The sequence below is a fragment of the Pteropus medius genome, unplaced genomic scaffold, assembly GCF_902729225.1.
Source record: "Pteropus medius unplaced genomic scaffold, Ma_sr-lr_union100, whole genome shotgun sequence".
NCBI classification, from domain to species: domain Eukaryota; kingdom Metazoa; phylum Chordata; class Mammalia; order Chiroptera; family Pteropodidae; genus Pteropus; species Pteropus medius.
This window is the reverse complement of record NW_024340696.1, coordinates 529,174-601,262: the sequence shown is the minus strand read 5'-3', so window position 1 is coordinate 601,262 and position 72,089 is coordinate 529,174. Positions and strand designations below refer to the sequence as shown.

Genomic DNA, 72,089 nt, shown 5'->3' with positions numbered 1-72,089 from the left:
CACTCCACTCCACTGAAATCTTGTTAAATGACTTTAGTCAGCAAAGCTCAGCCTAAAGAAGTGGAGAATGAACACATTGGTTCAAAAATGCTCCAGAGAGCATTTTCAGAATCTGTCTTCATTGTTTCTTTTTTCTTTTTATTTTTTCCCATAAATCGAACAAGTGGTATCACTGTGTAGATACCACTGTGACATCTGGTTTCTCATCGCACGTTGGATAAAAACCAAACTCCTTTACTTTGTCTGTACGGCCCTACATCACTTGACCATCCTCCGTTTATGATACTTCTACTTTTCCTCACTCCTCCAAACTGCCCTTCTTTGTGCAACTCAGGTAAGCCGAGCTCATTCGCACCTCAGAGACTTTTTTCTTGCTCTTCCTCTGCCTAAAGTGCCATTCCCTCAGGTTCTCACATGGGCGGCTCCTAGTCTTCACTGATGTCACAACTCAGTGTCACCTCCACCAAGAAGCCTTTGCTGATCACCTTAAGGTTTCCAACCTTTGGCACTTGCCATTCTCCAAAATTATCTTGATTTTTTAATTTTTTTCATTGTTTTTTTCTTTAGTCTGTCTCCTCCCACTGAAATAAAAGCTCCATTTAGAGCAAGGGCCATGTCTTATCACCAGTGTAGCATGTTGACCTTGGAAACTATGTGTAAAATTTCCTGGGTCCCTGAATCACTGTTTGGAGGAGAGCTGCCATATAATCACAAATAATCATTTTGAATTTTGCATAAGATTTGGGGGTTTATCTGTTACATCTTTAAGCATTTCCTTCACTAATCCAATGTAGTGTGGCCATTTTTTTGTCAGGTCATTAGCAATTTTCTCATTGATTGGTAAGAATATTTTATATCCTGGATAGAAATCCTTTCTCTGTCATAGAAGTTGCCAATATTTTTCTCATAGCCTTTTGCTCATCTTTTACCTTTATTTATGGTGTCTTTTATTGTACAGACATTCAAAAATTTTATCTAGTCAAATCTGTCCATCCTTTGTATTATATTAGAGACTTTGTTATTTGCTAAGAAAAACTTCTTCTGTTGTTTTTTTTTTTAATTTTATTTATGTGGATAGTTCCTTATCATACTATTTAAATTAACTATTGTCACCACTGATTTGAAATTATACCTTTACTATTTGCTAAATTCCTATGTATTCTCTATTCTGTTCCACTGGTAAATCTCCAACTGCACCTGTATCATAGTGTTTGAATCACTGAAGCTGTATAGTTCATGTTAGTATTTGATAATGTAAGTGTCCCCGCATTGTGCTTTCTTGCCTTAGTTTCTCAGCCACTCTTTCATATTTACTGTTCCAAATTAATTCTAGAATAAATTATCTGATTTCATCAAAATATCTCATTGGGTTTTTTTATATTAGATTAAACCTATACACTAATTTGAGAATTATTATCTTTACAATATTGAGCCCTCCCATGCAGAAACATGGTATATTTTGCCATTTATTCAAGTCTTCTCTGGCATACATAGGTTGATGATTTTCTTCACATAATGATTCCTGTATATTTTATAGATATTGTTCTTATGAGAAAATTTCCCATTTGCTGCCTAACTAGATATCACTAACATATTTGAAGGCTCCTGTGGTTTTGCATATTTCTCTTGCATCTAGCACCTCAACTAAAACGCTTTAAAACATTTTCTCATTTTATTTCAAAACAGGAAGTCACATTTACAGAAATGTGTATGAAATATTTGATATTGTAGAACAGGGGTCAGCAAATGATGACCTGTGGACCAAATGAGCTGCCTTTCTCAACTAGAAATTCTTAATAGTCAAGCTTGTTAGATAGTTCTTCAAATCATCATAATTTTGTCTCTTTTTCTTCAGTGTTTGCACCTCGCATCTCTTTCGCTTGCCCCGTTGCTTTGGCTAGGACTCCAGGACCACCCTGGCTAATCTCAGGGACAGTAGGGTCCTTACGTTGTCCTTTTCTTTACTGGAGAGGCCTCCACGGTTGTATCATTAAATGTGATGTTTGCTGCTCACTTATTCTCATTTTGCTTTAAAACATTCCTCCTCTTCAGGACTTACTAAAAGTTTTAATGAAGAAAAGATGCTGACTTTTCCGAAATGCATGTTAGCACACATGGAGAAAACCATATGGTTTTTCTTAATCTATTAGTAAAATGAATTCATTAACAGATTTCCTAACGTTGAGCCATTTTGCCTTTCCTCTGTCATGTCATGTTGTACTTTTACTGCTTTGCTGGATTTGATTTGCTAATGTTTTATATAGAATTATTTGCATCTACATTCTTAATCATATGTATCCATTAGAGGCTAGTTCTCTTGAATGTTAGGAAAACATGAAATGGAAAATTATGTGTCCTCATAAATTTGGTGGTTTATTCAAAGGTACATGGCAGAAGGCAATAGAACTAATAGGCATCTCTGAGACTGGTGGTTAAACCCTCTGCCAAGACAGCCTACTCTCCACTTCAAAGATCTCACCCTGTCCTGCTGAACATCTGGGACTGGAAAAAAAAAAAAAAAAACTGGAACACATGAAAGATTTGAGGTTTGGTGAATTTAATTTTGGAGGTGCTGATGAGGTGCTTAATCATTTCAGTAAAAGATAATAGAGGCTAAAGTGAAACCCAGATGGTATCCAAATATCTGAGTGAGATCTTTCCGGCTGAGGACAGGCAGAAAAAGAAATCGCAGAGCAGGAAATCGTGGGCATTTTTTTCTTTGGTATTTAATACGTAAAAGGAATTTCATCTTGAAATTTAATTTCTCTATACTTGCAAAAAAATTAGACTATAGTCAATTCTGCAGATATCTCAATTGATGGGTGGGTGGGTGGGTGGGTGGGTGGATGGATGGATAGATGGATGATAGATAAATGCTATAGATAGATGATAGAGGTAAATAGATATAGATAGATAGATGATAGATAGATAGATAGACAGACAGACAGACAGATGATAGATAGATAGATAGATGGATATAGGTAGGTCTCCACCCTCCAAAACAAGTGAGATTTTGAGTTTGCTAAAATGGAGAGAGAAGTGGAAAAACCCCACTCCTGAAACTAAGTTGGACACTACAATTTCAGCTTTTGCCAGAAGGCCTTGTCTGTGCCAAGCACTTGCACAAATATTACTAGTGTTATGCTCTGATCCTCATTCTTCTGTTTCTGGGGAGTACATGTGTTCTCAGTTGCATAAGAAGAGGTCAGGGGCAAGCCATTGTCCGACTCTCTAACCATCACAAAGACCAAACATCCCCCACCACAACAGTACAGAGGCAGGATTTGAACCCAGGTCTGTCTTAGCCATGCTTGGTGGATTTCATTGCTCACCACTCCTTCATGTACACTTGTCCTCCTCCTTGTTAAATGTCTTTTTTTTAGTTGGCTCAAGATCTTCCCTAAAAAGTTATTTTGTAAAGGTTATACGGGAAGCATACTGTCTGATTTTGATGCTGGTTGGCATGTCCTTTCCAGCCCCACTGCTACTCACTCCTATGTCCAGGTTCTACCATCTTTGGTCTGCACTTCAAGGCTTGGCTCAACTGTCAACTCAAAGGAAAACTCTGCCCCTTCCTTTGCTTAGTTTCTGTCCTTTCATAGCTTAATTATCTCAGGCATGTGGTATGGTCTAATGTGTAAGTGAACAAGTTTACAAATAAATGAATGCCCACTAAACTGTGAGTCAAAGGCAGGGATCACATCTCATTCAAGTTCATATCTTTGGTGAGAGTGGCCCCTGGCACAGAACAGCCAAATAGTATGTAACTGAATTGAATAACACACAGGGTATTATTATCCCAAAATCAGGGTATTTCCATATTATTGTCAGACTCTAGATCAAAAATTCCTATAGTAGAATCACAGGCACCATAATCCCCTTTGGAATCAGAAAGGAAAATGAAAGGAAACTCATTTTTGAGCAACCTAATATATACCAGGCACTGTACCAGGTCTTATCATCATCACAAAGGAGAAGATAGTATTTATTGTTTTCCTATTGTCTAACAAGGTTTTGAGTATTTTGCATATGAAAACATATTTGACAGCATTATGAGATAGATATTATTATCCCTACATTTCTTTAGAGCTCCAACCAAGAGGTGTTGTATTTTGTTCAAAACCACAGAGCTAGAAAATGGCAGGGCAGAGATTTGAACCCAGGCACTCTGGTTCTAGAACCTAGCTGGGCTCCTTATCACTACAGCGTATCAGCTCCTTCACTTAGTGTCCATACCAGCCCTGACAGGTACTACTCTCCCATTGTAGAGACCAGGGGACTGAGGCTCACACAACATCCAACTAACGTTTACAGGGGACCAAGGTTAGACACTGACAGAGGGTGTGAAGCCATATCTGCCCAGCTTCTAACCCCACACTGCCTCCCTTCCTGCCTCGCTGAAATGGAGGTGCAGAGGGCAGCCTCCTGACTGAGCATCACACCACAATCCCCACATGCTTTCCGTGAGGTGGTGCCAGGAAAGCCAGGGTACCAATGGCATCTCCACATCCTTGGGAGTCCTGAGCAGCTGGGGCCCTGGGCACAGAGACACTTCCAGGTACCAGGGAGCTGGCTATGGGCCTGGGACCTTGTTCACATTTGGCATCTCTTAATTCTCTCTACAGTCCCATGAAATAGCTATTTCTCCCCATTTTACAGATAAAACTAGGGCTGGAAAAGAAGAACTTCCTGCCTAAGCTCGTCCAGCCAGTGAGTGGAAAAACTGGATTTTGATCCCAGGAGTGTCTTACACAGAAGTCCATGCATGACCCTGACCAGGAAGTTTGTCCCCCTTCATGCCTCCTCCCCAGAAGGGCACCATGACATGGAGGCCTGGGCAGACAAGAGTTCGAATTTTAGCTCAGCCCCTCCTTCGTCCTATGATCTTGTTCAAGTTACTTAGCCAACCCTGGGCCCCTGTCTTGTCATCTGCAAACCAGAGGTTTGCCTACCTTAAGTAGTCTTTGAGAGAATGAAAAAAAATGAGTATTCATAGAGGGCCTGACACCTCACAGGGGCTGGGTAAGAGGTAACTGGTGCTCCTATTCCTTCTCCAACAAAGGCTTTCCTCCTTCTGAACCCCAAAGAAATCTCCCTCCCTCCTGCTTTTCTGGCTGTGCTGTTTGAACACACCACTTGTAAGGGCAATAGTCTCAACACTGAGTCCACACGGATTCACCTTTCACTAGAACAGAAGATTGGAATAGTTTTCTGGGTCTAGGGCTGCCCAAGCCTGTCTGGCTTTTCTCTGCTCTCTGCTGCCCCCTATTGGTTCATAACCTGAAGAGCCAGTTGCCCACTTTGCCCACAGGGCTATACTTTCTATGGAGATGATGATGATAATGATAGAAAGGCAACTCTGAGCAGTTAAAAAAAATTAACAAACAAAAGAGTTCTGGGGGTGTGAAGACACAAGTCCCCGGAGCCCATCCTGCCCTGCCCTACTTGGCTGCTAATGGCTCAGATGCCCCTGGGATCTGAGGCTTTGACATAAAGAAGAAAACAGGCTTTTGCTTTACCACTTGAGAAATCCTTACTACATTTTCCAGAGAGAATGAATATGGACAAGTTCTGCAAGAACCCTGCAGGAATGTTGCCCTTTCCTCCATTCTCAGGCCTATGTCAGGCATTATCAACTTTATTTTTTTCCTGCTGAGCAGGGATTCAGCCTCAGGATCCTTAAGACAGCTGCACTCCTAGTCATTGATCAGAGTTGGTACATAAGATGAAAACTGTTTTACACCTGGGAGCTTGGAGCTCAAGAGGTGGGCCCTGCAGCCAGGTTGAGGATGTGAAGCCCAACTTCCTTCTCTGTGTCTGTTCCTACATCACCTTTCTCCAAGAGGTCTGGGTATTTCATAGTTGCAATAAGTTAGCACCGGGCTTCTGTTCTTGAAATACATTAGCTGTTTTATTAAAGATAAAGTGCCAGTAAGTTGAGACTTAAAAGCATTACTGAGCTTGGGAATGGCACATGGGTGAGCTTATGGATGGTATTAACTGAACTATTCCCCCAGAATTTCTGGTTACTCCCTTGGAGCAGCTAAACTGGACCACAAGGCACCTGTTGCCTCCTGGTTGGGCGATTACAGCAGAACAGAGAATTGTAGACTCATATCCTTGGTGTTCAAGGTTTCAAAATTCTTTAAGGCTTTTGAGTTATAAGACCTGGGCTTTTGCAAGTTTGATGCCCAAGTCCTACAAGGGTCAAGGTGTAACATTTATGCTATAAATGACGGATATGAAAGAAATTATGACAAGTCCACGCCACTCCTTACCACTCCCCAGACTACACAATTCCACATACTGTTGAAAGAGGAAGAGAGAAAGCAGAAAGCTCAGATATGAAGAGACTCCAAGAAGGTGACCTGTGCCCTGCCCACCCTTGACCCATGATCCAGGCCAGGCACCAGGATAGGATAGGTTCGACATCTGAGAGCAGAGACCCTGAGGCTCACTTCTGGGTGAAGCCTGGCAGGTGACAAGTTTGGCTGAGTTTCCCCTCCCAGATTAATGAAATAGTTGCAAGAAATATAACCTTCTGTGTTTTTCTATACCAAAGTGGCAGAAATCTAATCTCAGACAATTCAGTGAAATTTTATTCAGTCTGGGGTTTTATTAGCACTTCTTTGTGTTGTTTTGTTTTATTTTATTTGGGGGTACCAAGGCCTGGGGGAAAGAGATGTCTGTTCTCAATCATTACCTGTCTCACTCATCCACTGAGATGTCCCTGGGTGTCAGCTCACACAAATGGCTGCTCCAGTGGCCTTTGCCCAAGGCCTGTCTGCTCTCCATGTCCTGGAGTAAGTACCACATTCTACTGTTTTCCATGCTTTGTGTGGCATGTGAAGCTCTCTCTGACCACTCCACTTACCACCTATTCACCCGCAGTGTAACTTTAAGCAAAGTACATAAATCACATAATCTCTCTATGCCTCAGTTTCCTCATCTGTAAAATGCAGCTAACAATAGTACTTAACCTCATAGGGTTGTATGGATTAAATGAGTTAACACATGTTAAAATTCTAGAACCCTACCAACGTATCCATATTATTATTTGCTACTACTAATAAAGAAATGTATGTCAGAAAGCCTCCGTATAAAAATACCAAATAGCTAATATTTATCACAGGCATTACAATGTAACTTCATGAGTGGGAGAAAAAGGGTGGGGCTACAGCCAGGGCTTTTAAGAGCAGCACATCACATAATAAGGAAAAGAGCTGATATTCAAAATCAGACCCAGCAGAACAGTCCTGGAGGCTGCCCCTGTGCCAGGCATGACCCCTTCGGTTACTAGATGGTGAAGGAGACCCGGATGTCCTAGGGTGAAAGGGACAAGGAAGTAGGCAGAGGAAGAGAAGTAGGGACCTCCAGGACCTCAGAATACTGTCTCGTTAAGCATGTAAAAACGTTTCACTCTTTTCACAGCCAGCATGGCCTTACCAGTGTGAGCTGGCCGGCTCCCTGCCCTGGCCCTGGGTATGCCCACAGGAGTGTCCTATGCATGCAAGCATCCTTGTCATAAGGCTGACCCACCAGGTAAGAGCGGGAGAGACAGGGGGCTTGTCAGGCTGCCCCTTATGTAAGTGCTCAGATAAAGAGAGAGCACAGGCTTGAAGCTAGGTGGTACCAGACGTCGGCCTGAGCAAGTACCCTGAAGCCGGCTTACCTGCCCACTACGCACAGGGCCAGGACCCAATCTGAACAAGGCCCTGGAAATGGGGCTTTGCCCTAGGCCCAACCTGGATCAACTCACTTTGGCCCATTGCTGCGGCTCTTGGATTCTGCGATTCTCAAACCGTAATGGCCAAGGTGCTTCACTGGCTGAACCTTACCTTCTGCACTTTAGGTTTCCATTCACTCAATTGTCCTTTGGGTCACACTGACTTCTGGAGAAACATCCCAGCCAAAAGATGTATAAATAGGTCTTACCCTTTTGTACTGACTTATACTGACTGATAGTGCTTACCTGGAACTCGGTGTTTGGAAAGTGGCCAACTCAGGCGGGGAGGACCGGTTAACACTGTCTGCCCCAGGATCAGTGTTTAGATGGGTCAATAAATATGCAGTATGTTCATCATCTCTGCCCCCAGCCCATCTTTCCAAATGAGGATTCTTCAGCCCCTATGGGAGACAAATTGGACACATGGATAATTAAGAAGAGGTAAAGGACAGAATTGGGCTCTGAGGGGCCCGAGTTGTTGCCAGAGGGAGATTTACCCACAATTGGAAGCAATCCCCAGAGCCTCCTGGGAGACCAGTAACAATTTACCAGGCAGTGCCTAGGACAGCCAGTCTAGCCCACCAGTCCTTAAAGGTCGGGGGACCAACCATCCCAGTTGGCCTGGGACTGTTCGGGTTTGAGCACTGAAAGTCCCACATGCCAGGAAACTCCGCAGTCCCAGGTGAACCAGGACGGTTGGTAACCTACCCACAGGAGATACGAAAGCCTTACCTTCCCCGCCAATCTCATTCCGGGGCCGAGGGCTGATCCAGCAGCTTAGGAGCCCGGCGCATATGCTCCTCTTTAGAAGGGTAGATGTGCCAGATATCCCTGCAGAACCTGTCTCCGGGTGTAGCCGGTGGCTCTTACATGAAATGTTTACCCAAAACCCCAAGGACTTTCGTTCCCCTGATGCTTCCTTGTGGACTAAGAAGTATGGGAGACTGTGGAGAGATGCCCAACTGGAGACAATGAGATGGCATCCATACAGCACATGTGCTCATGACTGACTAATCACAGAGAAAGTACAGATAAAACCTCAGATGTCCTGGCTATGGGTTCAAGCAAGCACCTCTTCTCTACAGGAGAAGACACTCTTGGAGTCAGACTAGTTTTCACGCATCCAGTCCTCCTTTCTCGGGCTCTGCAGATCAATTCGAGATCTTAAGTTCCCAACTGCTCTTTCTCAATAAGCCAGCTGCAATTAGCAAGAATCCTTTTCAGGTGCTCAAAAGACCCCTTCCTGTGGCAACTAGGAAAGAAAGCATTCCTTCCTGCTTATCTATAAAAATGTACTTTTCAAAGCCAAAAAGGCGGGGAGGGGAAAGAAAGCAGGACATAGAGTAAAATCATTTGTATTGGTCAAATGTTTAAAGTTAGCCATCCAAAGGAAAGAAAGAAATTGAAAATTAACTGCAGCTCCCTGGTTTGTGTCTTTTCTGCCTGCAATTTGCTAAGAAGTATCTCTACTTGCACTTGGCTATTTCTGCTCATAGTGACATCTGTCAACCTGGGAGTTTAATTGTTGGTAATAGTATTTCCCCGTTATTCAGACGCCACCCAAACTGCATAAATATGATTTAGCCACCCTTGCCAGAAATCACAAATTTGCATCGTGCATGCTGAATGTTAAGGCTGATTAGCACAAAATTTAATTTTCGTTAATATCAGCCCAAGACAAGTAGAGCATGAAATTAACCTGATGTGTTAATATTGTGCTTCACAGTTCCAACCATATCTTGTAGATGCTCTCACTGGAGACAGGTGCCGCTCTGCATGAGGACGAACTCCAGCTGTCAGCACTGTCTGGGGGGCAGAATGAGCTGGCCCAGGAGGTGGTGTTCCCCACAGCTTCAGGAGTTCAGGACGGCATTGGATGACAATTGGATATTATGATGAGAATTAAAGACTAGTAGCATCTGTGGTCCTTTCCAATGCTGAAGTTCCAAGATTTTAAACTTTAAGAAAACCGCAGGTCAGATGCTATTATCTAAGACAGAGGTTAACAAACTCCAGCCTGTGGCCTAAATCCAGCCTGATTTTGCACAGCCTGCAAGCTACGAATAGTTTTTTACATCTTTAAATAATTGGAAAAAAAAAAAAAAAAAAGAGAGAGAGAAGAAGAATATGTCATGATGTGAAAATTCTATGAAATACGAAGTTCAGTGTCCATAAAGTTTGAGCGGAACTCAGCAATGCCACTCATTTTCGTATTGTTTATAGCTGTTTTGGGGCTATAACCGCAGAGTTGAGTAGTTGCAACAGAGACCACGCGAACTAGAAAGCCCTAAATGTTTACTATCTGGCTCATTACTGGAAAAGTTTGCCCAACCCTGATCTGAGACAATAAATAGTTTTCAAATGGGCTCTTTGGAGACAGGACCAAGGACATCAAGAAAAGAGAAGTGGGACTCCAGGCTGTAGCTCTTTATCAGTTATACACAATATGCTTTTGTTTGAAGAAAGATTGTAGCCAGGAAAAAAAAAAAAAAGGTTCAGGATACATAAGATAGTTCAAAAATTTTCCCTCTGGAGAGCCCACTGCGATCTGTGAATAGGGGACTGTAAGGTGGCCCCAGATATCCAGAAGATCCCAGACTAGGCCAAAGGGCATCTGAAACAAAAGTTGTGTGTGTGTGTGTGTGTGTGTGTGTGAGAATGCATGCTTTCCTTCAACCAGCGGGTTTGCTGTCAGGAGCAAGTATGCAGTAAAATATATTATAATCCTCATGGAGCACATCCCAGAAATTCTACATACACAGTCTTTCCTTCACTGTGTACCTGGCAAACACCTACTTATTCATTTTTAATAAACTGGCATATATTATTAATTCAATTAAACCATGTAGGCTAATGTCTACATCAAATCCCTAGAAACTGTGAATGTGAACTTATTTGGAAAAAAAGTCCCTGCAGATGTGATTAAGTTAAGGATCTTGAGATAAGAGATAGTCCTGTATTATCTGGGCAGACCCTAAATGCCATCACAAGTATCCTTATCAAAGAGACACAAGGAGAATGCAATGTGACGACACACGCACAGATTGAAATGATGTGGCCACAAACTCAGGAATGCCAGGGCAGCCACCAGAAGTTAGAAGAAGCAAGGAATGGGTTCTCCTGAGGAAACTGCCAGATTTCAGCCATCTGGCCTCCAAAATTGTTAGACAATAAATTTCTGTTGCATTAAGATACCAAATTTGCGTTAATTTGTTACGGCAGCCTCTTGAAACTAATACACCATTACAAAAGGGTTTTACCGTAAATGGTCCCACAATCCAGATATAAGTATTTTCATTACTTGGTGTTGAATAACCATGTATCACTCAAAAGCCCTTTCAAAATTTTCCTTTCTTATGAATTATGGTATGGGCAGAACATGCAGGATTAAATGAGGTAACTTATTTAAAGCACCTGACACATACTAAATACTCACTACGTGTGAATTCCTTTCTCTTCTCCCAGTAGAAACAGTTGCCCCTTTCTTAGTGGCCACATGGCACTTCGTAAATGTTTTAATTCGCACTTGCCTTTTTCAACTATACTTCTGCGTTTTCTATGTCAATCACTGCCTACCGCCTACTGGTGGGCTATGAACTTCTTGGGGGCAATGATCATACCTCATTCGTTTTTTCCTTTTTATTCACTTTTTATTGAGGTTTAACTTAAATACAGCAAAGTGTTCATATATTAAGTGCATGATTTAGACGTTTACATCTGAGTAGCCACCACCCTAATTAAGAAGTAAATCATTTCCAGTACCCCGGAAGGCTCTCCCAAGCCCCATCCCAGTTAATATGGTCCTATGAGAGCAGCTACTATTCTGACTTCTTTTACCATAGACTAGTTTTGCCTATTCTTGAATATAATATAAATGAAATTGTATAGTGCATAATCTTTTGACTATGGCTTCTCTCACACAGCATAATGTTTTTGAGATTTATCCATACTATTGTGTGTAGCAATAACATTCTTTTCTGTCGTATGAAATTACCATAACTTGTGTATCCATTTTATTGTGAATTGACCCTAGGAAGTTCCTAGTTTGGAACTATTACAACTGGTGCCGCTAGGAAGATTCTTATACGTGTCATGCCATGGAAAAGAACACTTGTTTCTGTTGGGTATTTACAGGAGAATTTCTGGATCACAGGGTATGTATACGGCCAGCTTTAGAAAATACTGCTTGATAGTTTTCTAAGTAGTTACATAAATTTTCATTTACTTCAGCAATGTATGAAATTTGGAGCAATGCACCAAATCCTCACCAAACTGTCAAGTCTTTTTGATTTTGGTCATTCTGTTAGTAGCTAATTTATCTTTCCTTTTTTTTTTTTTTCACCTTTATTGAGGTACAATTGACATATAAAATTATAAGATATTTTAAGTGTACATCGTGGTGATTTAGTATACATATACATTGAGAAAGAATTCTCACCATCTAGTTAATTAATACAGCCATCACCTCACATATTTATGTCTCTCTTCTTTTTTTTTTTTTTTTTTTTTTGGTTATACTCAAAACATTTAAGTTATACTCTCTTAGCAAATTTCAATTATACAATAATACAGTGTTATCAACTATAGTCAACTATATGTTACACATTAGCTCCTCAGAACTTATTCATCTTATAACTAAAAGTCTGTACCCTTTTATCAATTTCTCCCTATTTCTCCCACTCTCCAGCCCCTGGCAACCACTTTTCTACTCCCTGTTTGTAAGAGTTTAACTTTTTAATTTTTTTTAGATTCCACATATAAGTGATATCATGCAATATTTGTCTTTCTGTTTGGCTTATTTCACTTCAACTAATTCATCTTTGCATCCCTCATGTACTAAGCCAAAATTATATTATGTGACCCCCACCTCCTTCCTGGCCAATAGTGACCAGACATAAGCATTTGGCCAAAAGCCAGGTAAACCACAGGCCAGCTACCAACTGATACCACCTTGCATAAAAATAAAAAATAAATAAAAAATAAAAAATAAATGAGCTGGACCAACTAGATCTCCTCTTTTAGAAATTAAGGCAACAAAACAAAGATAATAACAGTCTTCAACAAGCGCCAATAATAAAAACCTGGAATGGCCGTGATTAATCAATATGAGCCAAAGATATGAAAAATTAAGGAAGCAGCAGCTATAACAGAGAGACAATATAGGGCAGATGGGGGAGGAAGCCGCTGAAACCGGGACAGAAAGAAGCAGATACCATGAGAATAACAGTGAACCAGAGCAGAGAGCCCAAGGCCATGTTCTGAGGTCACTAGAGTGACCTGGGGTCCAGAACTACCCTCCAGCCCCCAGTTCCATAAGGCCCTGGGGTAGTGCCTGTTCTTGACGCTCCAGGATATTCTCTCTCACTTTTCTCACAATAAATATCCATAGCATAAATCCCTCTTCATTTTAGTTGACCTAACTAACCTAAGTGAGCCTCTGTTTCTTGCAACCCAAAACATTCAATGGTCTTATCCGATATGCAGTATCAGATAAGTATCAGATATGCAGTATCAGATTTGAAGTGCTTGCCAATATCTGTGGTATAAATACTCCTACCATGGCGAATTTCAAGCTACCAGAGTAACATCACTGAACACAGATGGGAAGAGATGGGAACAAGCACACCATATACAGCATATTCACCACACAGATGCAATAAATGTAAATAACCTCGACAGCACAGAAAATAGTAAAATGGTTAGTTGAGTATGTATACTCAATGTGAGTATGATTGAGTACTTATTACCTTTGTTTTTAATTTAATTTATTTAGTTGTGAGTCTATATAATTTAAGCTTTAATTGAGTTTGCATTTAATAACTAGCTTATAAAATTCCTGAAAATTTAACAATCAAAGCATACAGCTCTAGCATACCACCAAAGTAGATGTTCACTAAATGTTTGAATCCTTTCCTGCCTTCTGTGCAAACTGCGTTATAGCAAAATCCTCGCTGTGTGGGGCTCAGCTATCCAGCTCCTAAACCAGCGGCATATCCAAATATGAGCAAAACAAATCATGTGATGAAAGTGTTGTACTCAATTTTCCACTGTAGATTTCTACTGGTGATAATCTAAACCATGGAAATAGACATGTCATGGCTATATTTACCCAAACGAAAGTGTCGCAGCATTTTGTTTTGGGAGTCTGGTTGGTTTTGTTATTGTTTTGTCTAATAGCAGAACACAAGCATGTAGTATGTTAAGTCGTCACAGGAAATTTTGACTCACCAAAGTGGTCCCTGGTCAAAACTCCAGCAAATATCCAAGTTCCTTCCACATTCCTACTGGTCACGCAGGTACAGTAAGAGCTGTACTTTTTGCCTTTAAGGGGCTTTCAAGAGCAATGATGCCAATGACGGGAGCTGACATTTGTTAAGTGCTTACTACATGACAAGACTCTTTTCCAAGTACTTTGTGTGGTGGATAAACTCTATAATCCTCACAGCAACCCTTTGTGGTAGGTACTATATTATCTACCCCATTTTACAGATAAGTAAGCTGAGGCATAGAGAAGTGAGGTAGGAGCCTAAGGTTAAATAGAGGAACCTAAGTATCCAAGCTCAGAGACAAAGCTGCTAACCACTGGGCCACCTCGGCTTAGGTGAGATACACACATTGTTGTGCACGTAAATGAAGAAGGCATGGAGCGACCGTATGTAAGTACGTCAGGATCAGAGAAGAAAGTGGCAAGTGCGGGTTGAATTGTTCTCGAAGAATAAGTTTAAAGGTCCTGTCAGCTACTTGAGGGGTTAAAGGATAGACTTGAAAGATGGGCTGGATTTGGAGAGACCAAAAAGATGAGGTGAGTAGCTTTGGGGGAGGAGAACTCAAGAGTGGAACCCACACCGTGTACCAGGGCAAGTGAGGAGCCTGTGGGTGTGCCCAAGAAGTAAAGAGTACATTTTATTTTTTAGGCAAGAATTAATTTCCAAGGCAATGAAGGGAGCTTCTCTGCTTTGCCTCAGAAAACCCTAACAAACAGGGCAGCCTGGTGGTGAGAGTCATCCAACTCTTCCTCACACCAGAGCCCTCTGATTTTTCCCTGTCAGCAGCACCGGCTGGCTCTTTGAACTCAATAAAGGCATTATGGTCATGTTGGAGTCTGGACAGCCAAGGGTCAGAGGGCAATGGCGGCCTTCTCTGCTGCTCTCTTGAAGCCCCACTGGTCAGATCTGCTCTGGGCAGGACCACTGCTGGAGCTGAGGGAGGAGGGGATTTCCATCTGAGGCCAGGGAGGGATTTCCTGTACTCCCTGTAAACAAAGAAGTATGTGTGTGAGAGAAAGAGAGACAGAGACAGAGACAGAAGACAGAGATAGACAGACACAGGGATTCAAAAGGAACTGAGCCCTGCATGAGGAGGTTATGGTGAGTGACCTGAAACAGGCTCCTGGAAATAAGCTCTCAGCAAGGGAGCAGTGAGTCTTTTTGGGAACCAATGAAGCAGAAAAGTGATGTTGACCAACCTATTGTGCAGGACTTTTTTATTATGTGTAAATAAATGAGAGTCTGACACTGTTCTCTAATACTGGAACTAACAGTCTTTGTGGTTGGTTCCCTGCCTTTCCCCACCCCCAGCCTCCATCAGCCCTTGGTGACCACTTTCCCACCAGTCTGCCATCAATACCTCCTTCACAGAAACTTTTCTTTTTGACTAGAGTAGTCACCACAGTTCTCCTGGCTTTCTCTTCTAGACTTTTTTTCCTTTCGTCTTCCAGACTTTTTTCCTTTCCTCTTCCTTCTTCTCTCTGCCTGTCTTAAAGGATTATTCTGCTTCCCAAATGTGGCCACTCACATTGAAGTCTTAGCGCTGCCTGCACCCCCCTGCTGGCAGCCATGGCCCACAATAGCCCAGAACATCCGGGGGCCAGGTGGTCTGCTTGCCAGGTGCTTCTGCAGCGTCTGCACAGGGCATCGGGATAAAGAAGAAACTCCAGCATTGTTCGTTCAGAGCTATGTTGACACCTTCACTCATAAAATGAATGTGTACTTCTCAACTGCCTTATTTAGGGAAAGCGAAGTTTGTGTGTGGTATCAAACAGGGTCCGGGCAGGAAAAAGAAACCACATTGGTAATTTTAACAAAGATAATTTAGTGTAAAGAATTATTCACAACTTATCGTGGTTATAACTAAGATATATACACACATATGTGTATGTGTGTATATATGTGTATATGTATATATATCTCAAATCATTACATTGTACACCTTATGTTATATGTCAATAATGTTGACATATAATGGTATATGTCAATTATGTCTCAATAAAACTGTGGATGGGGGAAGAATTGTTCCCCAGGGACTAGAGAACTGAGAAAGCAAAAAAGGAACACTGAAGTTTCACTGAGATAACTACAGGAAGCAACTATGGCCACCACCATAGGAGGAACAAAGGGAAGAGTGTGGGGCTGCTAGGACCTGGAAGCACAGAAGAGATCCCCATGGAGATGGAATCCAGACTTCTGAGGAAGGCATGCCAACTGGTCGTCCCAAAGAGGGACAACGAAACCAGTTTCGAGAGTGTGAGAAAAAATGAAAACTAGAGTCAGCTGCTCTATTGAAATCAACTGCCACGGCCAAGGAAAGTTGGGGTGATACTGGCAGGAACTGGGAGCAAACAGGAAGAAGCACATCTCTTCCCTCCTCTTGCCGTCCAGTCCTCATCTAGCACCCCCTACTGACAGAGCCTAGTATGGATCCAGCTGGCAAAGGAGATAGGAGTTTGCAGAGACTTGGCCCCAGCATCACAAAGCGGAGTATAAAAAGTAGACATGAACTGGAGACACAATAGCATAAAAACCAGCAAGAAGACAATACAAACAGAAGGAAGAGGTATAAATCTACAATGTATCGAGTGATTATTTCATAGACAAACTGTGTGAATGTACACATGTGTGAGTGTATAATACATGTCTCTGAATAGGAATGCATGATGTTTCATGGTGGCTCCCCATATCTAATAATAGTACCTAATATGTACTAAGAGATTGCAAGGTATGAGGCAAGTGCTACACTCTTCATACCAATGATCTAATTCAGCACTCACAGGAACCCATGGAGATAAATACTAACAGAATTTTGATTTTATAGTTGTGAAAATTAAGGCTGAGAGAGGTTAAGTAGCTTGCTTCTGACGCTCAGAAAGTAGTAGATCCGAGGCCAAACACTCATGCATAGTGCCTGTGTCACCCCTTATCTACTGGGCACCATAGCTACGAAGTCTTCCACCTTCCCCTCTCCCTTCCCACTAACATTGTCGGGACTTCCTTCAGCGAGAGGGCTAACAGATTCCTCGTGCTCTCTGCTTGGATGCACCATACAGCTCCAACTCCATGGTATATAAAATCACAGTATTAAAGCTTGCATAGCACTGAAGCACACAGACAAAACCACAAAACCAAATGCAGAAGAGTACTTACATGCCAGTACAATAGTATAATATGCAGGCAATAATATTATGATGTAGAAATACATGTATTGACATGGAAAGATAATAATAGCTAACATTTAATGAGAGGTCCCCATGTGCTGGGCACTATATTATGGGCTTTTTTGTATGAACATATTTACTCCTTACAACCCGTTGAAATAGAGCCCATCATTATCATGCCCATTTTACAAATGTGGAAATTGAGGAACCAGAGAGGTTATATAATTTGCCCAGGTCATATAACTAGTAACTGAGAGCGTCAGGATTTGAAACAATGCAGTCAGGCTTCAGAGTATACGATGTTGACACCACACTATTCTGACTCCAGTAATCAGAACAGTTACCTCATGACATACTATTGAGATAAAAAGGTAGCAGGTTACAGAATAGTGTGTATAGTATTTTTCCATGTTTCAGATATATGTATGCATGTGTGTGTGTGTATAATGTTACAGTCCATAAGGGAAAGTCAGGAAGGCTTTGTAATAAAATATTAACAGTGGTTATTGCAGAGTGGTGGTTTAATTTTTTACGTCCTTCTTTTTAAATAACTGTATGCTCTAGTTTTTCTACAATAAACATGTTCTTTTGGCAATAAAAATTTTTAAGATGTATTTTTAAAGAAATGAGTGTCATCTCAGGGAAAATGATCTGGCAATTTGAAGAGATTTCTAATATTTTGGGTGGATAAGAAAAAGAAACTTGTGCTCCCAATAGACACGTACAATAGAAAAGAGATTCAAAAGCATCTACTTCATCCCGGCAAGGTAATAAAACGCTCCCTGACAATCACCCCATACCTAACTAAGCCCGGAAGCCAAATCCCATGTATTGTTTCAAGCATGCTCCCTTCTCCACTGCATTTTAAGGAAGGCTTGCCAATTTATATTGAATGTAAGCGCAATGATTCCACTTTGAAAATCCTGCTGCCTCAATTCTAATCAAGATGCCTCGGTCCTTCTGAACATCCGACATTTGCGCGCTGGACAGCATTGTTGTGGTAGCTGTGATGTTATCCCTTTGCATCAAGACTATTCTCTCCAATTTCCCCAAGCCATGTGTTGCCTTGGAAACATCATGATTCTTACCGAGATCTAAGCAAAGGGAAATAATAAAAATAATAAAATCTTACAGCTGAAGTCTATCTTTCATGCCACCAAGGCACGTTGCTAAACCCTTCTTCTAGATGAAAAGACAGACAGGCAGAGTGGCTCTTACCATGTGTCATCCTGATAATTAACGATTGGAAAAAACACACTGATCTCTGTTCTTCGGATAATTCAGGTCAAAGTAGTTTTCCACCTGAATTAAGGGGATTGCCAAGGCTAACATTTTCATGAACAGGAAGATTTAGTCCCATATCTAAAGATGCTGGCATGAAAGAGGCCTCTGATCTGGGAAGCAACAAAGCCTCTTGCCATCATAGCATCAACTCACATGAAAGAAAGATCTGACATAATGCAGGGAATCTTCTCTTTTGAGCAGCAGTTGGCAAAGTTTCCGCTAAAAGGCCAGTGAGTAAAAATGTTCAGCTTCACAGGCCTTAGTCTTTGTCTCAACTACTCAATTCTGCTCTTATAGAGTTAAAGCAACCATAGATAATATGAGCATTGTGTGTTCCAATAAAACTTTATTTATAAAAACAGGTGGTGGGTAAATTAGACCCATGGGCGATAGTTTGCAGTCCCTTGCTCTAAAGTATAGACAGGATCTTTAAGGTGTGTCTGCAATAACCAAGGATTACCCTCGGAGAACTATTAAAGTTGGCAAAGTTGTTCTCATTCATTGGTTCAATAAATGTGTACGGGCGTACCTCATTTTACTACGCTTCCATTTATTGCACTTCACAGGTGTTGCATTTTTAACAAACTGAAGGCAAGATTGTCCACCAGCAAAAAGATTACGACTCGCTTTACTGTGATACTGCTTTATTGCGGTGGTCTGGAATCAAACACACAATATCTCTGCGAGATGCCTGTATTGTATTCCTTTAGTGAGCCAGGCTCTAGCTGAAGCACTGAGAATCAGAAAGAGAAAAGCAAGTCAAGCCCCTAAAGTTTACATTTGTCTGAGGAGGGCATACTAAGCAAATAAACAAACAAGAAATTTTCTGGTAACGATGAGTGACATAAAATGATAAATAAAGGTAATGTGTTACTTAGTGGGAAAGGGGAGAACCCACTCTCCCCTTGAATGAGGTAAACAGGAAAGACCTCCCGAGGGAAGTGCTTTTGCTCTCGAATACAAAGACCTGGGCAAAGGGCAGGCTCTTTGGTAGCAAGAACACAAATGCGAAGAACCCTGTGGCGGGAACAGGCTTAGTGGGTCTGAGGAACAGAAAGGTCTGTCTGGCAAGAACATAATAAATGAGGAGAGTATGGTTTGTGACGAGGCTGAAGAGGTGGTCAGGGGTCTCAGCAGGAGGGGCCTTCTGAGCCATGGGGCCTTGCTTTGACCTCACCTTGCCACCATCCAGTGGTCCGGCTCTCACTGGAACTTCCATGGACTCTCCCAGGCTCTAGACCTTCCTCGGTTCCCTCTGCTTCCATCAACTGTGCCAGTCCTAGAGGTGTTCTAAAAACACTACCAAAAAAACCACACCTCTCTTTTCACTGGAGCCATGGAAAGACAGATTAAAGTAAAACAAAGTGGTAGTAAGATTTTAGGCACCTGATGAAATGGCTTCTTTAACAGCCCCCTTTCTTAAAGTCAGTGTTTGGACCAAGAAGAATGAGGAAGCAACTGGCTGAGGGCTTCAGGGCCACAAATGGAAAAAAAAAAAAAAAAAAAGAAACTACTTAACTCCTTTAGCTCTGTCCAAGACAACAATCTTCTTCAAATTGGAAAGCATAGAATATGCATGTTTAGGAAGACACTGAAACACAAGGTGAAGAACCAGTAAGACAGTCTTAGTTATTTTAAACAAGATGGGCCAGGCCTACACCAATGAACCCAAGATGGGGAGGCAGCTCCAGTACCAGTGTTATAACGTACTAGGTTCTGTGAGACCAGGAGAGGAGCCAGAAAAGGCAATGTTCTTCTTTATCAGAAAAGGTAACCAGGTATATTTCAAAAGCCACAGCCCATGAATTGAATATCAATCTCTAGAAAAGTTCTATAAGGGATGATTAAATAATAACATTTCATAAGCAAGAGGGAAGTGATGAGCACCATGAATAGAATGTGTTGCTAGGAACAAGTTTTACAGGATCATCCTCATTTCTTTCTTTGATATGATGGTTATATTCAACAAATGTTTATTATACGACAGCTAAGTTCTCGCCCCGGGCCAATAGCAATGAAGAAGACAGACGGTGTCTGTCTACATCAGTGGAGGTGTTTAGGAGTATGACATTGGACTTTCTCCTTGATCCTATTGTGTCCAACATTCTTATCAATAAGTTGGATGAAGACATGAAAGGCATGACCATCAATCTACATATCACATGATGAAGTTCAAAATGGGTCAAAGCCAACAAAAACAAATTGAATATGAATAAATATTCAACCTTGCAAAAGTCAACTCTAAAAATACAGGATGTAGACTTCTAGTTTCGAATAGTCAATTGATCACACATTCATTTCCTTTCTCTCCCAGGCAAAGAGAATGGGAAAGGGGACATCGGTGGATGAGAGATTTCAATAAATTTTTGGAAGAAGAAAAGTTATTGGAAGAGCGATGAATGCTGTAGCAGGGCAAAGACACAAATTAAAATATTTGCACAAGAGGCTAAGGCAAGATTGCCAGTAAGCTCTACAGAAACTTAGAGAAGCTCTATACTTGATCAAAACTGCCATGGAGAAGGGCAAGAGCAGTGCAAAGCTGCAGACCATCTGTATCTGAACACTGGAGCCCCTAGTCCTTCTTTCCCACCAGATAAGCAGAATGCCAACAGCTGGATGTGTACACCATCCTCACATATCAACACTCTTCGAGAAGGAGAAGATAAGGAAATTCTTCTCTGGAGAATATGAACAGTCCCAAAGAAAAGACTGTCACATGCTGATATTTGGGTTTCCGCCGGAGCCAGCCTCCCACCTAGTCACCCAAGAGTGAAGTCTTCCAACTGACAAACCTCCATATCCATACTCATACGCAGAGCTATCCATACGGTTTTTTAATGCCTTATTATTAGATAGGAATAGACAACCAAGGTCTTTGACAAGAGTAATCAGTGTAAGGAGAGGCTAAACTCAATCAGTAGAAAAAGGAAAGATTGAAACTGAGAGTCCTTATGACTTTGATTAAATTTAGCTTTAAATCTTAGCTCTAGAAATCTTGTGTGTGTGTGTGTGTGTGTGTGTGTGTGTGTGTGTGTCCTCCCCCTCCTCAGAGTTTTCCCCTGATAATCAGCAAGCCCAGAGACAGCAGAAGACAATAGCCAGGCCTCACTAATGGTCACAGGGTCTGGACTTCTGGCAGGCTGAAGATAATATCTTCACCTGTTATGTTTTGGCTCCTGAGCCCTTAGGTGGAATGACCCCTGGCTACTTTCCTTTGAAACCAGACACAGGGATACCAAAACAGACCTCAGAACTGTCCTCAAGACTTGAAGAAATTATTTATTACCCTTACCTCACCCCAAGCAATCAGCTCCTAGCCACCCCAAATCCCTAACATAAGGTGTTTTGTGATGCTTCCCTGTGTAATCTGTAACCTACACACCATTGAGGAGTTCAGGTTTTTGAGCATTAGCTTCCCATTCTCCTGAGTGGTGCCATTCATAACAAAAGAGCTAATATTTCTCCACTGCAATTCTCACGTTTAGTGTTTGGCTCTGCTAGCACCAGGTAGACAAACTCTTTCTGTTCGACAATATAATGTAGGAAGCAAAGACTTAGCAAAAGAAAAAAGAAAAAAAAGTACATCTAGTCAGTTTCCTCAAAAAAACTGATACTTGCATAGGAAAAAACAAGAAGTAATCAAATAATAAGATTTTGAAATTAAAAATATGATAGTATATATAAATAATAGCCTACATAAGCAGATAAAATAGTTGGAAGATAAAGTTGAAGACTCTAATAAGAAATAAAAAAAAAAGGGACTGAAAACACAGAAACAAAATAAAAATTCAATATATGAAGCAGGAGACCCAATATCCGACTAATGAGAATTCCAGAAAAAAAGAGAGCAGAGGAAAAAAAAGAGAAAGAAGAAATTCATATGAATGAATGAATGGGTCTCCAGGTTGACCTGCCCACCATGGGCCCAGCACAATGGATGACAAAAGACCCTAAGACTTCTCATAGTGAAATTCCGAACCCTAGAGATAAAGGGAAAACCCTAAAAGCTTCGAAGAACAGGTTACTTACAAAATACCAAGATCAGACTGACAAAGGACTTCTCAAAAACAACACAGTATTCTAGAATAGTGCTTCTCAAAGTATGCAGTGAAGAACTTTGTTTTCAATCTATCACTGACTGCTGCTTTCATAAAGTACGAAAGAATCACTAGGAAAAATAAAATTCAAAAAAGATACAAATTAAAAGCCCCCCACCCCCAATTTTATTATCAGCTTCAGTGGACGTAAAATGACACAGTCAAATTAGTATAAAAGTTTGGAAATGCTTACTCTCAGTTTCTGTACTTATCTCCTCACAGGTGGATGACAGTTGCAGACTGACACTGGTCCATGGACCACACTTTGAGCAGTAATGTGGTAGCAGAAATGCCTTTAAGATTTTAGTTCTCAGCCCAGAATTCTATAACCAAACTATCAATCATGATGAGAGCAGAATAATGGAATACTGAGACTTGCAAAAATGGAGACAATTTATCTCCATGAATCCTTTCCTAGGAAGCTACTAGGAGGTATTCAAGCAAAATGAAGGAATAAATCTAGAAAGCATAAGGCAAGTCCAGTCAGGGGAAGCTAACAATGAAGTCCTCCAGCCTCTCCATTCCAACCCGGACTGGTGTGAGATGTCCACCTGCAAAGCCAGGCCATTCCCTGCCTTTCAGCAAGCAACTCCTGCAGCCCTCCAAGTTTAAACCCCCAGGTGTGAACCTGCGATGGGGCTATGTGATGTGTCAGAGAGAAACTATGACAACCAGGCAAGGAAAGTACCAGAAAAAGGAGGGCCTTGACTTCACCTGTGCCTTTGCTGGGACTTTCTTATCTTCATGAGTCTATGCACCAGCCCTCCCGCTAAAATCCAGGCTCAAATCTTGAGATTGCTTCTCTCTGAGATTGTCAGAGGGGCAAGTACAGAAAGTAACCGTGAGGTTCCCAGCTTGGCATCCACTCTCCCCTCATGTCTGCTCAGGCTCACGTCACTCTTTCATTTCCACTCTGGCGGGCCAATACAAGACCTAAAATATTTGCATTCCGTTTGAGTTAATACCACATTTTCTGTAATTATCCCCGCTGCTAAAATCATTTTCTTGTGTGCTTTTTGAGCATGAAGGGAGGGGCGGGGGGACCGAATTAATTCCTTGGCAACAAAAATCTAATTAATCAAAAACCGTTCTGTGTCATTCAGAGCCTCTTCAGCCCATGAACACAACAGCCAAAGGGAGCAGGAACACTTGGCTTGGTAGTCAGAAAAAAAAAAATCAGATGCTTCTTTAGATAGCAGTTTCTACGAGTAAGTGGGAAGCAGCATAGCATAAATATGAGCAGGTGCTTTGGAGTCAGTCTGAGCTGGGCTTGAGGCCCAGCTCTGCCATTTCTTGCTACATGACCTTGAACAAGTTACTCTGTCCCTTTGGTCCTCAGTTTCCCCATTTGTAAAATGGGGATAACAATACTCTCTCATAAGATCAGCAGAGACATTGAGATGACATCTATAAAATCTTGAGAGCATTTGTCACATTGAAAACACAAAGCGTTGATGATTTATTAACATCCTCAAGCACTGCTGCCATTATATACATGATAAACTCTGGGGAGACAGGTTTTTTTTTCAGCTTTTTCAAAGCAGTTTTTAAACAGCTTTAACTAAAAGAAGTATATTTTCAGAAACACATACTAAAGAAATAATAAGAAATGTATGAAGATTTAGCTGTAGGTGTGTTCATCATGCTATTGATTCTGATAGAAAAAAAAGAAAACTATCTAAATGTCCTAAAATAGGAATTGGTAAATAAATCATGGTACACCCAAACAAAGAATAATTACTCTTCAGAGTGGATATCAAAGAATAGTTTATTAATGGGAGTATGGGGTGTGGGTAAAAGCCAGCTACCGGGTTCTAGCAAGTATAACCGTGGCTTATTTCATTCAGAATATTTTCTAATTGTGTCTACATATACGTACAGAGAAAAATCGTCTGAAAGTATGGCCAAGGTGAGGGTTTTTGTTTTGGGGTTTTTTGTTTGGTTTTTTTTTTTTGAGTATTTGTCTTCTTTTGACCATCTGTATTTAAAAATTTTCTTTATAATTTTGTGATTTAAACTGTTGACATTTTACTTTATTTTCATCAAGAGGACTGGAGATTTCCCAGCTTCGCTCACCCTCACAGCTGTCTGGCTGTGACCCTGGAATGATTTAAAGCCAGCCTGGAGGCTCTGTAAACACAGAAGATTCAGTGACCTGGGTCCCAGTTGTCAGCCTGGTTCCCTGATGATTTCTGCAAAAGCCACCAGTGCCAGCCTCCCCGGTTAATAGGCAACAGCTCCTATGAAAGAAGTAATTCCACCCTGACATTAACTGGGGTCACCAGCGAGGAGCAAGGGGGTTGTTTGTGGAGTCATATCTGCTTGCTTTTGTCTTCTTGGGAGGACAGCCGGGGACCCTGTTTGCCTACCCTTCACCTTCCTTTCACTCCCCTGGGAAGGCTCTTAGCTCCCTGTGAGCTCTAAGGCAGGAATGAGCTGCCAAACTGCCCACTCCCTTTTTCTCCAGCCCTCAGATACCACCTACCCACACACACCCAATGCTGCTGGAGGGCTGCAGCCCCCTTCTCCCCTCCAGTCCCCCTCAGGCAGTGCTGTATGCTCTCCTCGGGAACCAGCCATCCCTTTTCCTGCCCCCTCACCCCTCCACACACACAAACTACCCATTCCCTCCTGAGAAAGAAAGACAGATCTGATCTCAATCACTTATAACCACTGTTGCATTAGTTATCTCCATCCTCCACCTCCGTGTACAAATAGAAGCTCTGACTCGAAAGAGTAACCACAGAGTTTTTACAGCCCTTTATAGTTTGCAAAACCCTCTCCTCTGCAGGGTTTCCTTCAACCTTCGCAACAGGCCTTGGTGGGGAAGAAGGTGGTGCTATCTTCCCATTTTACAGACAAGGAAAGTAAAGTGAGGCTGAGAGGTAAACCACAGGTCTTAACCCAGGTCTCTTGATGCCAGGCCCTTACCGTTGAGTTAGGCTACCAGGTCAGAGTTCTCTCTACAGCAACTCTCATTAGTAGCACACTGTCCCATAAGATAGAAACAGTTGTGATTTTTCACAGAATTTGGGATCAGTTTGGGGAGTACTGAGCTATAAATAAAAGCAGAATTGCATTGGAAGGAAGAAAGGAAAGAAGGATGGAAGGGAGGGAGGGGAGAGAGTGAAAAGAGAGAAAGAGAGAGAAAGAAGGAAGGAAGGAAAGAAGGAAGGAAGGAAGGAAGGAAGGAAGGAAGGAAGGAAGGAAGAAGGAAGGAAGGAAGGAAGGAAGGAAGGAAGGAAAGAAAGAGAAAGAGAAAGAACAACTAAAAAAACGAATCCAGAGGGAGGAGAAAGGCAAGCAAAAAGCAGACATGTGGGCAAAACTCACTACCCAGGTCTACTCATAATATGACTATATGATTCAAGCCCTAGTCTCATAACAAGTCTCAGGACTATGGTTTCAGGGTCCCCTGTCACCTGCATGCACAGTCCATGGAAAGCCCAAGGCCAGGCGGAGGGGTGGGGGGGCGGCGAGCGGAGCGTGGAAATACCCGGCTCTGAGCACGGCAGAGCAAAGCACAATGATGTTGTCCTAAGAGCTAAAGGCTCTGATGAAGTTTGAAGACATGCCTTTGGGGCTTTCAAGAGTTTTTCCTTCCAGAGACTCTTGCAAGACATGAAGCAGGTGCCATAATGAAATGCCATCCTGTTGACTCTCTAATGGAAGAAATAAACCTTGACGCAAAACAACAGTGAATTGGAACATTTCAGTGGCAGAGTTAAAAGAGAAAGCTGTAAATAGGAAAATGGAAGAAAAATAAAACCCTCAAGACAGCTTAACTCGGATATTCGGTATGTATTCATTTAATTCAACAAACACTGTATGTGTCTCCATGGCCTGGGTCTATGAGCGTTACAGAGATCAGGACAAGATTGGCCCCCGTGGACTTCTCACCTTGTGGACGTACTTCTTCAGGTTCCTTCATGTGACAGATTGTATTTTCCAAAAGCAGCCAGCCAGAGATTTCTGGCCATAAAAAACCTTGCTACTCCTTTATCAAAAAGTGGAGCCCATTTCCCCTCCTCAGGGAACAGACAGGCCTTTGTGATGCTGTTGACAAAGTAGGACGCAGCAGAAGTGACATTGCCCACCTTCTAAGGCCGAGTCATAAAAGCCCATGTGACTTCTGCCTGGTTCTCTCTCTCTTTTCTGGACCCTCACTCGTGGGTTGGTAGAGGCAGTGCCATCATATTGTGAGGAAGCCCAAACTGGTCTCTGTAGAAAGGGTTCAAGGCGAGGCCCATGCGGACAGGAACTGAGGCCCCAGCCCCAAGCCAGGCTCAGCCAGCAGAAGTGGGCGTGAACAAGCCTTCCTTCTGATGAGTGCAGCCCCTGCGTTGGAGCCCTTCAGCTGAGACTCCAGATATCACGGAGCAGAACCAAGCCCTCCTTCTTGTGCCCTCTCTGAATTTGTATGTTAACCCCAAATATGGTCGTCTTATACCGCTACATTTCGGAGAAATTTGTTACTCAGTTATAGTGACTGGAATATCTTGAGTTTTTAGAGCCAGGCAGACCTGGTTTTAAACCCCAATCCTGCTATTTCCCAGTTGAAGGATGCTGGCAGAGTTACTTTATCTGTCTGAGCCTCGCTTTTCCTCTCTGTAAAATGGAAATAACATCTATCTCACATGGGTGCTTTGAGGAATACATGCTACGATGTATATAACACAGCTAGCCTAGTACTGTGGGAACAGAGAGAAATTACTGTGAGCACTGTGAGAAATTACTGTGGTCATCCACAGGGCTAGAGTCATCATACAAGCATCCTTGAAAGAGGTGAGATAAGCACGGCCTTGAACAGTCTGGACAGAGGAGGTGCTGGGCTTCCAGGTGGACCCATGCGGAAATCTCTCTGGAGGCACCCCCATCTGTGGGCAAGGTCTGGATGGGCCTGCCTGGCTTCCTGCCCCCACAGCCCTGCAGTCCCTGATCCAGGAGCTACTCGACAGTCATCTGGACTTTCTACTTTGCTCTAGAAACAAGTCTGCCCAAGCCAGGGGAAGAGCAAATTAGATGCCCCACTTCTTGCCTATTCTGTCCAACCTGCCCAGCGGATCAAGGCAGCTGCTGAGGATCTCGAAAAATTCTGACAATTGCCTAGGGCCTCCCCACACCTCTGACTCCCCACTCACTTCCGACCCGAGCTTCGTCCCACTTTCATCCCTGTGCCTGCTCTTTGCGTTTGTAGAAGGATCTTGGTTTCCCCAGCTTGAAATTTAAACACTCTCTGAGTACTCTGGCTCCTTCCCATCTCCTGGTTCTCTCTGCCTGATCCCAACCTCAGCACCAGCCTAAACATAATAAAAAGTAGCTACCATTTACTGACCTTCCATGCCAGGCATGTCCTCACATTATCTCATGTAAACCTCCAACAATCCTCTGAGGTTGGTACCACCGGTACCAACCATTTAAGATGAAGATATACATGCCACTCAGAGAAATTAAATCTCTAGCCCAAGGACACCAACAAGCTAGTGGTAAAGGCTCTGAGAGCCCTAAAATCTGCATATTCTAAGTAAACCCTGATACCATGTTACCTTACTTGGCCTATGTGGCATGCACACATCCACCCCACAGCCTGCAGTTGCACCAGGTCATTCTCCACTTTCCTTCTGGCCTGGAATCCTTCCCTGAGATCCCACAGGTAGCTGTCTGGACACAGACCTCTCCCGTGCTGCCTGCTCGTCTCAGCTCCTACTCAGCAGCCAGGATACCCCCATTCCCAAAGGCCAGGATACCTGGGATGATGTGATGCTACAGGCAATGAAAAGATGGGCTGGGATAAGGACATCACAGTATCTAAAGAATGTAAAGGCAGCCCCTAGGGGTGGCTTCCCCAGTCGTGGCCTCTCCTAAGATAACACAACAGGGCTTCTGGTAGTCTGTCAGATATACAGATATCTCAGAGCCATGTTCCTTGGGGCAAACAATGAAAGAGTATGTTGACTTTCTAGACAATCTTAATTTACTGCTACCCATTACCAAAGCAACTGTTAAGCTATTTATTGGAAACTGCCCCCCTCAGTACGACGAAGCCGTAACAACTGGGTCAACTAAACAAAGTCAATGTGGTGGGTGCTCAATAAGTATTCGAATAAATGGATGGATGACAGATGCCAGATGCTTTGCCTATAAATGCACATCCAATGCCCAGCTCTGCCCCATGTAATAAATTCTTTGAAGAACAGGGGTTATTATAATCCAGGGGTGAACTGATGAGGAAGGGGCAGATGAAAGACGCCCTGGGGGAAAAAAATGGTCCGATTAGATGATAGATTTGGTATGGAAAGTGGACGAAAGAGAGAGTCCAGGATGTCCCTGAGTTTACAGCCTGGGATACCAGCAGGCAAAGGAGGCTATGCCCATCAGGGGGCAGAGGAGAGGGGATGCTGACTGGAAGGGGCACAGACCCAGTGTGAGTGCTCAGTGGGGTGTCGCTGTAGGACAGGAAGGAAGGCATGCTGAGCTCGAGAGACTAGAAGAATCATCAGAAGGAAATATCCAGCGGGTAGCTGGCTAGACAGGAGCCATCTTCTAGGGTGTCATCTGCAGAGGTGATAATTGAGGCTGCTGAAGGAGGGAGAAAGGAAGGCGTCACCAGGGAGGAGGTAGAGTGTCAAGGAGCGGGGTTTGTTTGGCCAGGAGATGAACCACTTTCAGCTAACAAGACTTGCCATGTGAGTGAGAGGTGTAGCATGTTGCACTTGGGGGCAGTCGACTAACCCCAGGGTTGCAGAATTTCCAACTATACTACAGGGACACCAAGACCACGGGAGCAAGCAGAGACTGGAGAGAGATCCAAGGGGTAGAGGAAGGGGAGTTTGAAAGGAAGTCAAATCATAAACGCCAAGAATAGTATCAAAACAGATGAAGCCAGGAGTGTGGGAAGGACAGGGCAGCCAGCTCAGAAAATCAGAGGGAAAACAGGGTAGGGCTGGATGACTGTCTAGGAGATAGGAGTTCGAAAGGCCAGAAAGGCATGTCGCCTCAAAGAAAGAATCAGTACAAGAGAGATAAACCACACGGATACAGATTTCAGCCCAGTAGAGAATATTTTTCATACCCCAAAATGGGAAGGAGTAAACTGGGAATAAAACTGGGTATCTGACCCAATGCTGGACACCCCTTAGAAGAGATGTGCAGAGTACACTGACGCTTCACCTAGGGCACTGGACCAAAGGACCTTTAGGGTCTGTCTCACCCGAGACACCAGTTTTCACCAGCCACTCTGCCACGCTTCTCTAGTGCTCAGCACTGCCTTGTCACCAGGTGATATTTTCCTTCTTCATTTATTAGTTTACAAGTTCCTCCCATATTATTATCATTAACAAATTATCCCAATACTCAGTGGCTTAAAAACAACATTTACTATCTCACAGTTTCTGTGGGTCAGGAATGCAAGGGCAGCTAGCTGGGTCTTCCTGCTTTGAGTCTCACAGGCTATAATCGAGATGTTAGCCACTACAGTCCCCTCAAGGCTCAACAGGGAGCATCAGCTTCCTGGCCCACTCATGTGGTTGTTGGCAGGATTCAGTTCCTCATGGAGTGGGTCTGAGCCTCAAGAACTGTTAGTCAGAAGCCGCCCGTGGTTCCCTGCCACGTAGGTCTCTCCAGAGCCTCTCACAGCATGGTGGCCCGCTTCATCAGAGCGAGCAAGCAGGCAAGAGAAAGCTGGCAAGATGGAAGTCACATTCTTTTTGTAACCCAATCAGAAGTGACCTCACATCACTTGGGCTGTATTCTGTTTCTTAGAAGTGAGTCATTAGGTCCAGCCCCCAGTCAAGAGTTGGGAATTACATAAGGCTGTGACTACCAGGGGTCATGGCTGCCATATTACTTCACCCACCATCCTGAAGGCAAGCTCCATGACAGCAGGAACTTTATCTGCTTTGTTCACCTCTCAGTACCTGACACAGAGTAGTACATGTTCAATATATATTTTTTAATGAATGAACAAGATAAACTGTAGCTCCATGAATTCCCAGTACTGCAATGCATATACATGCTTGTTGAGTGAATGAATGAACAAATGATCTGAATGTCCTTTGGTGAACATTTGACACAGTACCTAAATCGCTAGCTAAAATAAATTGAAGAAGGTGAGTGGCTTAGTGGATACCATGATAAGTAAGAGTTCTCAGGCATAATTACTGATAAACCCTGTTTCCCAAGCATGTGTCCATCAGACCACTTCAAAGATGCTTAAATAACTTGGGGAATCCTCTGACAGACATGTGTTAAAAGTATCTGTTGCCCCTAGAGAAGGAGATGGAAGGCGCTCCAGAGGGTTTAAATTTGCATAATTGTTTCCCCTTGATTGGCTCCCCTCCCTACTAAAGCTGATATCCTGGAGATGCCTTTCTGAGCGACAAGTATATTGTTAACACCAGGCCTGCTGATTGGCGGGCCTATTAAATTATAAAGAAGGCCCCAAATGAGCAACTGTGGGGACCAGGAAGAGGAGACTGGTAAGAACATGTTCTCCCCATCTCCACCCCAATCCCTACCATGGCTGTTAATTGCGAAGGGGAGCCTCGATAAATTATATTGAAAACAGATAAACAACTCGAGCTGTGTTTATTAAAGAAATAACAAATGGCACGATGCCAGCACAGATGAGCTTCGCTATAATCAGTGTATTTATTTTATCCCCCCCTATAAAAAAAAGTCTGAGCTTCTTTTTAAGCCCGATAAACTCATTATGCTAAGTTTCAGCCTTCATAGAACTGAGGCTTTTCTATATTTTAATTTATTTTAGTAAATAATTATTCTGTTTGGCTGAGAGAATGCATGTCTGTATAATTTAATAATTGGAAGGGTTATTACAGGTGATTAATAGAAATCGTAATCAAGTACTGAGAATATAATAGTGTTGGTGGGAGCTGGGAAAGAGTCTGCATTCCATCCTCCTGCCCCTTTTTGGAATTAGGGATTTGGTACTTGGAACAGAAATTGCCTTTCTTCTCCATCTGAGATCTACTTCTGATACATGGTAAGCTTCTCTTCAGAGCTCTGAAATGTGCCTCTGTGTATCTGTACGAAAGAAACGAGAAAGGGAGAAGTCGAGAGAAGAACGAGAGAGAAAAAGAGAGGCAAGAACTTAAATGACTGGTTCTTCCAGGCCAGAGGTTCCCAAATGCCCATCCGAGCCCCGACCTGTCCCTTCAAGGTTGATCACTGAAGTTTTCCCCAGTCCTCACGAAATGAGAAATATAAGAATAATACAGTGGCTTTCCCAGAGTCAAAATGTACCCCAATGTTTTTCTAATTCTGGGATCATCCTTCACCCAGTTTGAGGGTAAAAAATGTCTTGTTAAATAAGGATCATTGGCAACATCTTTCTCCATCTCCTTACTTGGAAAAATGAAAAGTTGGCAACTTTTGACTTCTTCCTTTTTTTTTTTTTTTTTGCATTTAGTTTAGAAATTTCCTAGTCTGTGAAACCCCAAAGTCTTAAAACTCTGTCTTAGACCGGAGTCTCAAGAGTAAAAGTATCAGGGTCCAGACTTTCAAATTTCATTTTTCTGAGCTATTTCCTTGTTTATTAAATGGCAAAACTGATTAACCTATGTATTAATTCAGCAATTCAAAAATATTGAGTATCTATTATGTGACAAGCATTATTCTTAGTGGTGATGATAAACAAATGATGTGTTTTAGTAATTAATGGATTTAGTTGAAGGGGTGTTACCCCTATAAATGTAGAGATTTGCTGTTCGTAGCTAAGGCAACAACTATTATTCCTAAGTATTAGTAAGGGATCACTAAGTGTTTGCTGACACTTAGTGATAATTACCATGTTATAATTACCATGTACTATACATGGTAATTATAACAGATAGAAAGCTTCTTTGTATATTTTAATATTGTTGTTGTTGCCAGGAAATGGACCCTTCAGGCCCAGCCAGAGCCAGCTGAGGAGCCCTAAGGAACCAAAGCCTACAAGGGGCCACATGACTGGCACCCCATTATCACTCCAGACATGTCAGCTACCCAGCTCCCCTGCCAGTGGGCTCCCAGCCAGCCATACCCAAACCCCAGACCTACTCTCTGGCCCCTGCCTTTCTGATCCTGATTACAACCTTTCTCAGTCCTGACCTTTCCCAGCCCAGCCCACTGTCGCTGGCTCTGGCCTATGGGTCAGCCTCAGGGTGCTCCCTCCACTGTCCCCTACCAGCTGGAATCTGCTTCTCAAACTGGGACACTGTGGTTTGGGCAGGAGCTTCTGGGGTTGGGGCTGACTCTTATAAAACAGACCTCTCCTCTCCTAGGGACAAATCCTGATGCCGTGCAGGCACCAGTGAGCTAGGCAGGATCACTGCTCCTGTGAAGGTGGCATACCTAGAAGCCGCAGAGAGGCAAAAGCTTTAATGCATTAATTCATGCATCAAATATATTCGATTTGTACCTAACATATACCAGTCAGTGTGCAAGGTACTGAGCAGATAGCAATGAACAGGCAAATTCCCTGTAGACAGAAATACTTATTTGATACAAAACCAAGGAGTGATTGGCGTTAGGATAAATAAAGCAGGGCAAGTAAGGTGACAGAGAGGCCTTCTCTAAAGGGGTGGCATTTGAGGCGGACTCCACAAGCCTTAGGGAAAGGCATTCCAGGCACAGGGAACAGCAAGTACAAGGGCCCTGAGGCCTAAGTATGCTGGAATGTTTAGAAATGGGGAGGAAAAAAACGGCTAGAGTAGTAAGCCCTGGAAGCACTGCAGTGGCAGTAAAGAGGATGATGGGCAGCTGGTTCACATGGTGCCCAGAAGACAATTGTGAGGACTCTGGATTTATTCTGAGTACTTAAGAAACTAATAAGAAAATTTCTGATTAATCAAAAGCAGGGGAAGTCTTGAGCTGAGGCCAGGCCTGGCCAACCAAATAGTCATGAAAGAGGCAGCCTGTCTTCAGAGAATTCCTTCTAGCCTCTTCTTCCTCCTCTACCTTCCAGCCTCACCTGACTTCTCACCGCCCCGCTACCTCAACAGCCTCATCCAGACAAAATGACAGACACACACAGACAAGCAGTCAAGAGGGCCCTTGATCACCCTATCCTCTGCTCAGCTGACCGGCTGACCCAGGCAATGGGCATGATGTCATTATTCGGTCAGTCATCAAACATCCACAGATAACTGGCTTCTCTGGGCCGTGCTCTTTGCTAGGCCCTGAGGCTCCATCAGTGAACTAGGCAGGCCTGGCCCTTACCTATGGGGAGCTTACTCAAGGACTGCTTTTCGGCTATGGTCAGTTCATCAGCGCTCGGGGTGCGAGAGGGGTCAGGGTTGGCTAAAATGCCTCTGAGGAAATGTCCATGTCACCTCTCATGAAGACTGTGCTTGCCATTTTGCAGAGCGGCCCATGGGACAAATCGCTTTTCTCCATAGAAGTAGCCACTCCTGCAGCCTGGCAGTAGACAACAAGCCAGGTGACCAAGGATTTCGTCCTGGCTCCACCACACCAGGTCAGCCGATGACTCTGAACAATCTCTTCTGCTCTCTGAGCCTCTGGGCTCCCCATCTATCACAGGAGGGGCTGCAGAAGCCACGCCTTCTTACATCCCTCCGCTGTCCTGGAACCATCCCCGTGATTTTGGCCATATACACTCCTTCCGCCTTCGGTTCACTTAATTGTATTTAAGTTACTTATACAGGGCTTAGTACAAGCTGGAAAATGTTCTAAGTGCTTTATATGCATTAACTCATTTAATCATCTTAATACCCTTATGAAGCGGCTCCTATTTTTACAGATGAGGAAACTGTAGCACAGAGAATTATTTGCCCATTATCCCACAGCTAGTAAGGGTTAGAGCTGGAAGGTCATCAGGCAGGCTGGCTTTAGAGTCCATCCTCTTAACTATCAGAATATGCTACTTCTCTTAGTATTGTTAAACTAATTCACTTTTTGTCAACTTTCTAAAATCTTTATGTCATGGCCATCAATTGGAAACCTATATGACTTGCCATAAATAGAAGAGACACATTAAAATATATGACTCTTAAATTTAAAACTCAACATTTCTCTATGTGATTCCTAAGATCATCTCTCAGACTACCAGGGGACACTCAGAGACAATCGGGAGAGGATGCCCTAAAGGTCTTTCCAGCCTCATTATATGGTGACTTTGTCACTTCCAGGCACCTGCAGGCTTCCCAGGGAGCAGCTTGGGGGTGGACAGCCTCCCACCTCTCTGGCCCTCCTTTCCCACCCACGAATGCCACTCAGCCTCCTGTGCTGTGAGGGCTTCCACAGAATTCAGGCGCCACCAGCCTGGGGCTTTGATGACTCACCCGCCTCCTCCGCTGTGGGTAACGCGCCCACTCAGGAGTGGCAACACCCAGGCCTAGGGCTCCCTTCACAGTCTGCCTTCTCAAAAGACAGCCCGCTAGAGGTGTGTGCAACCTGCTGCCGGAGTAATAGACAGTTCTCCGTTGTTCTGGGCAACCCTTCAGGGAATGCCAGCAACAACTGCAGGTGCGGGGGTGGGCGAGGGTGGGTGCTGGCATCGCTGCCTCGGCTCTGCCAGACAAGAGTTCCCAGGATAAGGAGCATTACTCACACTTCTGCGGCTGCAGCACTTTGCAGAGTAGGGCTCTCCCGCCACGCGTCCCCCGGCCCCTGCACCAGGCTCTATAAAACCGAGGGTTTTCTTGCATTGGCAGCGGAAGGGAAGAAAAGTAGAGAACTGGTGACACAGGACAAAACGGCTCCCCACTGAACGGTTTTCTTTAGCCTGGAGTACAAATTCACCTGGGGAAGATGCGGTTGTTTGGGGAACCGAATTCTGCAAATGCCAGTGAGCGGCAGGTGGGGCTGCTCCAGGTGCCCAGCTGGCCATCGTTCAGAGGGTGCAGTTGAGTCACAGATGTGAGAAATCGACTTGGAATCACCTAAAAAAATTAAGTTTGAATCCTGTCTCTACTTGGGCAAGTGTGTGAACTTGGGCAGGTCATTTATCTTCTCTCAGCCTCCATTTCTTCATCTTTAAAATAGGAATAATATCTTGGGCTGCCCAGCTTTCTAAGGGTCATTGTTGGGACAGAATGAGAGACAGTTGCTCGGAATGTGTCTTGAAGGTGGCAAAACTCCCTGTGGCTATGGGAGTTTGAGACGGTGAGGAGTTAACCACCCTTACCTGGTGACACCAAACCTAGTGTCAGGGGCAAGGGTGGTTGGTTTCAGGGCTGCCCTCTGAAATGCGGACATGGTCTTACCTACCTCTGCAGCCACAGTAATACGTAAAATGAAGCAGCATTTAACCTGTAAGATAACCAGACTCTCAGGAGAGCAGGATGAAATGAAGTTTTGGCTTAAACAAGATTAAAAATATTTTCCATAGACGAGGTAAAGGGGGTCAAATATGTGGTGACAGAACACAGTGTGTGTGTGTGTGTGTATATATATATATATATATATATATATATATATGTATATGTATATACATATATATACATACATGCCTTACTGTTAAAGTGTACAACCGAAACCTATTGGATTTCGTTAACCAATGTCACCATACAAAAATTAATTAAAAAAATTTTTTCCAACTCCTTATTTTGAATGAAATACAGGTTTGATTCCCATTGTCACTAGTTTACCAAGTGAAATTTGGCTTGCGGGGTAGAGTGGGGGAGACAACTTTATTTCAATTGGAAATTCCAATAGATGGCCGATACTTGGGTTCAGTTCGGGCTCCAAGCAGAAAGATTGTTTGCACTCGTTTGGGTTTGGAGTCTGTTACATTTGGGATTCCCTGGCCTTTTGTAGCCAGGTTTGGCTGAACGAATGACATTCATCATATTGTGCTTTTCCGATCATAATTAATTTGCAAGTCAGAATTAATTTGATAGAGGGCATTGAGATTTGGCTATGGAGGTAATGGGAGCCTCCACACACTGCTTCCTTCCTTCCTTCTTTCATTCATTCATTCAACAAACATTTATTAAACTCCTGCCGTTCCAGACCCTCTCCCTAACTCAGGGAAAATGAAGATAAGAGTTTCTGATCTCGAGAAGCTCACAGTTGGTTGAGAAACAAGCCTGTAGGGAAATACATTACAAGGTAGCATGTCAAGAGCTATAGTCAAGACCTCTATCTAGAACCGGACAAAGGACGGAAGCAGCAGTGTGGGCCAGGAAAGCCTTTATGCAGGAGGTGGTCCCTGGTCTGGATCTCGAAAAGCCAGTCAGGTTCATCGGCTGCATGACACTTACTACATTCTGATTCTTATTTATTTACTAGTGGACGTGTTTATTTCTACACAAGCTTGCACACATGCACACATACACATGCACGCACACGCACATAGAGGCCACTAGAATATCAGCAGCATGAGGGTGGGGACTCGGTCTTGTTCACTGCTACATCCCCAGCACCTACAGCAATGAATGGCACGTGCTTGTTAAACGAATGATAGGAAGGAGGGATTTCAGTCAGAGAGCACAGCATGTTCAAAGTGGTCGTTAAGAGGAACCAGGTTAGAAAGGGTAAAGAGGGTCATTTCGCTGATGGTGGAAGAGAAATCTTGTGGGCTGGCACAAGAACTGGCAGCCGCTGGAACATTCCACCAGCGGGCAGGGTGTTTGCAAAGGAGGCACGTACCGGACAAGGAACAGCTGGATGTAGCCGAGGCTTTCAAAGTGGCCTTATTTTTTAGAAGGGTTCAGGTCATCCACCCCACCCACACCCACACAGACTCAATTTTTGCACAAAATTTGCCCAGAAACTGGTAGGCAGAGAAAGCTGACACCAGCCATGGGGCAAGAACATTAACCAGACAGTGAGAAAAACAGAGCAAAAAAAAAAAAAAGACTTGATACTGCACATAATCCTGCCTCCCCCGACCCTGCCAAGGCCCTGGGACAACCTAAGGTGACAGCTACAGAGCTAAGGAGGCCAGTCTTATAGAGCTGCCATTTGGAAGGCAGCAACATAAGCAAATAAAGTTCATTTCAGATTTTATGGGCTTAGGACAGGGAGCCTTGTGATAAGCAAACAGCCATGACTTGGAGGGGAAGCAAGAAGTCTAAACCTTAATACCACACTTATCACTTATTACTGAGCCAGAAAGGTAATCAGAGCATTAGGTCTGCAAGTGTCAAACAGCATAATGATGTTTGACCTTGCCAAAGGGTATGGATTCTGTCTTGAGAACTTGTTAGCCACTGTGAGCTCGATTTGCACAGGATGTGTCTGTGTGTGGAGGGGGAGGAGGGAGAGAAGGAGGGGACTTAATTCCCTAAGAGAAGAGAGGCCAGTAGAGGCAGCACATTCAGCAGTCGCCCAGGTGGCTGCAAATAAAAGATGGGACTTGCCTAACAGTTCAAAGCAGAACAGCTCCTGAGATGACTCATTTACTTTGGCTTCAGGAAAGATGCCAGAGATAAGGAGCAAAGAGAAGGGAAGAGGAAAGCCTGCATTGATTCTGTTCACAAAGGCAGGCAAAAGAGCCTCCAGCCAGAAAACAAACCTGCTGAATGTCACTCATTCTGGGGAAACTGAGAGAGTTTCTAGGGATATTCAGAAGAGGTAAAGCATCAAGCGACAGCGACAGCGTCAAGATGAATTTACAAATTTAACTAACCGTGAAGATGCATCTACTAAGTAAATTAGGTCCCTTAACTCACACTTCTTCCTTTTAAATCATCACCAATCTCTAGCTGGTCAGCCCTCCAAACCAAACCTTCACCTTACACCAGAGACAATGGCGATGAGGTAGGAAGAGCACTGGGCAGCTGTCAAATGTTCTTCCTCTTACTGCTAGTCTCCGCAGCCTCTAAGCTGCAATTTCCTCATCAGTAGAATAGACATTAAGACTGATGCCACATGACTGCTGAGAAGATTAAATAAGAGATGTGAGAATGCATTGGAAAAGTTAGGCATCTGTCTATATTTTTAACAAGTGAGGGCGCTGAGTTTCTGAGAACTGAAGTGATTCAAGCCCAGGAAATCAATGAATGGAAAGCAGAACAAGAATTCCTGCCTCCCCATCCAGTGCTCTTTCTACTAAACCACACCTACCAACATGTAAAGAGCTTTGATTATTCCGTGGGTGCACATCTTGTCTCCTCAAGCAAGTTTCTCTAGAACGAGGATTATGTACCCTATACAGTTCTTGGTACTTAACAACAGCAGCCAACACGTATGAAGCCATTACAGTGTGTTGGGCTTTGTTCTGAGTGATTTTCTTACACTAACTTTTATCTGCACATTAAATCCATGAGGTAAAGTACTGTTATTATTATCTCCATTATTACAGATGAGGGAACCGAGGCACAGGTTAAGAAACTGACCCAAGAGCACCAACCGAGGCTGTCTGACTGGCAAGCTCTGCTCTAACCACTATGAGCAGAAGCACTGATGTCACACAGAGCTAGCTGTGTTACCCCAGGGAGGCCTGGCACAGTGCTAGTACATTCCAGGAACTCGATCGATTGCGGTTTCCCTGGACCTGAAGAAAATCCTGTGATTTTGCCACATACAGCCCTGGTGCTGGCTTTCTGGATAACCCAGAAGCACGTCCACACTTTCTTCCTCACAGAAGGGACTCAAGGCAATATGTCTTGAAATGTGATGAACAGTCACAAACGAACATTAACAAGCAAAGAGAAACCTCTGACTTCGCCAAGAGTCAAAAAAAACACAAATTAAAATTAGATACTCTTTTCACTTATCAAAATAGAAAAAAAAAATTTAAATGATAATCTCTAATGCTGGCAGATATGGAGTAAAACAGGCATTCCTACACCCTACCTATAACAGTGAGCTTTGATTATACTTCTCTGGACAACAGTTTAGCCGTTTATAGTCGATTCCTGTTATTCTCAGTAGTTACATTTTATGAAGTCATCACAAACACTGAATTAGTGAATACTAAACCACTGCTCCTAGAAAAATACAGGGTTAGGTTACTACGAGCCTCTGGTCACAAGATTTTTGTCAACTGATAAATACATACCTTGTTTTACATGTATTTCTGTTTAAAAACACCTTATTTAACATGCTATATAGTGTTGATTTATTAACATTGAACTCACGGTCAACAGCATTGTAACTCAGGCCTGAGTGAAGCTTATCAAACACAAGTATTTTCTCTGCGAGGCACACTGCAGCCTTCTTATGCTTGGAAACACGAGACGGCACTTTCAGTACATCTGCGGGATGTTTTAAACAGCAAAATCACACATACAAATAGCACAAAAATGCAAAAAAAAAAAAAAAGCGGGGGGCCCAAGTAGACCTCTAAAGGACACTTGTTTACAGTATAAGTAGGAGAACTGAAACAAGAAGGCAGAGCACCTTGTTTCACTGCAGCTGGGAACATGCGTGATAGGCTGCTCAAATTTTTCCACTGCACATATCAGCAAAATGACCACAAAAGCCCAGTGAGTATGGATTTTGAGGTTACAAATACATCTTAGCAAGTAGGCGAATTTGCAAATACGGAATCCGCAAAAAAATGAGGATTAACTGTATTTATTAAGAATCTAAAATGCTCACACATGTCAAAAGGGGCAGGTGACACAAATCTAGGCTTGATTTCCTAAGTGCCTTTTGAACTGGTCCTATTTCAGGAGAAAAAGATCCATTGGGGTCTCAGAGTAGAGTACCGCCTGGTAAGAACCACTGTGTGCTTCAGGCTGAAAACAGTAGCAAGGAAACTGTGTAAAGTCTCTTGAACACAATTGGACTGGGGGACAGGGAGCACCGTAAAGCCAGGGACAGGCTTCAGGCTTCCCTCCCCTCACAAACTCAAGGCTCTGTCCTCAGGGAGAAAGTTCTCACAAGAACCAAGCCCTTCTCAAGTCTATGCTGAACCCATGGTTCTGAGGATGGTGGGGAAGTCAAAGCCCCTCTCCCACTCTGACTTATCTCCTGCTCCTCTCCCCACTCAGCCTTGTTCCTGTCACATTGTTATCTGCTATTCAAATTTAATTGGACGTCCTTTTTTCCCTCTCAATCTGGTAACTCTACACATTTTACAGATGAGGAAACTGAGGCTCAGTGAGAACTAATGACTTAAATGACTTGCCCCAAGGGCACACAACCAGTGGGAGAGCCAGAACTAGCCTTAACCAATCTCCAACAATTAGCCAGCTTCTCATCCTCTCACAAAGACCTTGTGCCTCTGTGCCCAAGTTAATGCCCGCATGGCTGTATTAATCCATGTACTCTGAGGACTAACTTGCAGTTGAAATGTTTCCTTGGCCTTCAGTAAGGAAGAGGTTTCCATGTCTATATTTAATCATTTTTAGTAATTTTTTTGATTATAAAAATATACACCTGCAATATACTCACACAACAGAATACTATATACCAATGAAAAAGAACAGACTTCTCCTACACACAACGGAACAGATTGGTGAGTTTTTATGTATTCATACACATCAACTTAAAGAAATAATATTGAATAAGAATCCAGATACAAAAGAAGATATCCTGTATGATTCCATATATATAAAGTTCAAAAATACTTAAAAGTAATCTATGGTGATAGAATAGTGATTCTTGGCGGGCAGGGGGCAAGAGTAAGGAGGGTTACTGAGAAAGGACATGAGGGAACTTTTTGGGGTTTTAACAATGTGTATCTTAACCTGGGTATAGGTTGCACATGCATATAAATATATAGATCCAGCTGCTTAAGATTTGCATACTTTTCCATTCGTGGGTTATACTTCAATGAAAAACTAAAGACAAACAAAAAGATTAATATACACTCACTGTAAAAAATGAATAAAGTACAAGCATAAAGAACAAAACAAAAACCATCTCTATTCCCATCACTGGGAGATATCATAACTAACATCTTAAAGTGTATTCTTCCACATATTTACCCAATAGTATTAACTTTTCACGAGCATTTCCTAAGAAAGGAATCTGGGACCTAGTACCAGTCACTGGAGATGCTAATTTATTTAGGAGTCCAAATTTCCTGGATATGTCTTTCACTTACCCAGAAAGCCCTGACACTAGATTTAATTTGACCATTTTTAGAAAGGCATGGGACAATTAAGGGCAAATAAATGGAATTAAAATCAAATTGAATACAGCCTTTCAATGTTATGACTTAGAATCTGATTTTAAGTACGGTGATGAATATAAAATGAAAGCTTGGCCTGGAAGTCTGAAAAAGGCTCTTGAGCCTCCTGGAACCCAGAACACCACCTACTGGTCAAGATCTGCAATGACAGCCCACCACCACACCACCTGAAAGCATGGCCTTCCTATTTATAAGCCCCTACTTATAATGATAACCTCTTTTTATTATGAGTTTATATATGGCTCCCAATAGCTTGCCAGACATTTTTGCTTCCCTAGTGCATTACACAGACCTTAGGCTATAGGACTAGTTTAATAAAAAGTAGAATGAATAAAAGGATGGATAGATGGATGGATGGATGGATGATGACTGAATGGACAAAAGGATGGAAGAGCATTCTTGTGTGTCATTGTGAAATGAGGGAATAATCTCTGTCCTACCCACCTCTTTTTTGTTTGCCTTTTTTTTTTAATAAAAATGATGATTTGATATGCAGATAGTGAAATGATTACTAGTCAAGCCGATTAACATCATCTCAACATCATGAGACTTACTCATCTTACATCATTGCAACTTTGTACCCTTTGACCAATATCACCCCAGTCCCTACCCCTGGTAAGCACCATTTTACACTCTGCTTCTATGTATTAAACTTTTTTAGATTCCACATATAAGATCATACATTTTTTTTTTCTTTGCAGGCTTTGGGAAAGTGGATAAAATAACCATTGGGGAAAACCAATGGATGTGAGGGATTATTATGACAGCCCAACGCCAGGAAGTAGAGCAGTCAAATGGTGACCAGGGTGAGCAGTGAGGCTGCAGAGACAGGTACTGTGTTAAGAACAGGAAACTCAATTAAATGTGAAATGTCTTGACTCAGACAGTTAATAGGCACCTGACAGATTTCAGCGCTTTTCCCTTTCCTCTTCCTATTTTACAACCCGGCTCACAAATCCTTTCCATAAGATCTGAAGAGCAGAAAATGGAGATTTGTCCTTTCCAGGCCTCATTTAGAGGTGAGGTGATGTTTGATGTTTTTCTGTTGTTGATTTTGAAACAGGCCAGGGTCACTGTGCTTACGGATGTCAAAGTCCTCCCGAGTTAGGAAAAGTGGTTTCTGAGGCATCACTGTCGGGCTGCCTGATGGCGAAGTGCCCATCTGAGCATGTCCACTGTTGCCAGCACTTGACAAGCATCATGCCGGCCTTGCTTTTAGATGCTGCACAGCAGGGGCTCTGGTCCACATAAAAGTGGCATGATGTAGCAGAAAAGGGGTCAGAAGGCAGTGCTCTGACACTCACCAGCTAAGTGACCTTGAGCAAGTTAGCTTGCTCTTGCCAGTATATAAACCATCTTATTAGGCCAATGTAACAAGATAATGCCTGGTAAAACACTTTAGAAACTAAAGCACTGGCCCCGAGTTAAGGTATGGCTAATAATAGAAACTCAAATGAACGTCATGCCCCACTTGTGACCTGAGCGAGTTCAAAAGCTACAGGGAATGTCACCTGCATTGATCTAGACCCAGTTTATACTTACGGAATCCAACCCCGTTTTAGCAGCTACATCACACTCTTACTTCACATCGAGCTTAGAGCCTAGTAAGATTTACCCACTACTGACTTTTTAAAATATGGACTGCACCCCTTCAGGCATCATCCACTCTTTAGGCAATTGATTTTTTTTTAAACTAACTAAATGTAGACTTTAAGTTACATTTGCACTAGGTAAATTTTATTTTATTGCTCTGGTCCATCAATATAGGCTATTAAAATATTTTAATACTACTTTGGCCATTCCCTGTGTTCTCTCTCTGCTGACTTGATGACAGCCACACATTTCAACAGAGTACAATCCATATATTCATTCATTCAATATACATTTACTGAGCCCCTACTATTCCCTAGACATTGTGTTAGGAGCCAGGAGATACAAAGGGCATATCTGACAGAGTGGCAAGTGTCATCGTAAAAATATGCCCTGGCTGCTAGGGGTTCAAAAACAGGGCATTCCTATTGCTGTCAGCAGCAGTGACATGGCTTCCCAGGTCTGGAGATGTGGCAGGGGCCAGTAGCCATTATCCTCTTCTGAGCTCACCATTGGACTATACTCTCCAGCTCCGATGATTCTTAGTGCTTCCACATTAATGACCAAGTCCTTCTTCCCAGGCAGATGAAGAGATGAAATCCATTGTGACAGGTCTCTCATGGTTTCCTCGGCCTTCCAAACAAACAAACAAAAAAATGCAAGTGGCAATAGCTAGCTTGCTCTTATCTTTCTGACGTCATCATTCCATCCTCATCCCTCTTCCAATGCACACATTAATTCTGCAAATATCAGTAGAGTCCCTACACTGGGCCAGTACTGTGTTGGACTCCATTGCCTTCTCTTAAATCTTCTGAGGTCAAAATCTCCACAGTGGGGAGCAAGTGCTTTCTCCATGCAGGTAATCCCCTTCTCTAGCCCTTTCGTACCAGCCAAGATCAAGAGCTGAGCTTCTGCATATCTACATCCCAGTTTAATACTTCCAGGCTCTATATACAAGAGGGAAGGAGGGAATTCGAGGAGTCAAGGCATACCACATCCTCTTGGTCTCATTAGCAGAGCACTGTAGTAAGAAAAACCTGGACTGTGAGTAAAGACAGAGATGTGAGTCTCAGATCTGCAACCAACCAACTTTGTGACTTTAGATATGGCCCTCTGGGCTTCATTATAAAACAAAGACCAGAAGATCTTTGAGTTTCCACTCAGCTCTTAATATTCTGATTCTTTCTATGCTAATCCCTGATTCCTGGATAAACCTTCCACTCTCTTCTGATCTAGCTTTCTAGAGGAACAAAAAATTTTACATAAAGAGGTAGAAGGGAAGAATTTTGCCAGCCTTCCTTATAATGAAATATCTGCTGGCAATAAGCAGCCCAAAGCCGATAAACAATCGCTAAGGGTTACAATTTAGGAATATCTTGATCCTTGCTTGCCTATAACCTGATTTCTTTTAGGCCCAGCCTAATCTTGAGTCTAGAGTCAAGCTCCAAGCTATTTGTCAAGAATTTCACGGAATTTCTACACTGGAATGGTTTGGGAAATGTCCTTCGCAGATATATTCATTCTTTCACGGTTCAGGAACTCTTAATAATGAGCCATTTGGATAGGGGAGTGCCTTCTCTTTCTTGGGCCTTTCTTTCTTCACCTGTAAATAAGGAAGGTAATTCCTCCAGCTCTACAATGTCTTTGGTTCTGTAATAGTGTGTGCCTCAGTCTGAAATTCCACATGCAGCTCACAACTAGCAGCAAACCACATAGACAAAAAAAAAAAAAAAAAAATGAAGGATGCCATCTGACGATTAAATGCAGAAAAATTATGCAATTAGCAAAGGACGTTGATCATACAACATGTGAGTCTAATTGCAGCACATGCAAATGTTTGCTAAATTAGATAAATATGGGTTTGCAGTCACTCTGGTACACATAATGAGTTGTAAAGTTAAGGAAAATATAAAAGTTAATTATGAAACGGGAATGATAAACATAGGGTTTGTGCAGGAGGCCGATTAGGATTATTAATCAAGTAATCATCTCACACCTAAAGTGGAGTGTTGTAGGCGTCCCAGGCCCATAGTCTGACTACTGTGTAATGAAGTTATCATGTTTAATAGGACATGGAAAACATGCTTCAGTTTTACATAGCACCTGTTACCTGGGGAACTCCAGCACTCGGGGCTGGTTATATTGACTCATCAATTTGCATTGCACATGGTTAGAGAAGAAAGGTTGTATCCTAACCATTATCAGACTCTCTTGAACATGCCACAAATGATAACTCTATAAGCCCATGAAGTAGCTCTTATGTGAGGTGACCTATTGTCCTGCAGCACCTTCCATGGAGAAGTAAAAAGAATCCTAGAGAAGTAGCCACAGTGAGAACCTAAGTTCTGGAGGCAGACTGCTTGGATTTCAATTCTGGGTCTATTGCTAATTCTTTGACAAGTTAATTCAGCTTGCTGTGCCCTGGTTTCCTCATCTCTATTTTGAGGACAATAATATCACCTATCTCTTAGAGAAGTTATAAAGATTAAAGAAATTATTACCTACAAAAGCACAAAGAACACTGTCTGGTTTCTTGCTAGCTGGTTTTCCCTGTTCATTAGTTCATTCATTCAACCAAATAAGGGCCCACAATGTGCAAGGCACTAAGCTAATGACAATGGCTGTAGGAAGGATACACACACGCACACACACACAGAGATTCCATCTTCACATTAGGATTAGGGAGGAAATACACAAATAACTGCAGTGAAGCAATATGTGAGATGTACTATTTGAGTATTATAAAATGTTCAAGGGGTCATCATTCCTGAAAAGCAGCTGGAGAAAGCTTCACTGAAGACAGGCCACTTCAGCTAGGCCGCAATGAGATTTTAACAGAGGGGAGGCTGGGCGGAAAGATGTGCAACATTCCAGGCAAGGGACACCTCATGGGCAAAGATGCTGAACTCAGAAAATCCAAGGCAACATCCAGTTATTGCCAGAAGTGATGGGTAAGGATAGAAAGCAGCTTTGAAGTCAATCAAGGATGGTGGGTTGAGGGCGGGGGAGGCTCTTGATGTCAAGCCCAAGGCTTTATCCTTGAACCACAGAGAGTCCCTGGGACATTTTAATTGAAACATTTTAGAACAAAATAGTGTTAAAGAAGATGAGTCTGGCAGGGTGAGCAGAAAGGATGGAAAAAGAAAAGACTGGTGGCAGTGTGAGCTGGGAGGCTACTGCAATAGTCCAAGTGTGCAGAAACAAGGGTAAGAACGAAAAGAAATGCAAGAGAAATGGGACGGACAAACTGACAAGACTCAGTGATGAAGAGAATGTGCAGAGGCTTGCTAGTCTCCCGCAGATTCTGATTCCTAGTTACCCAGCACATTATCCAAACAAAGCTCTACCAGTAGGAGGCACCACAGAGTAGAAGTACTGAACAAGGGCTTGCGTCAGGCAGCTAGGGATCCCTGCTATGCCATTGACCAGCTGTGTTACCCTCAGCCAGTTTTAACCTCCCAGAGCTTTCCTCATTTGCAAAACAGGAACAAAAACAACATACTTCTAGGGACACAGTGAAGATTAAATGAGAGAACGTGATAATCATGTAAAGCACCTGCAAAGTGCCTACCCCATAGGGAGCTCTCAGTAAACGCTGAAAAAAAGACTCCCAATGCCCCTAAATAGAGAATACAAAAAAATAAACAAATAAGTAATACTCAACATTCAAATTCTCTTGAATGTGGTTTATTCATGTTTTGATGATTCAGAAGCTCTTTCCAGATCTTGCAGAACCACCAGCATCACCAACATACGGTCTCTAAAGCCCCACAGAAGCACTGGTTGGCACTCATTTGGGTCAGATTAAAGCAAACCAGCTCATTGTATTGATTTTGAGCCAGAAGCAGAGAGCAGTGAGGAACAATCTCAGATCCTATTGATGAAATTGGATCATGAATTTGGGTAAATTTCTCCTGTATTTTCATCAAGAACCTCATCATTTTCCTTCTCCTACCTCTCAAGCAATACCAACTTTCACACATCTTTCCTGATCTCCTGTGGCAAGGGTCGTGGAGATGATCCTAGGGGCTGCTGACCAGTCAGCTGATGTGTGTGAACTTCAAAAGCCTGTTGACACAGCTGCACACCACTGGGCCAGGGGCCAGGGTAGGGGGCAGATCTGTCTGCAATGCTTGAGCCACACCTTGAGAGCAGCAGAACCAACGACAAGGAGGACCAATAAACCATTCTCAGCTCTTGGAGCACTGTCATTTAGGCAACAAAAATTCAACATGCGAAAAAGCAAACTAGTTCTATCATGTGGGCCACTGGAGTTTGTTAATTATAGACCTGAATCTTGGCCTGATCCATTCACCGTCACTACAGAATTCTGCTCACAGCTAATGTCTTATTGCAGGCAAAATTACCCATCAGCCAAACTACTGTTAGTTTTCAAAAATACCCAGAACCCTCTGAGATAATCCTTTATGGGTTCAGAAAGACAAAAAGACAGCAACCTGTGAAGCAGGGGATTGACCTCAGCCTGTCAAACATCAAAGCCTGTGGTTTTTCCAATTTCCAAGGGAAGCTCAGCATCAGCAGAAAATGATGCAATGTTGAAAGATTCGAGTAATCAAGTCTACTCTCCCATGTCACAGGAGGGACAGCTAGAGCTCAGAGGAGTGGAACGATTTTAACAAAGATCACACAGCACATGACAGTGACTACTGTGGAAATTAATAAGCTAGCAAGAGATCTGAACATATTAATGAGGTTATTTCCGTATCATCAAATCGCAATTAATGTTTTCCAACTTTGTTTACATAGGTTGCCTCAGGTGGTCCCACAGCATCAATGAAGTCTTTATGTCACAGACGTTAGCAGCCTCTTTCACAGAGGAGGAAACTGAGGCTCATAGAGGTAAATGGTTTTCCCTAGATCACAGAGCTAACAGGTATCACAGGCAGGACTAGAGCCAGAGGCTCGGGTTCTAAGCCAGTTGACAAGTACTAACTGAATCCAATTCTGTGCCCAGGCCTGTGCTTAGAGTAATTAACCTGTTTGTGTGCGAAGAGCATAGAGACAGAAAAACAAAGAGCAGGAGAGGCAATAGGTACCAATAGAGCCAATAAACTAGATGGGAAACCTTAAATCATGATGCACTTACTAACTCCACTGAGAGATAAGAGTATGTTATCTTAGAGTATTTTTCCTCTTCAATGTGTCTTCCTCAAGCATTTCTATAAATTAAGTCCTCAAAAAAAATAGATAAAGCAGGCCTCTAGTTGTAAGGCTTCCAAAGACACTGGACATCCTCTCCTACAGCGGAGCACAGCTGCCCCTGCAGCAGGGGTGGTGGGAGGCAGGAGAAAGTGGCGGAGGATGCAGACTCAGCGGGTCAGGAGGAACATTTTCCTGGTCAAACAATGTGGCTATTGGGAATCTCTTTCCCCAGAGTGATTAAAACCAGAAAAAAATAAAAACGAAAATGAATATTGATTCATCTGGATTATAATACTACGTAATAACTATTACTGAGTACTTACTGTACTGTGCTAACATTGTGCTAACCACTTTCTATCCTTTATGTCATCTAGTCATCACGACAACCCTTCAAGGTGGGTATTTTGATCCCCATTTTAGTGAGAAGGAAAAAGTGAGACTCAGAGAGGTTAAGAAATTTGCCTAAGGTCATGTAATGATGAGGTGAGCTTTGGTCCAAGGTCTATTTCACTCCAAAATCCTTTTATCTGCATCCTACTCTCTATCAAGGAAGATAACTTACTAGAAAATGCCTCCCCATTTCTAGACTCCAAGTTTCTCTAGGAAGCAGCCATCTATAATATGACAGATATATTATTCTCACAATGATGCCAACATAGCCAGCATCTAAAAATTTTGGTTACCAAATATCTTTCCCTTTTTTAATAGAAAAGTAATATTTCATAGTATTAGAACTAACTCGAAAACAATTATAGATTTTTTACTTCAAAGACTGAATTTGTAACAAAGCTTAGTGCTATTTAAAAAGCACATGTAGAACGATCCATTTTGTGGGCAAATTCAAATGCAGTTACTCCAAGCAATTTCCATACTGAAAAACACTGTGAGTTTTTAGTGAGCATATACAATTAAAGCTGAGAAGAGAGCCACCTACTTCTTTTGGAAGATCCTAAGTATTTTGTCAACAAAATTAAATATGTACATCCTATTCAATCTCTGTACTGTATGGTAAAGCACTACAGTGAGCAGTTAAACTCTACCATAATATATCTAAATATCATGAGTTATATTAGGTCAAACCAGATCCTGAAAACCATGACTTGAAGGGGAATTGGCAAGTGCCGCGGAGTTAGAAGAAACCTGTTGGAGAAAGAAGTAGGTCATTAGAGGGCGTGGTTACTTCCTGTAACCCTCTGGGGAGATGCCCCCTCACCCCCCCACCCCACCTGACTTGGCTGATCAGGAGCCCGTTCTGTCGTCTTGGCTCCTGACTCCAACGAGAGCCTGCCGAAGTTTAACTAACCCACTTAAGCTGACTTCAGTGATCTTTCCAGGGGAAACCAGGCTGTCTCCAGTGACGCTGAAGCAGTAGTGTGAAAGGCTCAGAAAAGTAATCGACTTGTCCAAATGAAGTCCATGTCCCTGGAAAAGAAAAAGACAGAGAGAAAGAAGAGCGGTAAGTGAAAGGTTGGCTTTGTCGCTGTGATCTGAGGCAGCCACCATGTCCTGTAGCTGGTCCCTAGGCTCAGAGCGAGTGACCCATACACAGGGGCTGGAAGAAAAAAAAAAAAAAAATTTTGAGTCCCTAGGGGAAAACAAATTTCTACAGAAAACTAAAAAAAAAAAGTATTGTAGAGGTAGGACATAGAAAAAAGATGTTTGCTAAATTGAGTGGCAGAGAAGTCTCACATTTATAGGAAAAAAATAAGATAATGAAAATAGTAAATAATAATAACAGCAGTTAACACTTTGTGCCAGACACTGTTCTACTGCTTGACTATAAATTCCAAAAGGGCAAGGACTTTGACTCTCATTCGCCTGTATACACTGAACACCTAATTCAGGGCTTGGGAGCATAGCAGACATTCAGAATACTATGCATTCAGGATACTTACGGTGAATAAATAGGTAAAATGGAAGGCAGGGGTAAGGAACGGGGGTGGAAATAGTACTTAGCTAAAGCAAAAACATTTTTAAAGGGATGGTAATCATGAGATCATTTTTTTCTAACATTATTGAGCACTAAGTATGTGCCAGGCACTGAACTTAGTCCTGAAGATAAAGAGGTTAAAAGACAAAGTATCCTCTGGACTTGGTGAGTTGGTGCCCAAGATTAGGACCATATTCAACCAAGAAACATTTTTCAAGGCCCTGTTCTGGGTCAGGCATCCAGCTGGGCATCACAATTGTAGAGAGAGAGAGAGAGAGAGAGAGAGAGAGAGAGAGAGAGAGAGAGAGAGAGAGAGAGAGAGAGAGAGAGAGAGAGAAGAAAGTCTCTCTCCCTGCCCTCAGGAGCTCGCAGTGGTGTAGGAGGAGTGTTGTAACAGAGATGCATATACAGGGTTATGATCAGGACAGGATGTGAGCAATCTGCCTGAAGGGGCTCAGCACAGTTACACCTCACTATCTGACTTCAAGCAAAGGGTAGCAATCACTGATCAGGGAGGTTATGGGATTCCAGCATTGACTGCGAATTTTCATGTAATAAATTCCTGCCCCCACTTCCTGTATATATGCTGTTTTGATGTTCTGGAGTCTGGAAAAAAAGGGTTCTTCCAATCCACTGATAAGTGCTAAGTCTACATGATCCTCAGCTCTATGACAATTTTAAGATCAGATGATGCAGTAAGAATGAGGACAGAACAGAGATCCCAATTCTTTAAAAGGGTTCTTAGTATTGTGTGTTCTATTATCCCCAAAGCACTTTAAAAATTCAGATACGGTAATTACTCAATAAATGGCAACAACTGTCCCTGCTGCAGCTGAGTCCAGAGGTTGTAAATACCCATCCAGCACTCATCAGTTGAAGGAAGTTCCCCAAGGAAGTCACGGGAGAGCTGGAGAGGACTTTACACACAGCCGGGCTGCAGCTATGGGCAGGCGCTGACCAGCCTAGCTCCACGGTCAGCACAAGCCCGCTCTCAGATGCTCCCCGACCTGCATCCCTTTTCGTCTTCACGTTCTTTAAAACCTGCCCAGATAGGACTCAGCACAATTAAATTTGGGGTCAAGTAACCAACCAGCTAAAAGGACCGGGGAGGGCTGAGATACAGTTGTGAGCAGCTGCAATCTAACCTAGTACATAGGGATTTGTGTAATTTAAAGCTCTAGACAGCTGTTTTGTAGTGGCTGTGCCTATATGTGCTGCAGAAAAAGAACAACCCTGTATTGCCCCACCGGGTCAGGAAAGAGAGCTCATGGCAGGAGCACTTAAGAGGCATGGGTGGCAAAAGAGCAAGAAGGAAAGGTCTAGGAGCCCACTAGCTAGAGCAACTCCTTCCTTAGCCCCTCAGCCACCCCGTCAGCAGGGGAAGGGCCTAATCTTTTTACAACCCATGTGTGAGGCTCTGGTGATGCTGAAAATGGACATGATTCCAAAATCCTGAAAGTTGCCTTCGAATCTAGACACCTCAAACGACGCCTTCACCTCTGAAATCTTCCCCTTCACCTCTGAAATCTTTTTTTTATTGCTTAGTGCTGAACGTATTACATATCAGCCCGCCAAGTTGCACAAGCCATAAGGGTGGCAGCAGAGTCAAAAAACTGGTCTAACTTCAGTGAGACACAGATTACACAACATGGTGAACAAAAGACCAGAAACAAAAGCACGAATATTCCCTTGGATTACATAACAAATAACTGAAAAACACGTTTGATGGGAAACTAAGAAAAAAAATATTTCAACCCATCCCCTCATCCTTCTTTTTTGGCTGTGCAGTATACATAAAAGTATTCAATATATTTCTTTCTTATACACTCGTGCTGAATTTCAAATCGACACACTACACAGTGTTGAGCAGAATTTCAGCTTGCTTGCTTTTTTCATTACCTTTATTTGAAATGGTTAAGACTTCAAAACTGTATCATTTCATTCTTAATAGAGCTACTTTTCATCATAGTGAGATGGATTATAATTTCACATGCTTCAATAAGATATGGCAATTGTTATTAAATCAATTATATATCCCAGTTTTTCTATATTTTGTTTTGTTAGGGGAGGGGTAGATGTTTATGATGTCACCAACATTTCTTTCATAGGAACTTTCAGAGCCAGTGGAATGAACTGAGAGCAGGTAGACCTGGATCATGATCCTGACTCTGTAGCTAACTTGGCCATCACTTAAATTTTTTAGTGCTTCCGTTTGTTCCTCTATAAAATGGGCACGACTATCCTGGGAAGGAAGTAAGGACCAGTACCAGCGCAGTAGAGAAAATGGCTTTCAGTAAAAAGCCCTTAAGAATAAACTTTAGTTTCAAATCTCAGTGCTGCCACTTACCCTGACACCTTGGATTTGTTACTTAAAAATGCTCTGCTTCTCTTTCTGAATCATAACCCATGGTTAACGCCTGTGCTGAGTATTAAATGAGATGCCGTCTGTGCAGTGTCACCATAGATGGCTGCTCCTTACACTGTTTGCCCTACAGGTATTTGGCACTAAGACACCTGGGGCACGAATGGCCCTGTAAACCACAGATGTGAATGCATTAGTCACAGCCTCTGAACAGACCAGCTGCTTCTGAAAAACAGCCCCTTTAAAAAGGGCTCCCCAGCTGTAAAAATTAAAGTAAGCGGGGCAGAATTGAAAAGGCCCACTCCTATAGGCGCCAGGAGGGGGGAGAGGAAACACAACAATCTGTGAAATATATAGTGGCTAAAGCAAAAGCACCAACTGCCCAAGTTTTGTGGATGTATTTTTAACCACACCTTGCTCCAGAAAAGGTGTACTGGGGCTGCGTAAGAACCGCTGCTCCGTGCCGTCGGTTTGGGAACCCTGCTCAGTGACCTTTGCTTTGTTTTAAATCTGAGAGCTATAGGCGACCGCTCGCTTCTGCACAGCATCACGCCAAAAACCCACTTCCAGGTAGAAGCGCTTTCTTGAGCAACACTTGCCTGAAGCCGGGTCGGGCTCGCGCCCGGCTGACTGCGAAGGGAGGACAGACACCACCGGCGCTGGCGCTAACCGTTTGAGGCGGTCACCTTGAGGGCCCTGAAATCGCGTACCCCCAGGGTAAGAGCCAGCGCTTGCCGCCCGGACCCCTGGCCCTACGGCCAGTCGCTGCCGCACGGCGACCGCAGCCTCAGTATCACAGCATCCCCACCCTTATATCGCGTCCGGGAATATATAAATGTCCCGCGCAGCAAGTCAGCACTGAGTGATTCATTGACATATAGCATGAGATAGGACTGCGGGATCATAGCCCTGGGATTGCTGTAATTTAGGGACGTGAGATTGCAAAAGAGGAAGCGCTCAAATCAAATAGTCGATATATGGGCGCCCTGATCTAGGTGTGGTTGAGCACTACATGCGGTCCCGCCAACTCCAACGCTGGTCCCCAGAAAAGGGAAAACGCTTTAAAGCAGAGAACAGCGGAGCAAGCCAACGAGGGAGCCAACAATCCAGGCACCGCTGCCGCCCCGGGCCTCAGTTTCTCTGTCGGAAAAACGAGCGCGTTGGACTAGAGCGTCTTCCGATTCTACTGTTAATCTAGAACTCTACAATATTCCATGCTAAAGCTGCTCGAGGCTCAGAAACAGGAAAAAGAGGGAAAGCGAGGTAAAACAGGGAGGAAGAAAAGAGAGGGTGGGAGACCAAGAGAAGGAACGGCGGACGCCCAGAAAAAGCTTGGCGGGTTTTCAATCTTAATCCTCCTTCTCATACACCTGAGTTCTCACGTCTCGGCCAAGGCCGCGCGCCCATCGAGTTTGGGGAGCAGATGGACATCCTCTCCCTCTAAACATCAATTTCTAGAAGCCTTGGGGCAGATGGTGGACAGCACAATAATGCATGCCAGGGATGGAAAGGGGAATGGTCCCAGCTGGGGTCCGGAGGGCAGGTGAGCGGATCTAGTGCTGAGTAGGGGATCGCAGAGCGTCCGCTTCCTAGCCTGCGTGCCCTGGGAGGGCAAAACTTCATTTTCCAACTTTGAGCGAGGAGAGGGGGTGTTTGCAAATTTAAAAAAAAAGGGGGGGAGGTGAGTTGCTGAACTTTCCCCCCCCAACACCGTCGTAGAGGCGGGACCGGGGGGCGGTGCCTGCACCGTGATTCGCCGCGGGCTCCTGTCCGGAGACTCGGATTGGCGCGCGGGGTCCAGGCCGGGAAGAGCGGGCGTGGGGGAGGGGAGCGGCCCGCCCTGCCCGCGGGATCGTCTCGCGCCGGGAGCGGGTTAATTTCAAATCGGGGGCTTGACTGCTCCTGGACGGTCACGCTACCTCGGCCCGCCCACTGGCCCGCCAGACCTGGTCCCGGCGTTTCCCTCTGGCACCCACCTCAGCGTGGCGTAAGGACCGACTGCCCGCCGGACTTGCGGGCTCCAGAGCCTGAGCGGGGAAGAGGTGCCGAAGAGTCCCCGCTCAGTCTCCGCCCGCTCCAACCGTGAGGTGAATTGACAGGTCAGCGGGACGCAGAGGGAAGCGGCGCCCGGCCAGCCTAGCACTGGGAGAGGGCTCGGGAGGGCTGCGGCAGCGGCGGCCGTTTCCCGCCTCTCGCTCCGCCGGGGGCCGTGGAGGGAGGAGCTGAGCTCCCGCGCAGAGGGGAGGGGGCGAGCGAGGGGGAGGGGCGGGGATGCCGTGGTTCCGGGCGCGGGTTTGCCCGCGCTCAAGCCCCGCGCAACTAAGGGGCGGTGCCGGCCACGGTCCGGCTTTCCGCGCCAAATTTTTAAATCGAAGGCGGAAGGTCCGGGCCCGCCCCTGGCGCCGCCAGCCAATCGCGGGCCCGGAGCCGGCTCTCTGATTGGTTGGGAATCGTTGCCCTGGAAACTTCGAAGATGCTGTCGGAGAACTGCCGGGCTGGCGGCGCGCGGACTGGGCCTGGGGGAGGGGCAATTGGCCGGGCGGAGGGGGAAGTGCGCAGGCCGCGGAGCGTGTGGCGCCTGCGAGAATGTACCTGGGCACCTTAGTAAAAGCAACCTTCCATGCTGGGGTCCAACATCGTGGCGTGAACTGGCCGCCCCAATAGCGAGTGCATTGTACTTTGCATCTTTGGGGAAATCTTTATAAAAAGTCTTAATCGTAAGGCGTTCTTTAAATGCCCAGAGTACGGTTGAAGCTTAAGGACCGAATTTGGAAGTTTCCTATCAAGCTATTTCCCAAGACTTTACTGCTGAGCCTAAGTACGTGTGTGTCAGGAAAGAAATTCAGGCATCTAGATGCAGACTTTTATCCAGGAACTTGGGGTTGTGTCTGTTCAGCCAGAACCTGGGCTCACGAGCTCAGTCTCGGGCCCTGATCTGTGAACAGGTTGGTGCTTATGCTTGCTACTTTCCATTCGATGGGGTCCGGAGAATGGCCTGCCTTCTCTAAAGGTGAGAGAGGGCTGTCACTGGAAATTCTATGGGTTGCTCGAAGTCTCATGACAGCGGATTGGTTTGCTGAAGGAATTTACTGGCGTTTGATGTAACTTTCTGCCCAGTGGAGCTATCTCTGGTTGGAAATAAAATATAAATGTAGTTTGTCAGTTTTCAATAGTCTTTGTTTCAGTAGCCTGTGGTGTCCATAAAGAAATTTTCAACGAATTTTCTGCTTTTACTTTTTAATTTTTCTATTTCCTTTTTTCTTTAAGGATATTAAACTTTTTAATATAATCGATTGGACTGCTTGAACCATCAGGATATTGGGAGGAACTTCCGAATTTTCATTTTTAAAGAAACTCAATGTATGAGAAATTTACAGGATGGAGAATGAAAAGGTACCTTTTTAACTTCAGTATTCATTATTGCATATTTAAATGCAATATCATCCAGGTTTAACTCCATAATTTTTCAATATCCAATATCTTATTGATGCCACATCTCCTTTTCATTAGCCTCTGAAAACCCAGAAGGAAGGGAAATTTAATTTTTGAAGAGGGGAAGAGTTGCCCAGAGTTAATCTTTCTAGTTTTTAAAGGTTTGGTGGAAGAATCAAAGAGATAAGCAGAGAGAAAACATATTTTTAAGAATAGTAAAAGTTGTTCATTGCATTATGATATTTTTGAGAATTCTTGAACAAAAGGAATTCAGAAAGGGCATTTGACATAATTTGAGATTGGATTTATTTTTAAGATAATATTCTACCAAATCACCACCTTCTTTAAGTATGGGGGCTACAAATACTGTTTGAGAGAAAAACATTTTGTAAAATTACAAAAGAATTGTCCTTGGGGGTATCTTAATTAATGTCTAGCTACTGCTAGGTTAAAATGAAGAAATTTCCTAAATTTTAGATATTAGTCAAATAAGAGAATTGCTATTGCTTTGATAGTCTGAGGCAAAGGTCAATAGCCTTTAGAAATATCCCAGTCTTGGTTAGCACTTCTCAGGTGCACATGCTCAGGAGGGTCCCCCACTGGATCTCTGACACCAACTTCCATGTAAGAAAACCAGAGTTGGATTGAGATTTGGATTCAGGTCCTATGTGACCTCTCCCAGCCTGACTGTCCTCTTTTGCAGAATGAGACTGATTTGTTGAAAATACAAATGGAAAAACACTTGATAAATCCTAAGGCATATAAAATAACCCCAATAATATTTGTTTCGAAAGTCTCTGAAGAATTAGTGCATCTTTCTATTCTTTCACTTATTGCCATTCCAAGCATTTTCTTTAAAGTAGGAATAATGTGTGAAGCCTCCAGTGTCCAAAAGTAGAAGAAACCTGGTCTCCATTAGCCTTATTTATGAACTGCTCTTAATTTATCCTCTTGTGTCTCAGTGGCAGCCCCCTGCTGCCAGGAAGTAGCTTTGTGACTTTGAATAACTAATTTTATTTTATCTAAAGAGTAAAGGAGTAGACATTTAAAGGACAGACTTTTCTGGTCAGAAATTCTACTCTTTGGCACTCCGGATTTTGCTCCCTACTGGATTTTGCCAACAAATCTGACCGTATGCTAGCCCTCATACTCATTTCCTTGGCTCTCTGACTCTTATGCATCAGTGGTGTTTTATCGAGCACTTATAACCTGCAGTCACTGTGCTAGATGGATACACAGATGAATGGGACATGGTTTCTGCCATGGAGGCCTTATTACAGTGTCATGAGTAAAAGTCACTCCTAGAAGTTTGTGATCACTTAAATTATCACTCCTATTAGGGGAAGCTGAGTAAAAGGTATATGGCACCTCTCTGTGTTATCTTTGCAACCTTTCTCTAAATCTCAAATTATTTCAACATAAGTTAAAAAATTATAAGTTTTAAAGTTTCTTTAATCCTTGGAACAGAAGGTGAAAAAAATTAAGTCCATGCTTCGTTGCAAAATGAAAAATGGGAAGTTTAGCTTTTAGAGTGGACTAATACAACCTCGTTAGGCATTCTTTTTCTTAGTAATATTCTATTTATTGTATAATTTCTAGAGTCAAAAGCTATCTGATAAATCCTGTTTTACAGTGAATTTATTTACTTGTTTCAAACCAGGAAAACCTCTTTTTTGAGCCACATAAAAGGGGATTGATGAAAACACCTCTGAAAGAATCCACTGTAGCAAACACAGTGTTGACAGAGATCCAGCCTGACTTTGGCCCTTTAACCACACCCACCAAGCCCAAGGAAATCTCCCAGGGAGAACCATGGACACCAACAGCCAACCTGAAAATGCTCATCAGTGCTGTGAGCCCTGAGATCCGCAACAGAGATCAGAAACGGGGGTTGTTTGACAACAGAAATGGATTACCTGAGCCCAAAGATTGTTTACACGTAGGTTTGCAGAGGACTGGGTGGAGACTAGGGGACTTGCGGGGAGGAGAGGAGTAACTGTTACAGCATTGCCAGCAATATAAAGCATCGCCACCCTCACACAGTTATTAGCCTTCATCAGAGCACCAGAAAAGTTTGGACCCCGTCAGATACATAACTGGAAATTCTGAACCTTTGACTTATTTTCAATTCAAGCTTCCCTTTCAGAGATCTGCCAAGCAGTTGGCTCCCCAACTTTTCCCCCCCAAAATTTTGCAGCTATTGAAGCAAAGCACATGAATTGGTGTTAGTCATAGAACACAGACGCCCCTAATAAATCTGTCAAATGTTATTTCAGAATAAGACATTATTTACCTCTTCCTTTGTAGGAACACTTATCTGGAGACGAATATGAGAAATCCCAGCCAAGTCGAAAAGAGAAAAGTTTAGGATTGTTGTGTCATAAGTTCTTAGCACGATATCCTAATTATCCTAACCCTGCGGTGAATAATGACATCTGTCTTGACGAAGTAGCTGAGGAACTTAGTAAGTATACGAAGAACTCACTGAAATGGTTAATAATTATTGCGAGTTCATAGACTTACTCCTTCAGACCCCCATTCATCTAGCCAGTGTTTGTAATGGCACAAATAAGTCCACAGGGAATTATAAATCTCTAAAGCCCTATTAATTTAAGAATAAAGGCATGTAGTTTCCAATTTTCGTGAACCTTAAAACAGAAGCAAAAAATCACAATGAAGATTGCTTCTGACTGCATTTCAAAAGCTCTGGAGCTTTAAAGGAAGGCAACATTGTTTTATGACTTGTTTCTTAACTGCTACAACTTTGAACTTCTCTCTTGAAGAGCCAGGCTACAAAATGGTATCTTCCTAGTTTATGAGAAGGATCAGCTTGTGTGTGAGAGAGTGGGGCTTTAGCTCTCCCTGCCACTCAGCACTATTCTAAGGACCAATTGGTTTTCTGAGTGTTTGGCAAAATTACTGTGTCTCCCTGCCCCCTTTTACTCTTCATAGACTCGAACCTAGTTATAGCTAAAAAGGGGTCTGTGGCAAATTTGGGGTACATTTGGAGTCATGAAAATATCATAATCTGAAACTGAAGAGATAAGCGGGATATTTTAATATATAGCTATTACCCCATAAAGTTTTACCCTTCTAACACATGTTTATAAATGTCAACTTCACTTCACATTGAACTGTGTAGGATGTACCCTATAATTCAGCAGGTATCTATTGATTGCTTTCTACATGCCAGGCAATGTAAAAGCTTGTAATAACATCCGTGAACAAAAAGGACAAAATCCCTGCTCCCATGGAAACTACATTCTAGTGGGGGCAACAGATAATATGCAAAGGACATAAGTAAGTCATTATAATGTATGTCAGAGGATAATATGTACTGTGGAAAGAAAGAATATGTAGACCAGGGTAAAGATCAGGCGTTCTTTGCAATTTTAAATTTAAGTGATCAGGTCAGGCCTCATTGAGAAGGTGACATCTGAGCCAGGACTTGAAAGAATCAAGGCAGGAAGCCATGAAGACATCTGGGAGAGGGATTCCAAACAGAAGGAACAGCCTAGCACAAAGGCCTTCAGGGAAGACCATATCAGGCAGGTTCCAGAAACAAGAAATCTCAGCATGTTGTACCTATCATATGACAGTCGTGTGTATGTGTGTTGGGAAATAACATAAGAAACAGGTTGCAAAGTGTGAGATTTAGTGTATTAAAGACTTGGTTTTGCTACTCCCTGCCTCTGCCTTGGAGTGATCTGCTTAGCCACCCTGAGCCTCTATTACTTCATCATTAAAGTGTAGATAATAATACCTACCTCACAGGTTTAGGGCAGAAATGTCCTAAAGCTGTATGGTGCATAGGAGACCCTCAGCAAATGTCACCTCTCTAATTCGTATTAACTATTTGTACCCTTCGAGAGTGGGGACGTGTCTTTCTCATCTTCACGGTCTTTGTTGTTGAGCGTTAACAAAGTTACATCATCCAGAACCTACTGATTGATAAACCACAGAAGAAAAAGTTAGTCAGTTCTTTACACGTTACAAAACCTGATCCTAATAATGTATAATTTCTCGTTCTTTGTAGATGTTGAGCGTCGGCGCATTTATGATATTGTGAATGTCCTAGAGAGCTTACATATGGTAAGCCGCCTTGCCAAAAACAGGTACACTTGGCATGGGCGACATAATCTCAACAAAACCCTTGGGACTTTGAAAAGCGTCGGGGAGGAAAACAAGTACGCCGAGCAGATTATGATGATCAAAAAGAAAGAGTATGAACAAGAATTTGACTTTAGTAAGAGTTACAGTATAGAGGATCATATCAAAGCAAACACTGGCCAAAATGGACACCCAGACATGTGTTTTGTCGGACTCCCTGGAGTGGAATTTCGGGCAGGTGAGAGATGGTATGGAAAAGCTCAGGTCTAAAGAAAAGGTTCCTTAGGGAACATGCTCTAAAGCTACGCCATCTTTAACATTAAAATGCTGCAGTTGTCAACTGAGTGATCAGGTGGTAGTATTTTTAGCCTTGTTACTTTAGAAGTCACTTGTCCCTTCATGAATTTTAATTCTCTAATCCTCATCCTTCTTCAAAGCTTCTGTAAACAGCCGCAAAGACAAGTCTTTAAGAGTGATGAGCCAGAAATTTGTGATGCTGTTTTTGGTGTCATCGCCTCAGATAGTAAGCCTAGAAATTGCTGCCAAGATTTTAATTGGGGAGGACCATGTGGAAGATTTGGATAAAAGCAAGTTTAAAAGTAAGTGTCATGACTGCCACGGACTTTTGGACCTATTCTTAAACAATAAACTATCACTTACAAACTGATTTTCAAATACATTTGCTATGTAAATTGATCTTCTCTAATTATGCTTTTGTATCTTCACTTCTCCCCAGAAGCCATGATCATGCTGCTTTAGCGAATGTGTAGGATTCAGAGATATATATAAAACTACTCTTATTTGCCTAACATTTTGGCTTGTAAACAGTTCCTTAAAAGTTACCTCATTTGACACTGCAACATTGTCCCCATTTTACTCCTATCCAATCTATAATTCCCTGAAGTCGAAACGAGCAGTAAATTGTAGTAAAGTGGGACTGGAACCCAGGTCTCTGCTCTTTCTACTGTCTCTCATAAGTGAGAGTACAAATAACCCTTCTCACATTGTCCCCAGAAGTGACCTGCAGCACAATTGGCTTGCCATTTTGAATGACTAGTTTTAGCCAGAATATTTGCTCAAAGTTGGAATGGGATTATAGATTGGGTTCCTGAAGCAGAGGTCTGTCCTCGCCTCCATAACAGACTTTGCAGGAACCTCCATGTAGAAGAGTAGAGTGAAGGTGTGGAAAGACGTGCTCAGCAGGTGGGTGGGGTCTGCTGCACTCTCTCCTGGGGGCATTAGCAAACCTCCAAGTAGGGAGTGAAGCTAGCCTGAACATGGGACACTTTGGGTGATCCAGCTCTATCTATGGCGAAGATGGTGAGGAAGAGGCTGCAGAGGCCGTGGGAATGCCCACAAACTGTCACACAGACTTGTTCCCATCCCTGAAAAGCAATACTAGTCCCATGAAAGTATATTCAGACATCCCCAGGCTGATAGTGTCTCTATCAAGGCAAAATTAAGTAGAGAGAAAAGCAATAATACTGGCAATTGGCTTGGGAGATCTGCAATTTCAGAAAACACATCCTGATACTACTGATGTGCTGCCTGCTTTACTGAGTCACCAGGCAGTTTTCAGCTCATTTCCCTGGTTAGTCACAGCCTTGGAAACTATTCCAGGAACTGCAGATGTGTAATTTGCTGAATCCCCAGGGAATTCAGAACCTTCTGTCATGGTTATGAAGAAGGGTCTTGATTTATAATTTTTGTACTAACAAAATGGATGTAAAAGCAGACTTTTTCTAACAAAACTTTTTAAGATATGTAAAATCTATAGAATTATAAATCTATGCTTTGCATATTACATAAAGACAATGCAACAATTTACAAATTTTGATGGGCTATGGAATTTCCCATGCTTATGTTACTAAATCTTATTGATGTAAACTATCACAAGCAGGAAAGCTATACATTTATCATTGATGCTTTATTTCCTTTGTTCCTCAAATTCTTCAGCATCCTCATTAGAAGATGCTCAGCAATGGTGACTTTTTATCAAAAAGTCTATAACATAGTTTCTGATAGGGTGATCTCATTAAGTCATTTTTCCTTTTTTCAACTTGTGCATTTGTCATTTCAAAATTCACTACCAGCAGTAATTGAGTCTTTTCAATATTCAAAACTTTTTTTTGTCTTAATTAAAGCAGTATCACTAGAGTAGCTTTAAAAGAGTTACATTTCCCTTTGACATTGATGGTTAGGATTGCTCTTTGAATATACATGAAATCCTTATGAAGCAAAGTCCTTTGATCTTTCATTATTCTATTAAAATGGTATATATACTTTTTTTTCCCCCAGCAAAAATAAGGAGGCTGTATGATATAGCTAATGTTCTGAGTAGCCTGGAGCTTATCAAGAAAGTTCATGTTACAGAGGAAAGAGGCCGAAAACCAGCTTTTAAATGGACAGGCCCAGAAATCAGTCCAAATCCCAGTGGTATGTATTTGTTTTCCTAAATTCTTTGCTTCACTGTTTTTGAAGTAATGCACATTTGGAGATAGTCTCTCTTCCCTTTCTGACCCACACTCCTACAAGGAGAAAACATATCTAAGTGGTTGAAAAGACAAAGATGAGTGTCAATATAGAAAGTTTGGCTACTGACTCCATCAGCAACCCAAAGTCCATAACCACCTCCCACACAGTGCTCAGAAGGTAGAATCTGAAAGCATCACAAAACATGGTACTATTGCTGCCCTTATGCTTCTCAGTGACCATAATGGAGTCTATGTTCATTGAGAATGAAATGAATTCATTCCGATATTAGTATCATCTCCATCTCAGCTCTGGGGTTCTAACATTTTGCATTCCACCAAAGATCCCCACGTAGAGGTGCTAGAAAGTGGCGAGAACATGGGCATCGAGACAGAGGGAGACTTAGGTTCCAGTCCCAGCTTTGCCACTTACTAGCTGTGTGGCCTTAGGCAAATTAATTACATTTTCAAGGCTGAGTTTCCTCATCTACAAAATGGAAAGAACCATGGCGCCTTTGTGAGGTTATTATGATTTGGGATGTAATCTCAGAAAGATTTCCTTTGGGGAAGAGAACTATAGTGCAGGCTCTGGAGCCAGACTAATGGAGTTTACATCCTAGGCCCACATTCGACTAGCTGAGAGACCAAGAGTCAGTTGCTTAATGTCTCCAAAATGCCTCCTAATGGGGATGCATTTCCTGAGAAGTACCTACCTGGTGTTGTTGAGAGTGTCTTAGTGTGTTTGAGCTGCTGTAACAACATACCATAGACTGAGTGGCTTATAAACAACAGAAATTTGTTTCTCAGTTTTGAAGGCTGTGAGGTCCAAGATCAAGGTACCTGCAGATTCAGTGTCTGGTGAGCACCGGCTTTCTAGACAGCCTTCTTTTCATTGCAACCTCACAAGGTAGAAGTGGGTTGGGGAGCTCTGTGGGGGTCTCTTTTATAAGAGCACTAATCCTATTCCACAAGTCTCCGCCTTTGTGACTTAAGTACCACCCAAGGACCTCGAATATCATGTTGGGCATTACATTCCAACATATGAATTTGGCAGGGAGACACAAATATGCAGTCCATAGCAGTGAGGGTCAGCATTTTTCACCAGATTAAGTAAGATTCCACTGATTATAAGATGTACAATTTTTTATATATCAATAAAGGAAAAAAAAACACTGACAATTACACTATAGCACACCACTGATTAGAAATACTAAAGTGTGAAATCTTGTCTCAGAATTCATTTAATAGGATAAACAAGGTTTTATATCTATAAAGCCCTTAAAACGGTGTCTGGCACATATTTCGTGCTCTATAACTGTTGCCACTGTGATTCCTAAAATCATTTTAGAACTATAAATTGACCTCATATCCCAAAAGGAAGATGAACCACCCGTGTTTTAACACACGGCCCTTTTCTCTTTCAGGTCTCAGCCCTGTCATTTCTTTCTCCCCCTCAGATTTGGAAGTGAGGCAGTCTTCAAAAGAGAACTGTGCCAAAAACCTCTTTTCCACACGCGGGAAACCAAACTTCACTCGACACCCATCTCTTATCAAACTGGTAAAGGGCATAGAAAGTGATCGGAGAAAGATAAATTCTGCTCCCAGTAGCCCTATCAAGACCAACAAAGGTATGTTTTCAATCATGTCAGGGCTCTGCTTGGAAGAATTCTTTTCTAATTTTTTTTTAGCTTACTTGATCCAGATGGGACTTGTTAGAGAATTGTTTCCATGTCTGTATACCTAACCCCACTTGAAGCCTAACTTATGTATGACTTAAAAGATAAAAGTAGTTTGTGGGGTTTTTCTTTTCATTGCTAAGTGATTTTTTTTTGGGGGGGGGTACATGTTCTCTGTTCTTTAGCGTTCAGTGATATGTCATATTCTTTTGATTTGACCAACTCCCCCCCTTTTTATTTCATCAGCTGAGAATTCTCAGAATTCTTCACTTTTCCCAAATAAAATGGCTCAGCTTGCAGCTATTTGCAAAATGCAGTTGGAAGAGCAATCAAGGTAGGTTGGCAATACTCTTTAGTAACAGGATAAATTACTTTTATGTTGCATCATTAGGATTACTGATTTTATGTAAGAATAGGCTCTAGCCTTCGAGTCTGGTGAGATAATCTTTCCTATAACTCATACACAATCATTACAGAAACATCTGCTAGTTTCATAAAAGCACGGCTTCAATCTGGGACAATCTAACGTAGAATGTTATAGAGAAAATGTGTTTATTTTAGAACATTTTAGAAAATGTGTCATGTTTTAAAATCTTTTCTTTTAGTGAACACAGAAAGGAAGTCCAAGTACAGCTGGCAAGATCCGGGCACTGCAAACCATTGGCCCCTCTGGACACCCCAGTGAATGCTGAGTTGGAGCTGAAGGCACCTTCCCTCATCCAGCCCCTGGGGGTGGTCCCCCTGATCCCCAGCCCATTGCCATCGGCAGTGCCCGTGATCCTACCTCAGGCCCCTTCGGGCCCATCGTATGCCATCTACTTACAGCCTGCCCAAGCCCAAACCATGACACCGCCCCAAGGCTTGAGTCCAACAGTCTCCCCTAGCCCTTCTTCTAAAGCTACAAGCTCAAAAGATTCCACAGATGTCACCACTGAGAAGGCAGCCAATGATGCCACAAAGGCCAGTGTCTCCACCAGGCCTGGAAGCCTGCTGCCAGTGCTGGAGAGACAAGGTACACAGACCCAAGACGGGGAATCTGCTGGAGAAAAAGGCTTAAAGAGGACAAGCGTGCTCGAGGATAGTGGTTGCAAAAAGAAATTTAAAGAGGACCCAAAAGGACTTGAAAATGTCTCCACAGTAAGTACAACCTTTCGCTATGTAAAACTTTAGGAACACCCCAACTGATTAAAGGAGGATTTGGTGGCTTGTGAAATTTACCAGAGCAAAGAGCAGTCTCTCAGAAGACAAGGAACTGTTCCTTTGCATCCCATAATTCAAACAAGGCCCCAGACAGCTAATCCCCTGGCTGGGATGACTGCAGGGACATTTTTAACCTTTAGAGGAAGGGATTATTTACTCTCTTTTTAAAGCACCATGGGTGGTTGTGCTTAAGTCCATTTCTCCGCCACATACTGGAATGCAAACACCTGTCATGAAAGTCTTAAATAATTTATGAGCAAACGTAACCCCAAATGAATGGATGGATGCGTAAGGTCCCTGTGACTCCTGCTTTCTGAGTCATTACCTAATGTTTGTTTGATGTCATATAACTGACATCTGTTGCCTAGAAGATAAATTGTTCCCCCTGTTTTTACTTTCTATCTAAAATTTAAACCGAAATTTCTATTTCGTGTAAATAGAAAAAACTTAGCCTGGCAAATTGTAGGTATGTTTTACACATTGCTTTCTAGGGATTTTGATGTTCTAGAGCATTTTTTTCCTAGGGGGAATTTAGTTCAGGAAGGAATTAACATTTATTGGATGCCTACCCACATACCAGATGTCAGAGGATTAGGCACTTTTACATGCATTATCTCACTTTCCTCCCTTAGGACAATTACATATGACATGATCACTGAATGAATACCCACCCCTAAATGTGGAAGCAAAAGTTAATCTCTCATTTTATCCCTGCTGTTAACTCAAATTATTTTACTTCTCTACATCTTATTTTCCCACATCTGTAAAGAATTTGTTTCACCAGTTTTCCCTGATCATCTAGTGGGTGTAAAGTATTGTGCTCTGGATCAAATCAAACCCAGCACCTGCCTTTGGTGACAGTTGCTTTTGAGTACTTGCCCCAAGCCATACTACAGTTTTTGTGAGGCTAAGTGAGTTTATTACATGATGATACACATAAAGGGGTTTGTGATTCTTTTAAGGCACCATATAAGTTGAAGAGTATTATCTGTAACTGTTGTCATTGAGGAGGCTTTAGAGTTTGTCAAGTCTTCCTTAAGGATGGCCTCATGGTAACCATTCAAAATATCTATTAGCTTAGCTTAGTATCATTTTGCATTTAATATCCATGCTAGGGAGAAAATCACAAAGCTTTAGCCTGATTCAATTTTCTGTGAGATCCATAAACTCTTTGGGCCAATGAGATAATTTAATAATGGTCTCCTGTTGCTCACTTAGTTAATCAGGATTAGGGTTTTCAGTAGATAGATTTTCCATGCCTCTCTGCTTCTTCCTTCATTTCCATGACTTCATTTTGACCATTTCTTCTTAGCATGGTCTGAGCAGGAGAAAGAAAATGTGTTCATTCATTCAGCAAACATTTACCGAGAATCTGGTTTTGGAGAGAAAACAATATACAAATAACACAAACATGTCGGGTAGTGAACAATAAGAACTATAGTGGAAATAAAATAGGATGATGTAATAGGAAGAGGGGTAAGAGGGCTAATATAGGCTAATGAGATGACATGCAAGTTGAAATATATCAAACTCATTTATCATACTAATTTAATAGTTCTCATTTTAAAAAAAAGAAAAAGGAATTGGCATTAGAGGTTAAAGGATTTTGTGATGAATGTAGTTTCCAGAAAATTGAAAAATAATTATTAGAGTACTATAGGTTTTGCCGAAGATTTGAAAGAAACCAGCAAGCAGAATAACTTGTACCATGAGAAAGATTCACAATAGCAAAGAAGAGTTATTTATAAAATGCCTAAATCCACCTAAAAAATTTCTATTCCTACAACTTTCAAGGAACCTACCAGTAAACATATTGAACAGTACCAAGCATCTCAGAAACAAAATTTAAAGTTGGTGGTACACTTTTAGCATTATAGATTCTGAATTCACTGGTTCCTGTTAACATCTAGATCAAAGTGTAGACTTATTTTGACAATGTCAAAAAGAGAGATCTGGAGGAAGATAAAAGGAAGGCCCCCAGTTTACAAGAGCTGCTTTTAGCTTTGCCAGTTCTGCTCGCGGTAAGGCTAAAGCATAGTTTTCAGGCCATTCAGCCACTCATGGCTTTCTATGTTAGGCTTTCTCTGTTTGGCAAAGTACAATGATCTAGCAGGCATGGGGAAGATATACACAACCCAACCTTCTGGCCGTTTCCATTTGGAATATAACTCTCTTGCCTAAAGCTTTTGTTCCATGACAGTTGGGCCTCTAATATGAATTAATCAATTCTCTTTTTTATCTGTAGTTTTTGAAATCTGGGTGCCATGCCATTTAGTTTGTATATTATAAGCATGTTTGCTTGGTCTCATTAGAACCTAAAGCATTGGGGGGAAAAAATCTATATGATTCCTTTGTTCTAAATCAGGAATCAGTAAACTTTTTTCTAGAAAGGACCAGATAGTAAATATTTCTGGCTTTGTGGACCATTTCGTCTCTGTTGTACCTATTCAACTCTGCCATTGTAAAAAAAAAAAAAATAGGAAAGCACCTATACACAATACATAAATGAATGGGCATGGCTGTGTTCTTGTGCAATTTTATTTACAAAAACAGCCAAGAGGTTAGGTTTTGGCCCATGGTTTGGCAACCCCCTTCTCTAAATCAACATTTCTTAAAATGTTTTCCTTGAATACTAACACTATCAAAAATTTAGTTGCCAGCTAGCCTGGGAAATGCTACATGCTGGATACCCCTTTGGAGATTTACAGTGCATGCCATTATTAAAGTCCCTCAGAAAGTCATAAAAACACCATTTTCCTTTGTTGAATTCAGCATTTCCCAAACATATTTGAGCATGATTCAAGCACTGCCTGCTTACATCCTGTGGATCTAGGGTCTCTCAGAATACCCTTTGGGAAATGCCATTCTACATAATTCAAGAGCAATCAGATAATAACACAGCAGGGACATTATGGTATCCAACGGCATTAAACTTGGTTCTCACAATGACCACATCATGCCAAGGAGTCTGATAAGCAGGACATACTGTGTCGGTGTTAAGGGGGTCTGCTGGGTGAATCTTACTCTAAGCAGGATCAGTGCCAGCTTCAGGGCACTTCCGAAGACCACATAGGGCATTTAGGAAACACATGGTTTGTATTACTCAGGACAAGTGTTGGAATGGGAGGAGGGATATTGTCTTCAGGGAGCTGTATAGCTTCCCTGCCTGTAGCCTACCCATTTAGAGGCTTTGGTCTGATGAAACAAACCACAACCAAGGGATAGTCCTGGAAGAGGCACATGGCCGTTTTTCTTCCAGTATTTGTGTGTAAAATAAACCCTTTCTCCTTGTTTTCTAGACCGTGTTCCCATCAGGATACCTAATCCCTCTCACCCAGTGCTCACCCCTGGGGGCAGAGTCCATTTTGCCTAGTAAAGAAAACTCAGGTACACTTTCCCCAAACCACAGGATCTACAGCTCCCCAATCGCAGGTGAGTGTACGTAAAACACTATTCAGATGTGGGTCATTCTCAAGTTCATTTAAACCTTCTAAGCTTCTCAGACAAATGCCTCTGCTTCTAAGATATTTACCCCCCTTTTCTTTTCAGGTGTTATTCCAGTGACATCATCTGAACTCACTGCTGTTAATTTTCCCTCTTTTCATGTAACACCTTTGAAGCTAATGGTCTCACCAACTTCCATGGCAGCCGTACCTGTAGGGAACAGCCCAGCTCTCACTTCAAGCCACCCCTTTCCAATGCAGAACCCAAGCTCAGCCATTGTAAACTTCACGCTGCAGCACTTGGGACTCATCTCCCCCAGTGTGCAGGTGTCTGCCAGCCCTGGGCCCGGAACTGTTCCCTTGTCTCCAAGAATAGAGGTTGTTAGTGTCATACCAGAAAATGCAAGCACTCAGCAAGGGAGGGCCACCAGGTATGACTCTCCAGTCCCAGGCCAGAACCAACCAAATGGACACTCCATTGCTGTGACAGGGGCACAACAGGTAAGAGTATTTCCATTCAATTTACTTCTTCCTTAGATTATTAAGTCCCAAATATCAGTGTCAGGGGAGACTTGCTCTTTTGCTTTTCTTCTTTGGAAAGGGAAAGGATGGGAGAGTAAGGAGATTGAATGCATGCCTGCCTTCCAATCACAGGAAGTGTACCCAAGGAGTCCCTATTACTGAGTTATCATGAGCTTTTTGTCTTGCCTTGACAAAAATAGCTAGAATGTCAGATTCATCCAGGCTTACCTAGTTGATTTCAAAGTATGCTAGGCTCCCACATGTGACACGTCCTTCCGGTCCAATATTCTAAGGCTGCTAAGGCATACTTCTGTGGATTTGACTTCTTTTTTCCATTCTTCCCTTTCCAATCAGCCTGTTCCCGTGACACCCAAAGGATCACAATTAGTGGCCGAAAGTTTCTTCCGTACCCCAGGTGGACCAATGAAGTCAATGGGCTCATCCTGTGTGGATTTCGATGGTGCTAATAAAACCTCCATAGGAACTCTCTTTGTCCCACAGCGAAAACTGGAAGTCTCAACAGAGGATGTTCATTAATTGACGGATTTGGCTTCATTTAATTTTCTAAAGAGTTGTTTAATAGAGAAGATGTACTCAGACTGGTTTGGAGAACACATTCTCTGAAAATATTATAAATACGTTGAGTGTTTACTTAATTTCAAAACACACGTTTTTGTACTTAAATGCACACACATTACATATATGTATATATATATTTGTATGAGGCTAAATTCAGCCATTAGTCCTAAAAAATAAAAGTAAAATGTTAAACTAAGGTATATTAACTTTTAGGGGGAAAGAATTAATTATTTCACCTGTGCCTACACTATTATGCAAAGTGACTGTATTAAAGTTTACGTCCCTTTAAGTGAATGTGTGATATGCCTAACACAGCATTCTCGTAAATTTTGCACAAAGAAAACGCTGTGATGTATAATGTATTTTTAAATAGGAAGGCTATAGGTATATTTTTTGTAATTTTAATGTGTTGTTGCAGTATGTCTTTTTGTAAAGTTCGCAACAATTCTCAATCAAGTCTATGGAAAAATTATTTATAAAATGTATTTTTAATCATAAGTTTTTGAAATTAAAACTTTTCTAAAATGTATTTTAACACTTTCATTTGGCCAGTTAGGGCACTGTTGGGAGAAAAATGAAAATTTATCCAACCTCAGGGGCAAATTCTCCGGAAGGAGAATACATCCAGGGTTCCCTTAGATATGCAAAGTTTACTACTGGAGAGTCAGACCTGGTGGCCCTCCCTTGCTGAGTGCCTACATTCTGCCCTCCTTTTGATCTTCCCTCCAGCTCCACTTTTACAGAAGTGAAAATGGCTTCCGAGCCTCTGTTGCTTGGCCAAGATCACCCGGCAAATCCCACGTGCTTTCCATCATACTCTCGGAGACTGGAAATGAAGGTAGGAGCTGGGGTGCTCCCTACCCTGCCCCTGTGCCACCAGCTTCTTCCCCAGGCCTCCCACTGTCTACAGAGGAGGGGCTGCAGCTACAGCCCCCTTAACACACTTTCCCAACGGCCCAGCTCCAGGGATGAGAAAGCAGCAGTAAGGATTCTAATTTCCTCCCCACACAAGAAACTACACTAAATCCCCATGAGCTCCAAGACAAGGCAGGAGCTATAAAGTGTTAAGTGTCTGTCTCGACCCCCTCTTGTTATGGAATGAATTACACCTTGAGAATTGACATATGCCCTCCTGCTCTGGGTCTCTTAAAGTATATCTATGTCCTATATGTTTACTATATGCCAGGCACTGTGTTATACATGTTAAAGGCATTATCTCTACGAGCTAGGACTACAAGGTCACTGAGGCTCTCGGAAACTAAAACATTAAGTCCAGAGTCACACAGCTAAGATTCAACCAATGTCTATTGGCCCTCTTTATCTATTACCCATCTACCTCCACATGCATGCCTAGCAGCTCTGGTAGAACCAAGCAAAATCTCGGTAATCTGAGCATTTATAAGATCACCTCTTTCAAATATACATGTTTTCTTTGCACAACCAAGTACAACTAAGAGAGGAGAGGTTTTCACGTTAACTTGGAGACCCTGTCTTCCTTCACACTACTAGAGATCTAATATGAGTTATCCCAAAGTACCTCTGCCTTCGCTTTTACCTTACATGGAAGACATGTGAAGTTTCTGATATAAGAAATGGCTCCTGCATTTAGGTACTTATAGTTGAGAAAGACAATATGTACAATAAATGAAGAAAGAATTTGCATGCGATAAAAACAAAAATTTACCAAATGATATAGACAAAAGATATAGTCCAGTGGAGGCTACTAGATTCAATAGCAAACAGACAACTGCAAGAGAAATACCAACCAGACAGTCACAGTAGCTCTGAGATGAATCGCCTTACATCCTCTCCCCATCCCCTGCAGCTGAAATAAAGAAATTGGAGGTCAAGGTTTTCTGCCTGCCCCATCAGTTCTCCACCTGAGGAAGCACCGCGGGGCTGCAGTTTGGGGAAATCATACATACAGGGAGAATGACTTAAGCAGTTCTGGGAGTCGTCCCACTCAGTTTTGCCGCTCTAACAGATTCATGGGTTTGCCCCCATAACCCTCACCACCTGGTGTTCA

The 72,089-nt window shown here is 42.7% G+C and overlaps 1 protein-coding gene and 2 long non-coding RNA genes across 9 annotated transcripts; 1 reads left to right on the top strand and 2 right to left on the bottom strand.

Annotated features, from left to right (window-relative positions):
- Window positions 1-31,324: 31,324 nt before the first annotated feature.
- Window positions 31,325-35,861, bottom strand: LOC120604827 (uncharacterized). The gene is made up of 2 exons (XR_005653428.1): window positions 35,106-35,861; window positions 31,325-31,579 (listed from the first exon to the last, which is right to left on the bottom strand). It is a non-coding gene; the product is annotated as an uncharacterized LOC120604827 (long non-coding RNA).
- A 5,038-nt stretch (window positions 35,862-40,899) lies between these two features.
- Window positions 40,900-54,874, bottom strand: LOC120604821 (uncharacterized). Its single transcript, XR_005653426.1, has 3 exons — window positions 54,607-54,874; window positions 49,642-49,760; window positions 40,900-43,808 (listed from the first exon to the last, which is right to left on the bottom strand). It is a non-coding gene; the product is annotated as an uncharacterized LOC120604821 (long non-coding RNA).
- Window positions 54,456-70,582, top strand: E2F8 (E2F transcription factor 8). 7 transcript variants are annotated; one of them, XM_039865561.1, is made up of 13 exons: window positions 54,456-54,729; window positions 55,898-56,023; window positions 57,723-58,001; window positions 58,370-58,526; window positions 60,099-60,410; window positions 60,610-60,771; window positions 62,471-62,608; window positions 64,068-64,271; window positions 64,566-64,653; window positions 64,925-65,456; window positions 68,819-68,951; window positions 69,069-69,463; window positions 69,839-70,582. In XM_039865561.1, the coding sequence occupies exons 2-13, from the start codon at window positions 56,009-56,011 to the stop codon at window positions 70,019-70,021; spliced, it is 2,598 nt and encodes an 865-aa protein (XP_039721495.1). In that variant the 5' UTR covers window positions 54,456-54,729; window positions 55,898-56,008; the 3' UTR covers window positions 70,022-70,582. The 7 variants fall into 7 exon arrangements, with proteins under 7 accessions (XP_039721495.1, XP_039721498.1, XP_039721504.1 ...); XM_039865564.1 differs by having other exon boundaries at window positions 54,579-54,717; XM_039865565.1 differs by lacking the exon at window positions 54,456-54,729 and adding an exon at window positions 55,179-55,575 and having other exon boundaries at window positions 64,101-64,271; window positions 69,839-70,259.
- Window positions 70,583-72,089: the final 1,507 nt, after the last annotated feature.

Excerpts from the sequence above, each read along its gene's own strand:
- E2F8 (XM_039865561.1), top strand. Across the intron at positions 58,002-58,369 it reads AGCCCAAAGATTGTTTACAC|GAACACTTATCTGGAGACGA; the intron begins GTAGGTTTGCAG and ends CTTCCTTTGTAG. Across the intron at positions 65,457-68,818 it reads GACTTGAAAATGTCTCCACA|ACCGTGTTCCCATCAGGATA; the intron begins GTAAGTACAACC and ends CTTGTTTTCTAG.